Source organism: Helianthus annuus, chromosome 17 (assembly GCF_002127325.2).
Source record: "Helianthus annuus cultivar XRQ/B chromosome 17, HanXRQr2.0-SUNRISE, whole genome shotgun sequence".
Classification (NCBI taxonomy): Eukaryota; Viridiplantae; Streptophyta; class Magnoliopsida; order Asterales; family Asteraceae; genus Helianthus; species Helianthus annuus.
This window is the reverse complement of record NC_035449.2, coordinates 179,213,802-179,285,890: the sequence shown is the minus strand read 5'-3', so window position 1 is coordinate 179,285,890 and position 72,089 is coordinate 179,213,802. Positions and strand designations below refer to the sequence as shown.

The 72,089-nt window shown below is 38.4% G+C and overlaps 3 protein-coding genes across 3 annotated transcripts; 2 read left to right on the top strand and 1 right to left on the bottom strand.

Annotated features, from left to right (window-relative positions):
• The first annotated feature begins 29,800 nt into the window (after positions 1-29,800).
• On the top strand, positions 29,801-32,023 carry LOC110925562 (F-box protein SKIP28). Its single transcript, XM_022169490.2, has 2 exons — positions 29,801-30,182; positions 31,535-32,023. The coding sequence occupies exons 1-2, from the start codon at positions 29,865-29,867 to the stop codon at positions 31,979-31,981; spliced, it is 765 nt and encodes a 254-aa protein (XP_022025182.1). The 5' UTR covers positions 29,801-29,864; the 3' UTR covers positions 31,982-32,023.
• Positions 32,024-46,356: 14,333 nt separating this feature from the next.
• Positions 46,357-48,802, top strand: LOC118488950 (F-box protein SKIP28-like). Its single transcript, XM_035986401.1, has 2 exons — positions 46,357-46,802; positions 48,267-48,802. Exons 1-2 carry the CDS (start codon positions 46,440-46,442, stop codon positions 48,774-48,776), a joined length of 873 nt encoding a protein of 290 aa, XP_035842294.1. The 5' UTR covers positions 46,357-46,439; the 3' UTR covers positions 48,777-48,802.
• Positions 48,803-49,503: 701 nt separating this feature from the next.
• LOC118488949 (glucan endo-1,3-beta-glucosidase 3-like) lies at positions 49,504-54,420 on the bottom strand. The gene is made up of 4 exons (XM_035986400.1): positions 54,252-54,420; positions 50,597-51,850; positions 50,471-50,498; positions 49,504-49,837 (listed from the first exon to the last, which is right to left on the bottom strand). The coding sequence occupies exons 1-4, from the start codon at positions 54,319-54,321 to the stop codon at positions 49,684-49,686; spliced, it is 1,506 nt and encodes a 501-aa protein (XP_035842293.1). The 5' UTR covers positions 54,322-54,420; the 3' UTR covers positions 49,504-49,683.
• Positions 54,421-72,089: the final 17,669 nt, after the last annotated feature.

Here is a 72,089-nt window from a genome sequence, read left to right as displayed (position 1 = left end):
ACAAATATTATTAAACAAATAATAATAATTAAACAAATAATAATTAAACAAACAATAATTAAACAAATATTAATAAACTAATAATAATTAAACAAATAATAATTAAACAAATATTAATAAACTAATAATAATTAAACAAATAATAATAATTAAACAAATATTAATAAACAATTAATATTAAACAAATAATAATTATTAAACAAATTATTTAATAAACAATTAACAAAAAAAATAAACATGAACCAAAGCGCCCCGCTTTGGCCTCGGCGCGGCGCTTTGGTTCTTCGTTCTGAAGAACAGAACCCAAACAGCAGGTGATTCAGGCCAAGATCAACAACAATCAACATGAATCAAGCCACATTTGTGAAAGCAAAGATTAAGGGGTTTAAATCGAACCTGTTTGCGGTTGAAAGCTCGAAAAATCTTCGAAAATGGCTCGAGTGTGTGAGGATCGCACCTTAGTGTGTGTTTTTGTTGTTTGGGTGAAGTGGGGGGGATGATGCTCCGCTTCAGTGTATAACGAGGGTCCAAAGCGCCCCGCTATGGCCATAGCGCGGCGCTTTGGGTCCAAAACGCCGCGTTATGAGCATAGCGGGGCGTTTTGGGCTTTTTTTAAATTTTTTAAAATTGTATTTAATTCACAAACGCGTCGATAAATAGTCTAAATTTTCTGTTTTTTCCATTATACATCATTTTTTAATATATATGGACTATACGGCAAGTTCCGGATCAAATCGGTTACGTGTGATGTCTTATTCCGTTATCTCGTATCATTTAGGTTTGAAATCACAAGTACTCCTGTATATTTCCTCGGTCGTAGACTCGCACAATGTCCAAAATGTACGTACGAATTCTTTCCACTCCTTGTCAGAGAATTTCTTCTTGCTGTTCTTATTAATATTTTGTTGAATATGGAACCGACAAAGATACTTATGCGCTTTTGGAAAAACTTGTTCACACGCGTTCATTAGCGCAAAATCCCTGTCTGTTAAAATCACTCGCGGTTCCATACATCCTGCCAGCATAGACTTGATCCTCTGCAACACCCATATGTAGTTCTCTGACTTCTCAGCGGAAATTACCGCACAAGCAGTCGTAAACGATTTGTTTGTCGACGTCATGCCTACGACCTGAACAAATGGCAGGTTGTACATGTTCGTTTTGTATGTGGCGTCAATCAATAGCACATGCGGGAAGGCACACCACATAGTGAATGATTTTTCGTGAACAAAGAAGACGTCTTCAACTTCGTTCGATATCTCATTCGTGCGCATGTAATAAGTGTAATTTTTTTCGATAAGAATGTTTTCAAGTTTTTGCATCGGAGACTTACCGACATTTTTTTCGGCGTTGATCTTCTGAACAGCGTTGTGTATATCTTTCGGAATAAGCTTTCTAGCCGGATTGTTTTTTGTCAGCGTTCGCCAGATACTTTGGTTGCGAATATCTTGCTCTGCCAGCTCCTTAATCAGTTTTTTGTCCTCCGAAGAAAGCCTTCTCGCATACGCGTGACCCTCGAAGTTTTCAATAGGAGTGTGGTTATGCTTCGCCTTCGTCACCTCGATCCTCCAAACACTTCCGGATGATTCCGAAAACCCGATCATCTCGAACGGGCAGCCTATATTCTTGCTACCCGTTTTCCTCTGTGTAGCTACACTCTTATGCTCCCCACCAAAAGTACATTGAAACCAAATCTTGTAATTCTCTCCTCTTTTATTCGACCTCTTAGTCACAATGAGGTAACCATTGTCTTTTGCCGTGTCTTGTACCCAACGCACCAACTCTTTACGTGACGAAAAGGTCTGCGTTGTATCAAACGAAAATGTAACTGGGTAACAACCTTCCTCGTCAACAGACACATCCTCCGGCTCACCATCGTCACCGAGGTTCAAATAGACTTGATGTTCAAAGCTCTGTTCACAACCGTAACTCTGGTTTGGATAACACTCCTGCTGTACAAAGCTTTGCTCGCCACCGTAACTGAAATTCGAATAACCTTGTTGACACCCGTAACTGTCGTTTGGATAACACTCCTGCTGTACAAAGCTATAGTCGCCACCGTAACCGAAATTCGAATAACCTTGTTGTGCGTAAGGGTCCTCCACAGGGGTATTCAAATCCAGCTGCACCGTGTTATCACGATAACGAATGCCAGATACAACCTCTGTCTCCCTCAAGTTGGACGACACTGGTTTCTCAAACGAGTCAGAAATAGCGGTCCCCTCGTAAGAATCAGGAACAACTGACTCGTCAGAATATTGACCGAAAAGATAGTTACTGAACCACGACATCGTTTTTTCAAAAAATGTAACTAATAGAGCAAAGAAGATCGACAAAAAACAATCGGAGTTATGAATCTCGAGTCTGGCCAGTGATTTAAAGGCAGAATTTGGGGTCGAAGCGCCGCGCTATGGCCAAAGCGCGGCGCTTAGGGTTCACGGGGCGACTGAAACCTCGTATCACCTTTATGTCTGTCAGTCTGTCAGTCAGTCGAAACCTCGTATCAACTTTTGTCGCCCTAAGCGCCCCGCTTTGGCCATAGCGCGGCGCTTAGGGGTGTGAAAATTATTTTGGCCGTGTGTGATTAGCATGATCCTTTGAAAATGAGACAAACTCATGGGTAATTTCAAATTTATGTAATTAACTCTATAAAATGTGAAAAGAATTCATGAATCTACTTTAATTTCATGAATCATGGAAAAAAATTACAAAACATGACTGTTTTGGTCAAAAATTACCGAAGCAATTAAGTGATCAAATTAGTTAAGTGAGGTAGTGTGCTAAAAAGTGTGTTGAAAATATGCTGGTTATGTTCTTTGGAAAAACAGTGTTCAGGATACGGCTCAGGATATTGAGTTGTATCTACGATCAAACAATGAGCAAAAAGGTAAAGTAAATGACACGAGATGTACAAGGAAAGCCCTTGATCAATCTAGACCGCCGGCATAAAACCTCGGGAGCTGACAATCGCAGCTGCCTAGTTCTTCTTATTGCTTTAAACTTCAGGATACAGTGCAGGATATAGATCAGATCGCTAAGTGTTACAATGAATTTGTGAAAGTTGCGAGAGAGCAAGTGTTAGAGTGTAGAGAGTGTGATTGTTATGTCCTATTTGATCTGATATACCCACTATTTATAGTAACGAATGACAAACAATAATCCCTACAAATATGGGCTATTCCGAATATTCCATTATAGACGTTGTAAACCGAGTAATACGGCTCCAACGTCTTTCCTTGAACGACTTGGACCGAGTCCTCCGTGGAATAGGTCTTGTTAACGTTGCTAGCTTCTAACCCAAGTACCTGCATTTAATCCGTTAGTGATCCTGAGGATACCATTCAGGATGTTACCAATATCCTGAATCAGCATCCCGGATGTAAACAGATACAATATATACAGGATATATATCAAGATATTATCCAGGATATGGGCTCAGAATTTCACCCATAACAATTGTCCCCAAAAATGTTACCGTTTGATATCCTAACGGTTACATTTTTCACAATGGCCGAGGCAATTAAGAGATAAGACCATTGATGTGACAGCTTTCAACCACCCGGCCTATATTTACTCATCATACCCTATATCTTCTCATCCTGATCTTCATTTAACCTCTACCGGAGAAAAAAGGTAAAGATTTCTCTCTCAACTCCATTCTTCATTCTCCCCAATATTCCGGTGATAATATGGCAAGGCAGACAAGATCTAGTTCCGGCGACTCTGCTCCCACGTTCATCCATCAAAATATTCTCCAGGATCCGGAGAAAGAAATATGTACCTTCGACGGTGCACACTTTTCAGCCCTTAAAACCTCCGGCATCTTCCCAAAAGGGACGGTGTTCCGGCCGTTTGATCGGGAAATCCGATCAGACATGGTTTCTGACGAGTGGTTGTGTTTTAATGCCTTTCCTTTCACCTTAGGGTTGCAATTTCCTTTCTCGGATTTCATCACTGAGTTCTTTAATGTCACAAAGATCTGCTTCAGTCAGACAATGCCAATGCTTTGGCGAGTCTTGTCTGTTCTTGATCAAATCAAGAACAACCATATCCCCGATCTTTCTGTTAATGACCTCCCTCTAGCATACCGACTTAGGTGCCACGGCTCTTGTCGGTTCTTGTTTTATTCTACCTCCAGTGACCCATTGATCCTCCGAGCCACCAGGAATGAAGAGGAATGGAAATCCAAATTCTCTTTTGTAAAAAGAGATTCAATCCCTGGTGGAGCGGATTATCCGGTGAATTGGTTGAAGAAGGGTAGGATTTAGGGTTTAAAGATGATCCTGCTTGTTATCCTGCTTTATATCCTGAACTGACTTTGTCGTTTTCTTGTACAGCTGATTTTAGGAAGCTAGCACCTCCCCTTGCAGATTCTCAAAAAAGAATAGACGCCATCAGGCTCCTTACCGAAGCAGAGAGAAGTTTCAACCCATCTCCACCAACTCCAAGCCCTCTTTCAAGCGCAAACATGTCTAGTAAGGATCCTGCAAGATATCCTGTAGATACATGTTTTTATTTGATATCTTTAGGAAAGGTTTAGAATTTTACTCCCTGTGTGCAGATTCCAGCAAAGTTCCAGTCTATCTAGACCTTGACGAGCTTGACAGCTATCCAACTCCAACCATAGTCAAGAAGGAGGCTCCTGCTGCCACCAGCTCCAAGCCACTCCCAGCTCCCAAGGCCAACCCAAGGACTCGTGCTTCCACAGCGAAAAAGAGGAAGGGCCTTGAAGTCAGTGCTCCAAGCTCAGGAGGGTTCTCCTATGACGATCTCAGCTTTACTGATTCCTTAGAGCCAATGACATCCTTCCTTAACAAGGTAATATCCTGACGCATACCCTGCATATATATCCTGCACATATATCCTGCCTGGATATCCTAACAGGATATCCTGATAGGATATCTTGGTCATTATAGATACATATATTCTAATTCGTACCTGTTATTGATGCGCAGGGCCTCCAGCATTTGCTCCACTTGTACAATGATGCATGTGGTACTGTTGCACTCCATGAAGCCAGGATTAAGCAGCTTGAAACTACTGTTGCCGACCAAGGTGCCATTGCTGAAGCAAAGAGTCGGCACTATGAGGATAAGCTGAAAAAGGTCACCCAGGATGCCGAGCTCAAATTGGCCACCGTGCAAATGGATCATGATCAGGCCATGATCAATTTCCGGGAAGGAATCAAGACTTCTGCTATTGTCTCCCTGTTACAAGCACGCATCAAGATGGCCTATGAGGCCAAGGAGACAGGCCTCGCGTGCCCAGCTTGGCCGGTTGACTCTTGGGTGGCCAAGCTAAAGGAGCTTGGAGGAAAAGCTGTGCCACTTCCATCTGAAGCCGGTGAATCTTCCAAGTCAGCAGAGGTGGCGGATCAGGCTGGAGACAAGAAGGATGCCAGAGCGGATGCTGGTGAGGATGCTGGACAGGATGCTGGTGAGGATGCTGGTGCTGAGGAGCCGGGGAAAGCAGGAGAGGATGCCGCTGTGTGAGGGCAGTAGAGTGGGCGATGATGGATATTGATGCCTAGGCCGGAGCCCACTTTTTTAGGTTTAATGGTTGATGTCTTGAAAAATTTACTTTTCTTATTTGTTGAACAATTTCAATTTCCTGCACGTAGACAATATGATGGCCAAAGGTGGAGGGATCCTGAGTTTCAGGACGAAGCCCTTGGTCATCAGTTAGTATGGTTTGTTTTGAACGCTTTTAACAAGTGAAGGTGGAGGTATCTTGGGTTCCAAGACGAAGCCTTCATTTGTTAAGTAAATATGTTAGGAAACTAACTATGCTTTTGGTGGATGGGTCTCGGTTTGAGACGAAGCCAAGAGCATAATCTTTTGCTATGTTAATAATATAACCCTTTTTTGGTTTTACCATTGTTGTTGTTGATATATAAATTTCACTTGTGAAAATTGTTTTGTTTGAACATTTTTGATAACACGTTATAAATGTATCCCGGTGAATATCCTGAAAGATATTCTGATTAAAATACAACCTATTAGTTGTCTAAATAAAAAGGAAAGATCATACCAGAGATTCTCAGTGAATCGATTTCAATTCTTCATTATATGCTTGTCCCCAGTGCATACTTATAAACTCGAATCCATCCTCAGAATAGTATAACGTATGTCCCCTGTACTTAACATAGAAACACAAATGTATTCATATTTTTGACTCGAATGAATTCCAAATACCCCAGGGCAAAACCCTTGATATCTTGAAATGAACCCTTAGTATACTGGGGATAAACCCTGAGTTTCATGCGCTACAGGTGGGAGTGTATAAACTCCAAGACTTAGAAAGGTGAAAACCTTTAAACCTTAGAGAGTATGAAAATACCCTTTCGTGAGAGAGGGTGATCAATCCTCATATACCTTGAGGATCCAGGGTATAGCCAACAGTAACGAAATTGTCAGCCACTTTTACATGAACTGGTCCCGCCACCTTGAACTATCCCTGGATAACTTGCGCTCCAGGCGGGGTGTTTAAACCCAATTCGGGAGAAAGGTGAATACCTTTAAACCTGTGAAGGGATCAGTATCCCTTAAACGTGAGAGAGGGGGCCAATCCTCTAATCTTCCGAGTTATCCTGAGTATACATCCTGGAGCTATATCCTGGAGCATATGCTGCAAAACAATTGTGAACTAAGGTGGGTGTTAGCTTGGCTAACACCCCTCCGATGCCTAAGTCAGTATTGTGTTCAAGATAATAAACAAATATATTTAAAAGAGATAGAATACATACCGTTTTGGGATAGAAATTAAATTCTATTCTTACTTGAAATAGAGCTTTAAGTGTATAGCATTCCAAGACCTTGGTAGCATATCCCCTTCCATATTCTTGAGTCTGTATGCTCCTTTCCCTGCTTCTGATTCAACTTCGTATGGTCCGTCCCATTTCGGAGCTAACTTGCCATCGGCAGGATTAGTAGTATTCTGAAAAGCCTTTCTTAGCACCCAATCACCAACTTGAAATCTCCTAGTCCTTATGTTCTTGTTATATGCTCTGGATATTCTTTGTTGATATGCTGCCATCCTTAGCCTTGCTGCATCTCTTTTTTCATCTATGGTATCCAAATCTTGACATAAGGTTTCAGGATTCTGCTCAGGATTCTGTAGGATAGATCTTGCAGTAGGTATTGCCATTTCCGTTGGAATTACTGCTTCCGCTCCGAATACTAAGGAGAATGGGGTTTGGCCGGTTGCATTTTTTACCGTTGTCCTGTCAGCCCATAACACAAAGGGTAATTCCTCTGCCCATCTTCCTTTTTTGGCTCCAAGTCTCTTCTTTAAGTTATTCACTATTATCTTGTTTGAAGATTCAGCTTGTCCATTCGCTTGAGGATTCACCAGAGTAGACGTTATCATTTTGATTCCCCAATTCTTGCAAAAGTCAGTAGTCCTTTTGCTTATAAACTGTGACCCATTATCACAAATGATTTCAGCTGGTACTCCAAACCTGGTCAGGATATTCCTCTTTATGAAGGATACTACTTCTTGGTCTCTAACTTGCACAAATGCTTCCGCTTCAACCCACTTAGAGAAATAATCCGTCATTGCCAGCATAAAGACTTTTCCTCCCGGAGCTTTTGGTAACTTCCCTACTATATCCATCCCCCATTTCATGAACGGCCAAGGGGATGCTACAGGATATAGTGGTTCACCTGGTTGATGCAATATGTTACTATGCCTCTGACATGCATCACATCTTCGAGCATATTCTGCAGCATCTTTTCTCATTGTTGGCCAATAATAACCTGTCCTTAGCACTTTCGAAAATAATGACCTGCCCCCGGTATGGTTACCACAATCCCCTTCATGTTTATCCTGAAGTACTTCTTTGGCTTCAGGATCCTCCAAGCATCTCAAGTATGGCCCTTCAAGAGATTTTTTGTATAGAATATTATTTATGATAGTGAATCGTGATACCTTCATCCTAAATGCCTTAGGATTTTCGTCTTCGGGGATATGTCCTTCCTTGAGATATCTCACAATTGGAGTTGTCCAGGATTTAGGATCCTCTCCAGGATACATGTAACACCTCGAATTTTTGTGTCCAATAACGTGCTAACACGTGTCATTTGTTTACACGTGGAATTGATATTAAATAAAGGACTAATTTTGACAAACCTTGAAAGTATATAAATTCGAGGGTTATAAATGTCAACAAGGGTAAATATACTGTATAGTAACCCTAAATAAATGCTTGAACCTTCAAACGAATAAATCATAGATCGTACAGAAGCGAAACGCGGAAGAAAGTGAGAGATTACGAGCTACAGGGGTTAACTGTGTCAACATGTTTAATTATACCTCTGAGTGACCCTTTAACGTTCCCAAGACTTCGTAACAGTATCATACGCTCACTAGAATATACTGTACAAATTCCGCGAAGTTCCGTCTTAAAACGAGAGAGTTATACTCAAATTCGTATGAGAAGGGTTAAAAGCGTCAACAGTGAAAGTTAAGGCTTTCCAAATAATTAATAAACTAACCGGGGACTTTATAATGCGGGTAAATAACACGAGGTCCTTAGTTGTAATTAACCGAGGGCCAAACCGCAAAGTTACCCCTTCAGACCCGAAAGGTCAGGTAAATCATTACGAAAGATTTCGTTATTAATTACCAGGATTTCGTAATCATGACAAAAGATTTAAAATTTCTGAAATTATAACCTCTCGCGACCCGCGTAAACGTTAGGGATAAGTTGAGGCGGGTCGCGAGCCTCCTCTTTTACGCGTCTGATCCTTGAATCTTAGGCGACCCGCATTAAAATGGCATGGAACTCCCATGCGGGTCGCGTGGGACGCCCAGATGCAGAATACTTGTAACTACATGCCTTTTGGAGCTTTTGAACGACCAACACCCAATCAATGAAGCATGGGCGCCCCCTACTCGACCCATATCACTTAGGGGCACCTGCCCATCATCCACACTCAGTGTAGCATGTGTTGTAATGATCCTAGAGCCCAAATTTCACTATAAATAGTCACATTATGCTCATAACATTCACACAACACAAAACACACTCATCTGATCATTTCCAAGAGCTCTCAAACATTCCTCTGGGTTCTAAGTCTTCCCTCAAGCTTCTGTAAGTGATCTAACCCTTTGTGGTTTCACATTTCCTTAGTAAATAGCTAAAAACCAAACCGTCGTAACTACGGTTTGACTTTACAATAAATCAGTGATGGTTCAGTCTTACGACGAATCAAAAGTGGTTTTGAGTTGGTATTTATGTGGGTAATAAACCTCTAAAAGGGTTCCCCCTGATCACCACTCTAACTATGTCAAATATCGAGTCAAACGTGCGGTTAAAAAGTCAACAGAAAGCTATTTTAGCGATTTATGCATAATCCGTAATGTACATATTAAGAAATCTGTTTTGACACTCATAAAATATGATATTAAGTATATAAACTTGTTTGCGCTCGTTTGAATCGACCATTTGCTATATTGAACCGGTTCGGAGCCGAATGTCGCAAAAGTTTGACTTTTGCTTTGACTTCAGTTCTGACCCGTTTTAGTGAGGTATAGATATACCTTAGGACTCTCTTAGGACCAGATTACATGATGGTATAAACCTCTGTGATCGGTTCATGAGTTATCCGAGTCTTTTACGCATTTCCGTTAATCGCCTAAAAGTTGACCGTAACGCCATTTTGAAAATAAAACGAGTATTTCCGACACGTGAACGGACCAGAACCTTGCTTACTAAATTATAAGCATGTCCTTAAAGTTTCACGTCAATCCGAGGTCTAGAATGAGAGTTATGCTAAATGGCGCATTTAAAGTAAACTTTAGTAATTAACGGCGCAATTAGCATAACACCTATCTAAACCAAGATTTCGTCACCAAAACTTTTACCCACTGTATTAAAATAATATTTTGGGAATTTTAAAGATGTTAAATAATTTTTACCTCGCTCATAACCTGCGGTTATGGCTACGGTTCGGTAAATACCAAATATGCCCTTTTCGGCCAAAACATGAGTTCTACAAGGTCTTTTGACCCGATTCCAGTTGCTACTAATTTTAAATAATAAATAAAGTATTTTAAGCTTTATAAGCTGTTCGGGAAACTCAGATTTCCTGTAGAACTCGAAAAGCTCTTTAAAAGTCTTTAAAATGACCGAAAAGCCCCTACGGGGCGTAATATTAACTAAAACTCGTTACGGGCATCACGGAAGGTATCCTACTGATACCACAACCTCTTTAAGGCATATTGACTTAGGAAAATAAGCGTACGACTCTCATGGTTAACCGTTTCGCCTATTGCGCGCACGGTTCGGCTTATGAAACTAGTTTTCATAAATTAGCCGATACGGGTCAAATAATATTATTTGAACCCCAAATTCCAGAGTGTGAACCATAAACCTATTTAAAACAAGTTTCTGAACTTGTTGGGTCAGAATCACACTCCATTCTCGGTTTTCGCCTTTTCGCGCGATTAAACCGTATCTATATACATATATATATATATATATCGGAACCAACCGGTCTAGGCTACGGCCATTATAAAGACTCGATAGGATTCTAAGAGGTTAATTAAAACCTTCGTTCCAGATTAGGAGCCCCAGTAAAAGCTATCGGTGATTTAATCCAAATTAAGGAAATATACTTGCAAGGTAAATACTTTAACTTATTTCCCCTATATGGGCTTGGGTTACGGTATGTTAATACCGCTTGATTGAGCATTATATTTTTCCATCGCTTAGGTGGTTAATTAAATAATATGATCGGCTCATTTAAACAGTTTTGTTTCTTAAAAGCCTTTGGGGGGTTTAATGACCGTTGTCCCGGATATCCTTGGCATCATTTTACGAAATGGCCACGACCATCGACATCCCGGTGTAGGCGTACACCCGGTATATATTGTCGACATTAAATTAAAAGACGTAGCCGTTGGTTATTATACTACGGTTTTACGCAATGTGGTGTGACTATAAATCTTTAACCCGGCACGACCCGGGCTACTGAACGCATAAAAGAACATGTAAAACGTTCACAAGATTTTAATAATTTTCCCAAGTTATAAAAGAGTTTGTGCCTTGTGCATTCAAATCAATTTTAATAAACATTTTCAAATGTGTCAGTTGAATGTATTTACCAGTGTAAACTGACGTATTTTCCCCAAAAAGATTAAGTGCAGGTACTATACGAAATGGGCTGGTATAGGCGTCCTAAGCATCGTACATAGTCTCGCAAACTCGATGCTGCATCTGAATGAACAATATTTATTACTTTTTGATCCGCTGTGGATATATTCAACTTCTGTAATACATTTGATATTACAACCAGAGGTTGAAGTTTATATATTTATCTTAAGCTTCCGCTGTGCATTATATAATTGTGTGGTTTGACTATATTGTTGCCAACATCGTCACGGTAATCCCCCACCGGGCCCACCGGTGAGACACGTGGAAATCGGGGTGTGACAGGTTGGTATCAGAGCCAACATTGAGCGAGTTAAACACTATCCTAATGTGTTTAATCTCAATGACACAATTGCACATACTTGAGTCTAGACAAGAACTGAGGACAAATTCGGATTAATACTCCTTTTTGTCTTTATTTTCAATTCAATTTTTAATAAGTTTTGGAGCAGGAAAATGCCACCTGTTATATTCCGAGGAAGAGGAAGGGGAAGAAGAGGCAGAGGAGAAATCGTGACACATCACGATAACGAAGTTGGACCATCTGGTACAAGACATCCTTCGATGACACGGAGCGAAGAACCACAACGACGGAGAGATCTCTACGAACCCGCGAGGCATTCCACCTCACACAGCTCGACGCCATCTTATCGGCATTCCTTTGGACCAAACTCAGAGAATGATCCCAACAACCCACAACCTTCCTTCATACCTCTACAACGTTCGGTATCGACCCGGAATTATGACGACCCTACTCCATACTACATAGGCCAGTTTAATCCGGCTGACTACATACAGGAACCTTCAGGTTTTGTTCCACTAGGGCCACAAGACCACTTTTCTGAAGATCCCATGGAGGAAGATGAGGATCCTACTGAACCAGCTCGTGGTACGCCCACGCATCCGATAGAAGTCTCTGATGGGTCATCCTTCCATGGCACACCCTATCAGGGACCAGACAGTTTCCAAGCGTTGTTTGACCGACATGAGTGGTACTACACGCCACCTCAACAGACATCTCAACAACCGCGACATCCACAGGATCCCTCTGAGGATTCACGCTTTGAGGCAGTTACGCCACCACCTCCGCCACCAGCACAACCAGTAATACCTGATCCGCCAAGGCGTAGGAGGACAAATGCTCGTATGTCTACACGAGGAGGAGGGGGTATCCACTTCAGCACTCCTCGACATTCTAGTAGTAGCCACTATCCGCCACTACAAGAAGAAGGACCTTCAAGTCCTATACAGGAGGCGAACTCCGCACCAGCTGCACAAAATTCGCCACCATTTGGGTATGACCAACCCATACCTGCTTACACGGGTCCAACGGCTTACAACCCGTTCGAACCGTCACAAGCACAATACAACTACGGCTATGAGCGCGACCCATATGTGGTGTCGGCAAGATATAATGCGCGCTACCCTGACGGAGCACATGGAAACATGGGACCACCGGACTACTCAGCTCATGGGTATCCAATACCTCCCAGACCTCCAGTTCCGCAACAAGCACCACAGCCACGTTTCTCTCCTCCTGAACAGGAAGAAATACTCCATCGACTAGATCGTGTGGAGAGAGAGTTCGAGGAAGAGAAAAAGAGCCACCGAGGATTTCTCAAGGGCTTGGCGAATCTACTAAAGGGCAAAAAGAAGAAACGTGACCACTAGCCCTTAATAGTTGTACTAATGTAATTTCTACTTTGAAATAAAGTCCCTGCGTGGACATTTATCGTATTCCGTCTCTACAAAGACTTATCTTTTAGTCCTTACATGGACACCTATCTTGTATTAGTCCCTGCGTGGACTTGTCACTTATTTTTAAACCTCTATGGAGGTATGTACTATTTGAAAGACCCGTTTAGGGCAATATGTAATTGTATTTGAGATTTTGGAATGTACGTTATGAGTTTTGTTTAATATATATAAAATAAATCAAAACCATTCCTTTTATATTGATCTGCCTAGATAAAGAATCTTAAAAGGTGAAACCTAGCTTGGTGTCTTTTAAGATCCAGTCAAGATGGTACAACCTAATTGAAAAGATTCTGATTCCCTGTTAACCTCTGTACGCATGTTAACAATCATGGCAGATGTGATTCGTTAAAATCACGCACGTCATTCTTATACGTTAATCCTTTAAGGGTTTCAAAACCCAACTAAATGATTTATAAATCATGGGTTAAATCACCAATGAAGGTGATTAATCTTATTAAAACATCCATTAGTGATGTAGTGCCTACGGGCCAATATTATTAAAACATCCATTAGTGATGTAGTACCTACGGGCCAATATTATTAAAACATCCATTAGTGATGTAGTGCCTACGGGCCAACCTTATTAAAACATCCATTAGAGATGTAGTGCCTACGGGCCAACCATATTAAAAACACCCATTAGAGGTGTAGTGCCTATGGGCCGTAATAATTGTCTTATAACGACAAAAGACAGTGGTGGTCTATGACTCCCTGCCAGAAAGGGGTAAGAGAACTACGGTTCAAACCTCTATGCCTTTGATTCTCTGAAATCTCGGCTAATATTATGAAACATCATCATGATTAGGCTTTATGCCGCCAATACTATTTATATAGCTGAAATAGGATATATTCAAATCCTAATATGTAATGAAATAATAAGTTAACCAAATATGGTCTCTGTACCATGGTTGACAAATTGTCATAAAAGACGATTATATAATAATCTCCTGAATAAAAATTTGTTATCTTCTGTAACAGATTCAAGTTACAATGACGGATCCCAACGGAGAGAACAGCCATACTAATGATGATGAATACGACAATGTGCCAGTGCATCTGACAGGCGCACAACTGAAGGCTCTGATTGACAATGCTGTTCAAGCAGCTCTTGATCGTCAATATACTGAGTCCTAAGGCAGAACCCTGTCAAAACCACTCTCTAAACCAAAGACACACTCCAAACCACCCTCTCAACCCAAGAAAGATGACGACAAACACTCGTCCACTGAGAACAGCGTTCATCGCGATAGAGAATATACTGATGCATCAAATGCTAAGGGTTGCACCTACAAATACTTTGTATCTTGTAAGCCCCGGGAATTTACAGGGGAGAAAGGTGCTGTTGATTGTATCACCTGGCTAGATGAGATGGACACTATAGTGGACATCAGCGGGTGTGCAGCGAGGGATGTGGTGAAGTATGTGTCCCAATCATTCAAGGGCGAGGCCCTGGCATGGTGGAGGGCGTTGGTGCAGGCATCTGGTAAGTCTGCTTTGTACAAGATGACATGGGAGGAATTTATTGCTCTCATTAAGGAAAACTACTGCCCTCAGCATGAGGTTGAGAAGATCGAGGCTGACTTTGTGTCACTGGTGATGACGAACCTGGACTGCCAGGCGTATTTGACGAGTTTCAATACCATGTCTCGTCTGGTCCCATACCTTGTGACACCAGAACCCCGAAGAATCGCCCGTTTTATTGGGGGCTTGGAGCCCGCAATAAAGGCGAGTGTAAAAGCCTCCCGGCAGACGACCTTCAGGTCAGTTACTGACCTCTCCTTGTCTCTAACTTTAGATGCTGTCCGTCTGAGGACACTAAGGAGCAAGGAGGCTGAGAAAAGAAAACGTGAGGATGATACCTCACGAAGATCAGGGAAGAAGCACCGTGGAAACGGTGAAGGCAAAAGAGGGTCGGAGGCGAAGAAAGATGGGCAAGCTGGTGAAAGGCCCAACTGCAAAATCTGCAAGAAAACCCACGCTGGGAAATGCAGATTTGCATCGAACTGACAGTCGCAATCAAAGACTCCTTCCTGTGGACTATGCAAGTCCAAGGATCATAAGACTGTGGAGTGCAAAAAGATCAAGGATGCAACCTGCTATGGTTGTAATGAAAAGGGGCATATCAAGAGTAACTGCCCTAAGTATGCCAAGAAGGCGGAAGAGACAAAGAAGTCAAATGCGAGAGTTTTTCGCATGGATGCAAAGGAAGCGGTCCAGAACGACAACGTGCTTATAGGTACTTTTCTCGTAAATAATATATTTGCAAGAGTACTATTCGATTCTGGCGCCGATAAATCCTTTGTAGACCAGAAATTTTGCCAACTACTAAATATGCCTATCAAAACCCTTGATATGAAATACGAAGTAGAGTTAGCAGACGGCACGATAGAAACCGTCTCAACTGTTCTAGAAGGATGTGAAATGTCCATTAGGAACCATTCTTTTCCTTTATCTCTACTTCCCTTCAAATTAGCGGGTTTTGACATTGTGCTAGGCATGGACTGGTTATCCCATAACCAGGCCCAAATCATTTGCGGCAAGAGGCAGATAGTTTTAAAGACTCCGAGTGGTGAATCGCTTACCATTCGAGGAGATACGCAGTACGGGTTACCCGAGGACGTATCTATGCTCAAAGCTTCAAGGTGTTTGAACAGAGGCTGCGTAATTTACATGGCTCAGGTAATAATAGAAGAACCTAAGCCGAAGATCGAAGATCTTCCTGTCATTTCTGAATACCCCGAGGTTTTTCCTGAAGAACTACCTGGCTTGCCACCAGATAGACAAGTGGAGTTCAGAATAGACATCATTCCTGGAGCAGCTCCGATAGCAAGAGCACCTTACAGGCTAGCTCCAACGGAAATGAAAGAACTGAGGACCCAGTTGGATGAACTGCTGGCGAAAGGTTTTATCAGACCTAGTTCATCTCCCTGGGGAGCACCAGTCCTATTTGTAAAGAAGAAGGACGGATCGATGCGTTTGTGCATCGATTACCGTGAGCTGAACAAAGTTACCATAAAGAATAGATATCCTTTGCCAAGGATCGATGATCTGTTCGACCAACTGCAAGGAGCAAGCTATTTCTCGAAAATCGACTTAAGGTCGGGCTATCATCAGCTAAGGGTCAGAGATGAGGATGTACATAAGACAGCATTTAGGACTCGCTATGGTCATTACGAGTTCCTAGTGATGCCTTTTGGGCTCACAAATGCACCGGCTGCGTTCATGGATCTCATGAATCGCGTCTGCAAGCCGTATTTGGACAAATTTGTCATAGTCTTCATCGACGATATCCTTATATATTCCAAGAACCAAGCAGACCACGAGAAGCACCTCCGTTGCATTCTCGAATTACTACAGCGTGAGAAACTCAACGCCAAATTCTCGAAGTGTGAATTCTGGCTATGAGAGGTTCAGTTTTTAGGGCACGTTGTGAGTGAGCGTGGTATCCAAGTGGATCCCGCTAAGGTAGAGGCAGTCATGAACTGGCAAGAGCCAAAGACGCCTACCGAAATCCGTAGTTTCCTGGGGTTAGCAGGATACTACCGGAGGTTTATTGAAAATTTTTCGAGGATTGCTGCGCCCTTGACTTCCTTGACCAAGAAGAAAGAAAAGTACATTTGGGGCCCAAAGCAGCAAGAGTCCTTCGAAATACTGAAGCAAAAGCTAAGCAACGCACCTGTGTTGACACTACCTGAAGGTACAGATGAATTCGTAGTTTACTGCGATGCATCACACACAGGCATGGGGTGTGTGCTTATGCAGAAGGGCAAGGTGATTGCCTATGCTTCAAGGCAATTAAAGGTGCATGAAAAGAATTACACCACCCACGACTTGGAGTTGGGTGCCGTTGTATTTGCACTGAAATTATGGAGGCATTACCTTTATGGTATTAAATTTGTGATTTATTCTGATCACAAAAGCCTCCAGCACCTGTTCAACCAGAAGGAGTTGAACATGAGGCAGCGCCGTTGGATGGAAACCTTGAATGACTATGATTGCGAGATCAGGTACCATCCCGGCAAGGCGAATACAGTCGCCGATGCCTTGAGCAGAAAAGAAAGGGTAAAACCTATTCGAATCAATGCCAAGAGCATTGAGGTCAAGAACAATTTAATTGAAAGGATTTTGGCTGCACAGCGAGAGGCTGTGTTGGAAGCTAATTATCCTAATGAAAAGTTAGGAGTAACTGAGGAGCAGTTGACTCTTAGCAAGGATGGAATCCTTAGATTGAACGGACGTATATGGGTTCCGATTTATGGAGGACTACGAGATGTTGTTCTCCAGGAAGCCCATAGTTCCAAATACTCAGTCAATCCTGGTGCAGACAAAATGTACCAAGACTTAAAGGCAAATTATTGGTGGATAGGCTTGAAAAAGTTTGTAGCCGCCCATGTAGCAAAGTGCTTGACTTGTGCTCAAGTCAAAGCCGAGCACCAAAAGCCGTCTGGCTTGCTACAACAGCCTGAGCTTCCCGAGTGGAAGTGGGAATGCGTAACTATGGACTTCATAACCAAGTTACCCAAAACCAGGAAAGGAAACGATACAATATGGGTCATAGTTGATAGGCTGACGAAATCAGCTCATTTTCTACCCATCAAGGAGACGTATAGCTCCGATATGTTAGCCCAACTTTATGTTGATAAGATTGTAGCCTTACACGGCATACCTGTGACTATTATCTCGGACAGGGATACCAGGTACACGTCTCATTTCTGGAAGAGTTTCCAGCAATCTTTGGGCACGCGTTTAAACTTTAGTACGGCTTACCATCCACAGACGGACGGTCAAAGTGAGCGTACTATCCAAACGCTAGAAGACATGCTTCGTGCATGTGCAATCGATTTAGGCGGTAACTGGGATAAGAATCTACCCCTGATCGAATTCTCCTACAATAATAGCTACCACACCAGCATAAAGGCTGCGCCGTTCGAAGCATTATACGGTAGGAAATGTAGATCGCCTGTTTGTTGGGCGGAAGTAGGAGAGGTCCAATTATCAGGACCAGAGATTGTTTTCCAGACAACGGACAAGATTGTTCAGATCCGGGAACGTCTCAAGGCTGCCCGCGATAGGCAGAAGAGCTACGCTGATCCAAAACGTAAGGATCTTCACTTCGAAGTAGGTGAAAAAGTGTTGCTTAAGGTATCACCCTGGAAGGGGGTGATGCGTTTCGGCAAGAAAGGCAAACTGAGTCCGAGATACATAGGACCTTTTGAGGTCATTGAACGGGTCGGGTCAGTCGCCTATAAGTTGAACTTGCCTGAAGAGCTCAATGGAATTCACAATGTGTTCCACATCTGCAATCTCAAAAAGTGCTTCGCCGATGAATCGTTGGTGATTCCACATACAGATGTGCATATAGATGAGAGCTTAAAGTTTATAAAAAAACCCTTGTCGATTGAGGATCGACAGGTAAAGAAGCTTCGCAGAAAGCACGTACCAATTGTAAAGGTCAAATGGGATGCTCGTAGAGGTCCCGAATATACGTGGGAAGTCGAAGAAACAATGAAAGAAAAGTACCCCTATTTATTTGAGTAAATCTCGGGTCGAGATTTATTTTAAGGGGGTGAGGATGTAACACCTCGAATTTTTGTGTCCAATAACGTGCTAACACGTGTCATTTGTTTACACGTGGCATTGATATTAAATAAAGGACTAATTTTAACAAACCTTGAAAGTATATAAATTCGAGGGTTATAAATGTCAACAAGGGTAAATATACTGTATAGTAACCCTAAATAAATGCTTGAACCTTCAAACGAATAAATCATAGATCGTACGGAAGCGAAACGCGGAAGAAAGTGAGAGATTACGAGCTACAGGGGTTAACTGTGTCAACATGTTTAATTATACCTCTGAGTGACCCTTTAACGTTCCCAAGACTTCGTAACAGTATCATACGCTCACTAGAATATACTGTACAAATTCCGCGAAGTTCCGTCTTAAAACGAGAGAGTTATACTCAAATTCGTATGAGAAGGGTTAAAAGCGTCAACAGTGAAAGTTAAGGCTTTCCAAATAATTAATAAACTAACCGGGGACTTTATAATGCGGGTAAATAACACGAGGTCCTTAGTTGTAATTAACCGAGGGCCAAACCGCAAAGTTACCCCTTCAGACCCGAAAGGTCAGGTAAATCATTACGAAAGATTTCGTTATTAATTACCAGGATTTCGTAATCATGACAAAAGATTTAAAATTTCTGAAATTATAACCTCTCGCGACCCGCGTAAACGTTAGGGATAAGTTGAGGCGGGTCGCGAGCCTCCTCTTTTACGCGTCTGATCCTTGAATCTTAGGCGACCCGCATTAAAATGGCATGGAACTCCCATGCGGGTCGCGTGGGACGCCCAGATGCAGAATACTTGTAACTACATGCCTTTTGGAGCTTTTGAACGACCAACACCCAATCAATGAAGCATGGGCGCCCCCTACTCGACCCATATCACTTAGGGGCACCTGCCCATCATCCACACTCAGTGTAGCATGTGTTGTAATGATCCTAGAGCCCAAATTTCACTATAAATAGTCACATTATGCTCATAACATTCACACAACACAAAACACACTCATCTGATCATTTCCAAGAGCTCTCAAACATTCCTCTGGGTTCTAAGTCTTCCCTCAAGCTTCTGTAAGTGATCTAACCCTTTGTGGTTTCACATTTCCTTAGTAAATAGCTAAAAACCAAACCGTCGTAACTACGGTTTGACTTTACAATAAATCAGTGATGGTTCAGTCTTACGACGAATCAAAAGTGGTTTTGAGTTGGTATTTATGTGGGTAATAAACCTCTAAAAGGGTTCCCCCTGATCACCACTCTAACTATGTCAAATATCGAGTCAAACGTGCGGTTAAAAAGTCAACAGAAAGCTATTTTAGCGATTTATGCATAATCCGTAATGTACATATTAAGAAATCTGTTTTGACACTCATAAAATATGATATTAAGTATATAAACTTGTTTGCGCTCGTTTGAATCGACCATTTGCTATATTGAACCGGTTCGGAGCCGAATGTCGCAAAAGTTTGACTTTTGCTTTGACTTCAGTTCTGACCCGTTTTAGTGAGGTATAGATATACCTTAGGACTCTCTTAGGACCAGATTACATGATGGTATAAACCTCTGTGATCGGTTCATGAGTTATCCGAGTCTTTTACGCATTTCCGTTAATCGCCTAAAAGTTGACCGTAACGCCATTTTGAAAATAAAACGAGTATTTCCGACACGTGAACGGACCAGAACCTTGCTTACTAAATTATAAGCATGTCCTTAAAGTTTCACGTCAATCCGAGGTCTAGAATGAGAGTTATGCTAAATGGCGCATTTAAAGTAAACTTTAGTAATTAACGGCGCAATTAGCATAACACCTATCTAAACCAAGATTTCGTCACCAAAACTTTTACCCACTGTATTAAAATAATATTTTGGGAATTTTAAAGATTTTTAATAATTTTTACCTCGCTCATAACCTGCGGTTATGGCTACGGTTCGGTAAATACCAAATATGCCCTTTTCGGCCAAAACATGAGTTCTACAAGGTCTTTTGACCCGATTCCAGTTGCTACTAATTTTAAATAATAAATAAAGTATTTTAAGCTTTATAAGCTGTTCGGGAAACTCAGATTTCCTGTAGAACTCGAAAAGCTCTTTAAAAGTCTTTAAAATGACCGAAAAGCCCCTACGGGGCGTAATATTAACTAAAACTCGTTACGGGCATCACGGAAGGTATCCTACTGATACCACAACCTCTTTAAGGCATATTGACTTAGGAAATAAGCGTACGACTCTCATGGTTAACCGTTTCGCCTATTGCGCGCACGGTTCGGCTTATGAAACTAGTTTTCATAAATTAGCCGATACGGGTCAAATAATATTATTTGAACCCCAAATTCCAGAGTGTGAACCATAAACCTATTTAAAACAAGTCTCTGAACTTGTTGGGTCAGAATCACACTCCATTCTCGGTTTTCGCCTTTTCGCGCGATTAAACCGTATCTATATACATATATATATATATATATATATCGGAACCAACCGGTCTAGGCTACGGCCATTATAAAGACTCGTTAGGATTCTAAGAGGTTAATTAAAACCTTCGTTCCAGATTAGGAGCCCCAGTAAAAGCTATCGGTGATTTAATCCAAATTAAGGAAATATACTTGCAAGGTAAATACTTTAACTTATTTCCCCTATATGGGCTTGGGTTACGGTATGTTAATACCGCTTGATTGAGCATTATATTTTTCCATCGCTTAGGTGGTTAATTAAATAATATGATCGGCTCATTTAAACAGTTTTGTTTCTTAAAAGCCTTTAGGGGGTTTAATGACCGTTGTCCCGGATATCCTTGGCATCATTTTACGAAATGGCCACGACCATCGACATCCTGGTGTAGGCGTACACCCGGTATATATTGTCGACATTAAATTAAAAGACGTAGCCGTTGGTTATTATACTACGGTTTTACGCAATGTGGTGTGTCTATAAATCTTTAACCCGGCACGACCCGGGCTACTGAACGCATAAAAGAACATGTAAAACGTTCACAAGATTTTAATAATTTTCCCAAGTTATAAAAGAGTTTGTGCCTTGTGCATTCAAATCAATTTTAATAAACAGTTTCAAATGTGTCAGTTGAATGTATTTACCAGTGTAAACTGACGTATTTTCCCCAAAAAGATTAAGTGCAGGTACTATACGAAATGGGCTGGTATAGGCGTCCTAAGCATCGTACATAGTCTCGCAAACTCGATGCTGCATCTGAATGAACAATATTTATTACTTTTTGATCCGCTGTGGATATATTCAACTTCTGTAATACATTTGATATTACAACCAGAGGTTGAAGTTTATATATTTATCTTAAGCTTCCGCTGTGCATTATATAATTGTGTGGTTTGACTATATTGTTGCCAACATCGTCACGGTAATCCCCCACCGGGCCCACCGGTGAGACACGTGGAAATCGGGGTGTGACAATACACCACTTCAGGATCTTGAATACTTGCTACTTCCTTATGCTGAGGATCCGTTGCAGGATACAGGATATGTAATATCGGTATTGGGATTCCTTCCGGTATCCTGATTGATGATCCCAAGTTTGCCAATGCGTCTGCTTCGGCGTTATCCTCTCTTGGTACCTGTTCAAGTGTAAAAACATCGAAATATCCTGCTAATTTTTTTAAGAATACCGAGGTATTCCATTAGTTTCTCACCCTTGACTGCATAGGATCCATTAAAATGATTTGTAATTAACAAGGAATCAACATATACTTGCAAATTCTTAATATTCATATTCTTAGCCAATTCTAATCCTGCGATTAAGGCTTCGTATTCTGCCTCATTATTAGTAGCAGGGAATTCACATCTAACAGCCTGGGGTATTATGTCCCCCTGTGGCGATTTTAGTAGTATTCCTAATCCTACTCCTCTTACATTAGATGCACCATCAGTATATAATGTCCAGGATCCTGAGGATTCTCCTAACTGTTGAACTTCTAGGTCTACCTCGTCCTGAATGTCACTACTAAAATCAGCCACAAAGTCAGCTAAAGCCTGAGACTTTATGGCATTTCTAGGTTCATATACTAAATCATAGGCACTTAATTTTACTGACCACTTGGCCATTCTACCCAACATCTCCGGTTTTCTAAGCACATTCTTAACAGGATAATTAGTTTTAACATGAATCCTATGTGTTTCAAAATAATGTCTAAGCTTTGTTGATGCCATTACTAGAGCTGGTATAAGTTTTTCTAGGTGAGAATATCTAGTTTCAGCATTTAACAAACTTTTGATAACATAATAAACAGGATACTGCTGACCTTCGTGATCCTTTACGAGTACTGCACTTACTGCATTCCCTGATACTGCCAGATACAAGGATAATGGTTCACCATCCTCAGGCTTCATCAATAGAGGTGCGGTTGAGAAATACTGCTTCAAATCCTGCAGGGCTGCTTCATGCTTCTCACCCCACTCAAACTTTTTATTCTTCTTCAGGATATCATAGAATTCTTTACACTTTTCCGAGGATCTTGATATGAATCTATTTAAGGCTGCCACTCGTCCTGTTAGCCGTTGAACATCCTTCATATTCGAGGGAGACTTTATATTCAAGATAGCTTTGATCTGCTCCGGGCTTGCCTCTATCCCTCTTTTTGTCACCATGTATCCTAAAAACTTTCCTGCCCCCACTCCAAAATGACACTTTGCAGGATTAAGTTTCATATTATACTGGTCCAGGATATCGAATGCTCCTTTAATATCCTGAAGATGATCCTCAGCTTTCTTGGATTTGACCACCATATCATCAATGTACACTTCCATGGTGTCCCCCGGTTTGTCTTTGAACATCATATTCACCAATCTCTGGTACGTTGCACCTGCATTTTTTAAACCGAAAGGCATAGCAGTATAACAATAAATACCTGTTGGTGTCATGAAAGCAGTATCCTCCTGGTCCGAAGGTTCCATTTGAATCTGTTGGAATCCTGAGGATGCATCCATGAAGGTCAACATTTCATGACCGGCAGTGGCATCCACCATCGAGTCTATATGAGGCAGAGGGAATGGGTCTTTTGGACAAGCTTTGTTCAGGTCTGTGTAGTCTACACAGACTCTCCACTTCCCATTCTTCTTTCGAACCACCACCACATTTGCTAGCCATCTAGGGAATTTGACTTCTCTAATCATCCTGGACTTCAGTAATCTTTCAACTTCCTCTTGGACAATTGCATTCCGCTCAGGGGCGAATTTCCTTCTCTTTTGTTGTATAGGCTTGAACGACCTGTCAATTCCAAGCTTGTGAGTAATAATGTCTTTAGATATACCTGTCATATCCTCATGCTTCCACGCAAACGTTGACATCCTGCATTTCAAAAAGTTAATTAATTGTTCTTCAATATCCTGAGGGATATTGGTTCCCACGAGCACCGAAATATCGGGATTATCCTGGTCTAGGATAATTTTCTTCACATCCTGCTCCGGATCCTCCACGATATCCCGGGCCCGCGTCTTTAATTGCTATGCTGCACTAGGTTTGGTCGAGGATTTTATCGAGGATGAGTAGCATTCTTTCGCCTCCTGCTGATCATTGTCGATCTTGACAACCCCCCAAGTGGTAGGGATCTTGATGCATTGGTGATACGTTGATGGAACGGCCTTCATATCGTGGATCCATGGTCTTCCTAGGATGATGTTATAGCAGGATAGAGAATCCATCACACAGAAATGTTGCATCTTGTTGACTCCTTCAACATATACGGGTAGCCTTATCTCTCCCACTGTGTTCCTAGCTTCTCCACTGAAACCAACGAGCACAGTAGACTTCGAAGTGATATCCATCGGAGACACATTCATTCTCTTCAGAGTCTCCAGTTGTATTATGTTGACGGAGCTGCCATTATCAACCAATATCCTGCGTACAAAATGGTTAGCCACATATAATGTTATTACCAGAGCATCATGGTGAGGATCCTGGACAGTATCCCTATCATCTGCATCAAAAGTGATCACTTTGTCAGTTGTGAGCGTGGTCATCCTGATAGGTTTGTCTCACCTCTCGGCCTTAGCTTCCTTTGCATGTCTCTTGGCCGCCGAATACGAAGTTCCGCAAATGTCGGACCCTCCTGAAATGAAGTTGATTATCTTGGCATCGGCGGGAGGTGATGCCGCTCGCTCAGGATCCTTCTCAGTATCCTGACCCTTATTCTTCTTTCTACCTAAGAGATCTTTCAAATATCCCTTGCTTAGAAGGTAGCTGATTTCTTTCCTCAGAGCGATGCAATCCTTAGTCATATGTCCAAAATCTTCGTGGAAAGCACACCATTTCGACTTGTCTTTCAAATCTGCTTTTTGTTGATTCTTTCGAGGCCACCTGGCTTTATCTCCCAAACCCTGCATAGCATACATTAGTTCATGTATATTAACAGAAAAACAATATTCAGATAATTCAGGATATTCTTCAGGATCCTCGTCTTCAACAGCATTCACTCTCTTGTTATCATTTCTGCCATATGGCTTAGAGCGATATGGTCTATATGAGGATTCCGATTTCCTGTTAGTCGATTCATATGTTGAGGATGCATTCATCTTTTCTTGCATTTTTCTGTCATCCTCCAACCGAATATATCTTAGAGCCCTGTTCCGGGCTTCATCCAGGTTCCTGCATGGGTTCATTACAAGGTCTTGATAGAATTGAGAATCCTTTTGCAGCCCCATCTTGAAAGCTTGCACAGCTGTTGCAACATCAAGATGGGGAATGTCTAGTTATTCCCGGCTGAACTTGTTCACATAATCCCTAAGGGATTCCTGAGGCCCTTGTGTTATCCTGTAGAGATCACTTGTTAATTTTTCAAAGCTTCTACTACAAGAAAATTGACTATTAAATAAATTTACTAAGTGAGCAAAAGATGTAATCGAATGTGGAGGAACATTCAAGAGCCATTTCAAAGCCGATCCTGTCAAGGTTGAACCAAAACCCTTGCACAGGCACGCTTCCTTGAGCTCCGGAGGGATAGGGTTGATCTCCATCCTTTCCCTATACTGGGCAATATGCTCTTCAGGATCCGTGGTTCCGTCGTAAAGCTTCATGTTTGGAGTCTGGAATCTTTTTGGGATTTCAGCATCACATATGGGATGCACGAACCGAGATATCCTGTGGCTATCCTGGGATACTTCAGGAATTGGCTGCACCACCCCAGGTACACTGGATATCATATCCTTTAACTTCTGAAGCTCCCTGGATAATTCTGACGTTACAGTTGTATCCTGTAGAGATCCAACACTGTTAGTGGCAATAACATTATTATTATTTGATACGTTACCCGTTAGAGGATTTAGCCCATATCCTGAAGCATATCCTGAGTTCCTCATGGTTGATATCCTGACCGAGGAGGGTATTTCAGGAGTATGATTCTGAGGAAGGCTGGGTACAATATTCCCCCTGTTATCCTCAGTATACACAGCTGAACTAAAGTTCAACGCTCTGGGATGTAATGGAGTGACATTATCCTCAGCAGATCTGCTCGAGCCAGACTTCAGGAGTTGTATTTCTCTTAAAAGCATTTGGTTCGTTTCCTGTTGCTGCCTCATTTGTTCCTGCACACTTCCAAATAAGGTTAGAATTTCATCGTTAGAAGCTAAAACAGGAGCAGATCCCTGGACACTCCGAGTAGGGATAACATCTTGAGATTGTGTAGAGGCTGGCATCCTTGGAGGAGGTGGTGGAAGCACCGAACCAACTGTTGCAGAAGTTGTAGCAGACACAGTAGAAGAGCTCATGTTTGATCTTGAGGCCATTGTAAACAATGTGGCAAAAAGTTTTGAAAACAGAAAACCAATTAACGATTTCACCGAGATTTTTAGTAAAGAGAGCACCACTTGCCCCACGGTGGGCGCCAAATTGTTTTGGTCAAAAATTACCAAAGCAATTAAGTGATCAAATTAGTTAAGTGAGGTAGTGTGCTAAAAAGTGTGTTCAAAATATGCTGGTTATGTTCTTTGGAAAAACAGTGTTCAGGATACGGCTCAGGATATTGAGCTGTATCTATGATCAAACAATGAGCAAAAAGGTAAAGTAAATGACACGAGATGTACGAGGAAAGCCCTTGATCAATCTAGACTGCCGGCATAAAACCTCGGGAGCTGACAATCGCAGCTGCCTAGTTCTTCTTATTGCTTTAAACTTCAGGATACAGTGCAGGATATAGATCAGATCGCTAAGTGTTACAATGAATTTGTGAAAGTTGCGAGAGAGCAAGTGTTAGAGTGTAGAGAGTGTGATTGTGATGTCCTAGTTGATCTGATATACCCACTATTTATAGTAACGAATGACAAACAATAATCCCTACAAATATGGGCTACTCCGAATATTCCATTATAGACGTTGTAAACCGAGTAATACGGCTCCAACGTCTTTCCTTGAACGACTTGGACCGAGTCCTCCGTGGAATAGGTCTTGTTAACGTTGCTAGCTTCTAACCCACGTACCTGCATTTAATCCGTTAGTGATCCTGAGGATACCATTCAGGATGTTACCAATATCCTGAATCAGCATCCCGGATGTAAACAAATACAATATATACAGGATATATATCAAGATATTATCCAGGATATGGGCTCAGAATTTCACCCATAACAATGACCCATGTTTTATATATTTTTTAATGATTGAGAATTTTTTACTAATCTTTCAAATGGAAGATCTAATTTTTTAAAATAGATAATTAACAAACTATAAATTAGAAACATATCTGTGCATATAGGTATTCTACTTAAAACTTTGATAGTTTTTCAGAAAAAAGTTGATATTATACTTTTAACCTAAATCTATTTGAACTTTTATTTTTAACCCAAAAATTTTCATTAATTGCAATTTAACCTTGCCATTTTTTACTTTCAACTTTGGTCCCTCACACTTTTCATATTTCGTATATTTTTCGTTTTACGTTTCGTTTTAAATTTTGTGAGTTAACACGGCGTAACGTGTGAATGTGGTTCAACGTTTTAACGTTTCGTTTTATGCTTCGTACTAGATTTGCGTGTTAACACGGCTCAACGTGCGTGTGTGGTTCAACGTTTTTATCTCGTCTATTTTTTCCCGTTTGACAGGTTTGTTACAACGTGTGGGTTTCTAAATTGATTTAGTTATTATCTTGAGTAAATTACAAGTTTTGTCCTTTATGTATGTCCCAAATTGCAGGCGCTGTCCTTTGTCTTTAAAATTGATGAGTTTTGTCCTTAATGTTTGCAAATCTTGCACGTTATGTCCTTTAGACCAAACCAAGTTAGATTTTTTGGTTAAATAAAGGCATGTGCAAGGCACATGAGGGCATTTTTGACATTTTACCCTATTATGTAAAAAAATATCTTAAAAGAAAAAAAAATAATATATATTAACTCAACTCTCTCTAAACAAAACCTTCTCTCTCTACAACATCTAACTCTCTCTTCCTCTCTCTACCACTTCCACCACCTCCTTTCACAACCACCACCTTCTTCCACCGCCACCTCCAGGTCCTCCACCGCCACTCTACATCGCCCCCACAACCAGTCACTCTCCCTCACCTTTCTCTCTCTATATCATTCTCTCTCTAAAAACACCACCTGCCTTCTTACATCTGATGAGAAGTATAACATGATTCAACAAAAAACCCCAAATCTCTGAACAACCAAAAAAATCCCCAAATCATCTGAACAAACAAAAAATCCCCAAATTTTAAAATCATCAAATTTCTAATGCCCCATTTACGTACAAATTCCAAATTCCCAAATTTCTAATGCCCCATTTATCTGTTGCCCAGTGACTTTCTTGCACCACATGGGCATATATCAATTCATTATCCAAAAAACAGAGCAACATTACAAATCAACAATAAGAACCAATCATCAACAGCTAAAGTAATCCACTCCGTTGACTTTCTTGCACCACATGAATGTGGAAGCAAACCGGAATCGAGTCTCCGGCCGTTGCACTGTTCCAAACCGCCAGCATCACACGTCTTCTTCACCGCCGGATCTGCCACCATCCTGCATCAACCCCACCTGATCTCATCTCCTTCATCAACCTCCAACCCTCAATTTGACCTAACACATTTCGCACATGAAAACCCCATTTTTGATCTCCTTCATCAACTTCCAGTAGATCTGTAACCACCATCGCAGATCCGGTGCCTGGAGAGAGAAAGAGAGAGAGAGAGAGATGGTGGAAAGAGAGAGGTAGAGAGAGGAAGAGTGATTCCGATCCAGATTCGGATCTAGATCCGGTTGTGGGGCAAGCATACGTAGAGTGAGGTAGAGAGAGGAAGCATGGTGGTGGAGGTGGTGGCGGTGGAAGAAGGTGGTGGACCGGTGGTGATTGTTGAGAGAGATGGAGTAGAGAGGAAGAGTTTTTATTGTTTAGAGAGAGAGAGAGAAAGAGATGACTGATTGATTTATAATTTTTTTTTCTTTCTTTAAAATGGGTTTTTAAACAATATGGTAAAATGACATATTTACCCTCATGTGCCCTGCACATGCCTTTATTTAACCAAAAAATCTAACTTGGTTTGGTCTAAAGGACATAACGTGCAAGATTTGCAAACATTAAGGACAAAACTCATCAATTTTAAAGACAAAGGACAGCGCCTGCAATTTGGGACATACATAAAGGACAAAACTTGTAATTTACTCTATTATCTTCTATGTTTTACGTTACAGTCTAATTTCTTCGCATTAACACACCGTAACTTCAGTATTGGTTGTCGCTAACGGTGATGTGACACTGGTGCTATTTGATATGGTTTTACGCCCCCGCCGCGTTACGGTGAGTGGTAAATCTAGCTGTGTTAAATTAGCAACCTACTTACCAAGATGCTTTGTTTTAGGTCATCTTACTTGGTTTCCTTACTTTTTGTACTTTAAATCTATGTTTTATGTTTGATTATCATCACTAAAATTGCTAAACCAAGCACAACAAGAGGTTGTTTGGCAATTTCTGAATGGTTAAGTGCTGAACTAGGAAGATGTCTGAACTATTAAGTGTTGAACCAGCAAGAAGAGGTCTAATCCATTAAGAGCCAATATAATGCTTAATTGTTTAGAGGCAAATGTCTGACCGCTTCAGATAAAACGTCTTAACCATTTATACTTATTATAACGCTTAACCATTCAGAGGCGAATCATTCAGACATCTGCTCACGAAACAAACAGTCTAAACCATTAAGTGTTAAACCAGTAAAAAGTCTAAACTATTAAGAGCCTCATTAAGAACTAATAAACATCGGTAAGCTTGACAATATCATAAGCTTGAAGGTTTCAAGAATTAGATTCCCATATGTTACACTTTACTCTTTAACTTTAAAAACAATTTCTCTTATAATTTTAAACAACCAGCCAGCTTTATTTAAGCATCTTTCGACATGGAGAGTTCACACTTCACATGAAGCAACCCACAAACACCATCAAATGGATCAAGGTTCATCAAACAAAGGACTGCCTCATGAATCTTTGTACCTCGTATTACCTTATCTTCCACTTTTTGTGCTTCTTGCCATGGCTCAAACATGCAAATCCTTCAATGATGCTTTGAACAATGATATCTTGCCATGGTTGAACATAGTAGTGGATGATAAGCTTCGAGGATCGCGGGTTACCGACGAAATTTTGATGAAGATCACCTCCAAGGCAATGGGTAGGCTTAGAAGTTTGATTCTTGTTAACTGTAGCAAGATTACAGATGATGGCCTCCAAAATGTTGTTGTTAACAATCCTGGTATTAACAAGGTATGGTCTCTTCATCATCATGGTTTTTTATTAAAACTAAATTCTTTTATGAGTGTTTTGAACATATTGTTTCAAATTGATTGACAAGGTTGAAAAAGCAAAATAATGTATCAAGAATTTGCATTGATATAAGGGTCAAAAACCTTTTTTTAAAGAAATATCCACTGAAAAAATATAGTGAGAGAAGAGATTTATACATACATGTAAGAGTTTTTTCTAAAATAGTGTTGGTGGAAAAAAAATATTTATCAATATGATGTTCTTTGAAAATTATTTACCAAATTAATATTTTTTTATTTTGTATTTATCTTTTCATTTTAAACCAACATATTAAACTTTTTAAACATTTTATTAAATAAATCAAATACCTTTTTAAGAAACATCATTTTGGTAAAATATTTTTTCCACCAACACTAGTTTAGGAAAAAACTTAGATTGTACAAAGAAGTGATTATAAGAAAACTTAAAAGATTGTTAAAAACTTTGAAAACCCAATTTTAAAAAATATTTTTTTTCGAGTTAAATTTCATTTTAGTTCATGTGGTTTGGGTCATTTTGTCAGTTTAGTCCAAAGGTTTCATTTTTTGCCATATAAATTGACCGAATTGCCCCTCTCGTTAACAGAAAAAATGGATGAAGTTAACTCAGTGGACTAAAATGGCAACGGTGAAACCTTTTTGGATCTACAGGCGAAAAATGAAACATTTGGACTAAACTGACAAATTGGTCCAAACCACAGGGATTAAAATGACATTTAACTCTTTTTTTTCTATTCTTTTAATGTTACTAAATTTCACACAAATAAAAAAAGGTATATTTAGATCGACAAGCTAATATAAAAAAGGTATATCTAGATCGACGAGGTACAGAGCTACATATTTATAACTCGTCGATCTATATATACCTTCCTTTTTTTAACGGCAACTACATATGCCTTTCTAAGTTTTTGTTTTACAATACTAACCTTATAACTAAAAAATTAAAAAATTTAATTGGTTGGTAGTAATTTCTCGGTTTTCAGGGTTTTTTTCGGTTATAAGCATCTAATAATAGATACATATATTTCTTGTATGATTATAAAGGTGTCTTGTAACTTACAAAAACTTACACATAAAAGTTATTGTTAGATGTAATATATTTTCTTGAAAATGAGTTTAAGTATATATATGTCAAGATACTGTTATGGTATGCGAACATAAAGTAGGTTTCTAAAATATAGACCCAAGTTTCATCATATTCTCCAAAGTTGTCAACTCTAGTCATTTGAACTCATGTTTACAAGCTTTAGCTTTTACAGTTTTACATGGTTCTAGAATCTAATATATACTTTGAAAACCTCCAATTCTTGTCAGCTACATGTACCTCAATGCACGGGCTTAACCCCAGAAGGGATTATCAAAGCAGTGGCAACAGTAAATCAACACAACGTCACCTTAAAGACCCTAAAGATAAATGGTATCTCCAAAATCACAAAAGAACACCTTCAAACACTTCGTTCTTTGCTAAACGCAGACGATTGTTCTTCCATCGATGTGGGAAGAACTAGTGGTTGTCAAGGGTGTAAACATTGCGTTTCAAGGTGTGAAGAGTGTGGAAAATGTGTGGGACTTGATGAAGAAGACAATGAAGTAGCTTGTGAAGATATGTTATGTGAAGATTGTTGGATTAAGTTGCCAAAATGTGATTATTGTACCAAGCCTTATTGTAACAAGCATGCTTATAAGTATTGTGCTATACCAGGGTCCTCCAATTTTGTATGTGAGGCTTGTTATTATATCACTATGCTTTATATGTGCTAGCTATACATTTTATACATTAAAATATGTGAAATTAAAATCAAAGAGAAAAATGCCTGGATAGTGTCTATGCTTTGTTGAGATTTCACCTATAATCCCCATCTTTCTAAAATTACAACTATAGTTCCTAACTTTTGCGTATTCGTTTCTCGGATAGTCCCTAACGTAGATGGGGTTACTTTTCTCAATTAAGTGGACGTGAGATGACAAAAATGCCCTTACTATTAAAAAACAACCCCACCCCCACAATTCTCTCTATCTTTCTCTCTCTTCTCTTTCGTCTCTCTCTCTCTATCTCTCTCTTGTCGTCAAACAACCACCATCATCACCGTTCTTCCGACCATCACTACCATCATCACCACTACCAACAACCACCGTCTACAACTACCCACCATCACCTCTGTCTACCTCCACCTGCAACAACACACCCACCATCACCTCTTTTCATCTCTATCTACCAATGCCCACCACCGTCGACCAAAAACACTTACGCTCACCGATTACCACTATCCATCTAACCCTATTGCACCTCCTACAACCTATAACCAACCACCACACCCTCGCTTGCTACACAGACTGCCACGACTATTCACCATCATCACTGAGGGATCTCACATGGTCCTTGTTTGTTCTCCTCGGTTTCATTTCATCGCCATACATTATATCATTCATCCATTATTACACTGTTCGAATTATAAAAAGAATGCGTACATACACTTGACGAATTGAGAGGCATACATATGGAAAAAAGAATATTAAGAAGAGCAGGACGATTTTTGGAGAAAATCAGAGGAGGATAATTAAGTTGAAGACTTGGCTTAAAGTTTGTAGCTTTTAGGGTTAGACTTTGTTTATTTGTGTCACACCCCCAAAATCCACCTGCGGAGTATCATCCGCTTGAGGGCGTGACTGACCAGGATCCAGCCACCAATTATACTGAGCATTGATTAATGGCAAAATTATTCACCAACCAAAGTAGTTAGTAAACATCACAGTTTAAGTTCGATAATCAGTTTAGATAAACAGCGGAAGCATAATCCAAATAGTTTTAAAGACAGGTTCATAGTTCAAGATAATTAAAACCCAACACGCGGGTTTTAACGACCACTACACGTTCCCAAGCTGCGAGCTCCTGAGTCACTGGTTACCTACAAAGCATGCAGTAAGGTGTCAACAATAATGTTGAGCGAGTTCACTAGTTGTCCAGTCAAAAACTTGTTTTACCAGTTAATTAATCCGTTTATACATGCCATGGGGAGCTACCCCAAAAGTAAGCGACTAAACTGTTTTTCCAATACCGAATACTAGGTAACCGTACGTTTCCGCAGAATGCCCCGATGTCAATGTTCTATCATCATTGACGGATGCCTGAGTCCATTAGTTCACTCCCGATCCCATACACGGGCACGGTGTGAGGTTGGTAAGACCTAAATAGCGCTATCAACTAATAACCCGTTCGCCTGGTCCCGGCGACTAATCGGTATTAAATAGTAGGGACTTAAGTGATAGAGTTTCGTTTAGTGTTGTTTGTTGCATTCCATATAAACAGTAATTAACTTAAAGGTTCCCAATAACAAGGGAAGAAAAGTAAGTTGTATCCCCCCACAAGGGGATAGTGTTGTTTTTAGTTCCGTTTCCCAAACCACCGGGAACGCATGCTTTAAGTTGTGAACTCACCTTGGGTTGCTCGGTAGATTATTTACTCGGTCAATCACGTTGGTCACCACGTCCTAGCATGGTTACCAATATAGGTCAAGTTGGGGTACAAGTAATCATGTATATGATACACGTAATAAACACACAGAATACATACAGTTATCTGTTGGGTTATTGGGCCGGCCCTAATATTTGCACAGTCATACAGAATTCAGCAACACATAGTCCAGTCAAACAGGTAGCCCAAACAAAACATGTTGTGGCCCAATAACCATAGTAGGCAGCCCAGTCGAGACAAGGCGGTCTCGACTCGAGAACACGTGGTCTCGAGTCGCAACCAAGAGATCTCGAGTGATCACGTTTTGGTCTCGAGTGGTGCTGGTCGGGAGTCGCAACCTCAGAAGTCTCGAGTCCAGTCTCGAGTTGTCATGAGGTGATCTCGAGTCGCAACCGAGGGTTTCGACTCGCAACCCCGGATACGTGCACAAGAATCCTTCTAGAACCTGATCCAAATGTACTATCCAATAGAATTGCAGCTTCATGATATTGTGTACTATCCAACCACAATGCACAAACATGTTTTCTTGTCCAATTCTCATTTCAAACGGATCAAACACAGCACATTCAAACATTCAAGGCATATTCATGTCATATTCAAGTTGTTCATCATTTAGGGTTTTCAAACCTTTAACAAAACCTCCTATGTTGCATTGAATCATCAAAACAGTGATCACCAACCAGAAATGCATTCAAAATCACATATTTTGAATCACATATTCATTCAAAAAAATCACATATATTGTAAGGCATTTATTCATTTCTACATTTCACAAGTCAAGCTAGTATGATAACCATCAAAACCATATGCATCATTCATCACATAAGCATCATCTAATAAACAAATAACCATCTTTTATCAAACAATCACTTTCATTATAGATAAACAACAATTTCTCATGTTTTTGGCAATAAGCATCTAAAGAAGGCACTAACCGGCTAGAGGGTATGAATGGGTGATCCTCCGAATGATGGTTTTCCAAACTTGAACCGAGGATCCTAGGGTTGCCGGTTTGAATCCGAGAGATAATAGAAGAGGTGGTGCTTGGTTGTTAGGGTTTTAGTGAGGGAGAGAGTGTAAGAGTGTAAGAGAGAAGGTGGGTGAGGGGTTTTATATCCATACCATGGTAATGCACTCTAATGGGCTCTCAAGTGGACTCGCAAGGGTGCGGCCCAACTGATGTGGGTCACTCGAGACCGGGTGGTCTCGAGTCCGACCTTGCGGTCTCGGCTCACTAATATACAAAAATATATATCTATATACTCACATACTTAATACAAGCATCACATAACACGTCAAGGTAATTCATGAATTTCCAATTAATATTATACGTACATGCATAGTTAATATACATAGATTACTCGGGAAACCCCAAAGTGTCACAATTTGATTTTTGTTTGTTGAATTGAATTATTAGACAATGTTTTCTGAATTTACATACTTTGAATTTACTTTTGTTTCGTTTTTGAACATGAGTGGCTAAGATTTGCTTAGCTGCCTAGGTACGATGATTGTTAATGTTTAATACATACTTTTCGATTTTGTTTAATTGTGATCTAGCTTAATGTTTTGGTAAAATGTGATTCTAAAATCAAGTTTTAATGTGTTTGTATGCTTTGTACTAATTTATAATTAATTATTCATTCCATGTGTGCCTTATTTAATGTCTTTCAGTTATAGATACGTATTAGGTTGCCTGCTTTGTGTTCGTGACTAGTTTATGGTTTTCTAAGATCGAATCCCGTAGGAACTTTGATTGAGAGTTTAGATGTACTTAGTGTTTCACCAATCCTAGAGACCGAGAGGTAATTGATTGTTGGGTAGTCTTTGTCATTAGGTGGTTTGGGACTTAATTGCACGAGAGTGAGTTACCCTTTATTAGCCTTTGATTATTGTTATGTTAGAAACCTGTTAGATTTACTACCCCTTGCATCCTTTACACTTCCTGGATGTATTGTTTCAAGTGGAATCGAGAGGATATCCAGATTAGGGTACCATTGCATTTAGTTTAGAGGGAGTGAGAGGTGATCTGAATCCGAGATCGGTGAGTTCACACACTTCCCTAGATACTAGATTGCGTCTTGTTTGGAGAGTGATCCGCCAGCCAGTCTTATGTCAAGATTAGTGTATTTTAAGCTCCCGATAGCCAAATCCAATTATCCAAATGAGTTAACATAATTCTTGTCTAGGTAGCTTTTCTCATCATCTGAATTCACCTAAATTCATTATCTGTTTGCTTTGCTTTCATATTTGTAATCTTAGTTTTTTTTAGTAGTTAATAGAAATCTGAACACCCACTAAAAATTACCCTGGCTAGAACTCGATAGAGGTTTAGTATCGAGAGATGTGCCATTGTGTCCTTGAATTGATACTCGGTCTTACCGACTTTACTATATCATGACTGGTACACTTGTCGATTGTGCGCAATTAAGCTAGTTTGACGTTTTTAATTTGGTGTTTTAATTAATATATAAACATTTTACACATCACAAGATAACAATGAGTTGGTGATTTTACCTTCGTCATCGGTTAAGTAGTCCAAAACACTCGTATCCATCTACCATTGGCCGTCTCTTTAGTGTCAAAATATATAGCATGCAATGCCATTCCAAGTGGTGTTGGCTCTAGAGGGTCAACAATTGCAAAATGGGCTTGGTTTTCGGAAGGCCCAACATTGTTTGGTTTCGGTTACCTTTGGTTATGGTGGCCCTCTCCAAGAGATGCAGCAGCCCACAGGGAATTGAGCTGGACCAGGGCTAGGCTCAACTAGGTTGGGCCGGAAAGGGCAAGGTGATGGGGTCTACTAAGCCCAATAGGGGGCCTGATTGGTATTGTGGTGATGGTTTCGTTAGGCCTGTCTAAAAGGGTGTTGTGTTTGACCATGAACTCTTGGGACATTGTTGTTTTAGGGCCTGTTGTGATTATTGCTATTAGGCCTATGCCATCCCTTTTTTTCTCAGATCAGGGTTTGGTTCTATTAGGCCTTTCTAGAAGGGTGTTGGGCTTGACCACGGCCTCTTGGGCCATTGTTATTATTGTTGTTTTTAGGCCTATTGTAATTGTTGTTATTGGGCCTATGTTGTCCTCTTCTTCTCTAGCCAGAGTTTGGTTCATAAGCTAGCACATTTTAGACAACATTGAGGGCAGTCGGAGGTGACAAATGTTCATGAGTCGACTGCCTTTGGTGTTCAAGTTGGAGCATGGAACATGAAGTTTCCCAAGGTGGAAGACTTTGGTTGATGTACGCTCCAACCAAGTCATTTTCAATTGGCAACCCGCGAACGAGTTACAAGACCAGCCTCTGCTCGTTAACCGGACAATCCACATCATTTAACTGATCACCCAGATCTTTGAGTTTTCGACAATACGCCTCAAGAGATGGCATGACTTTAAACGTGAGATTGTTAAATTCATGCTCAAGTGTCGCCACTCTTGAGCCTTTATTGTTAAGAAAAATGGTTTTGATGTGTGTCCAGGCAACAAAGTAGGTCGATTTAGTTTGTAAAACACGTACCAGTAGGTCGTCAGACAATGTTCCGTAGATCCATTGTAGAACGATTGCGTCGATTTCTGATCATGTCTCGTAAGCAGAGTCAGTTTCTTAGCCGATATATTTAGAGGATATTTATTATTTGTATAGATAGTCATTATCTTATGTAATTGTATGGTGATTGTGTTTCCTAATTAGAGGTAGGTTATGATTGTATTCTCTCCCTATATAAAGGGATTGTTATTATCAATAATAGACACAGAAAATCATTCACCATAAACACTTTTATGGTATCAGAGCCTCGGTTTGAATACCTATTACTTTCTTCCGTTCAATTCTTATTCCTTTTTCTTCTCCCCTGCCGTCCACTAATCCTTCACCAATAATATCTTTTCTTTTGCAGTCCACTTATTATTCCCTCAGCCAATAACCCTTCAATAGTGAAATCATATTTTCCACTTATAAGTTGAACGAGAGGCTAAAATTTTTCTCACTTACCTCTTTTCCTTTTTTTCCGATCCAGCAAAGCAAAGCAAATAATAATCAGAAGCCATGACAAAAACTGATGTGCTGACCTCATCCAATTCAAACCCAAACCCGTCTTTACACTCGGCATATTCAGTAAACAATATTCAATCAAAAGTCTGAACCCTTGATGGCACTACGATGACCTACTCGGCCTGGATAAAATTATTTAAGATTCATGCGACCGCTTACCGGGTGCTCAATCATCTCGATGATACCCCTCCTCCGGCTGATACCGATTCTACATACCCAACCTGGAAAGAATTGGACGCGCTGGTCTCACAATGGATTTACAGCTGCGAATCGGACGATTATTTACAGCAAATTCTGGACACCAAGGCTTCGGCTCGATAAACTTGGCTGAAACTAGAAAAGATTTTCCTTAGTAACAAGCACGCAAAGGCTGCAGCGCTACCATCGATGTGAACCATCACTTTATAGCCCCTAACATAAAGCTGAAACAATTTCACCCATGAAGAATAGTTGGCCTTCGTTCCGTCAAGAACACGGACCTTTGGTTAGATGCCGGTGACCATCATAATGTAGTCTAGATGAAGAGGCTTGATTGTGTTAGTGCACTACGTCTATTGACTTCGTCTTGTATCATGTATTAGAATAGGATAGGTTAGAATAACCAGTGCACGAGGTTCGAGAGGCGAAAGTTCATGAAGTAGCAAGTAGGTCCGCTTATATGGACATTGTCCATAAAAGCGAACCATCTAGCAACTAGGTTCGCTCATATGAACGTTCACATAAGCGAACCTACTACACCTATATATAGTGCACAGTTTGATTCATTTGGTACGGTTCTGAAAATTGTAACGAAGTGCTGCCAATTTGCTTTCAGGTTGTAAACGTTGTTAGATCAATAAAAGAAAGCATTATATTTAGTTTGAGCGTCTGATTCATTGATTCCGCCTTTGAATTAGATAATCAACTCTTCTGATCGACACATTCAGGGTCAACAACGATCCTACAAGTGGTATCAGAGCTCAGGAGAAAGAGTTTAGCTCAAATTGGATCCGTTTTCTGTCTTCTACACCTTCTTTTTCGATTTGGACAAGTTTCCACGGTTAAAATTGGACAAATTTTTCACAGAATGTGTATTAGTGGATAATAACAAATCCTTGAAAGTTTCAGGATAAAATTCGGACTAAAACATGGTGAAAACTAGTTAAAACATAGATCCGCTTTTTCGGACAGTAGATAGGTTCGCTCGAAAGATTCGCTTTTGTGACACTAGTTTCGCTCCAAATTACATAGATCCGCTTCAGAGGTTTGCTTATTGTGTCACAGTTTGAGTAGATCCGCTCGAACAAGCTAGATCCGCTCCAAATTACTTTGATAGGTTCGCTTGTGTGTGATCATTTGTCAAGGGTTCGCTTCAAAGACACATAGATTCGCTCGAACAAACTTTTAGGTCCGCTTATTTGAACGTGTAGATCCGCTCGAACAGAAACTTACCAGGTTCGCTCATCCAGACATAACCTGGTCCGTTTATTTGTCATCAAGGATCCGCTTATTTGGTCCAATAAGAGGTCCGCTTATTCAGTTCAAATAGGGTTCGCTTATCTGTCCAACAGTTTCGCTCATTTAGTCAAAGTTGTTGGTTCGCTCATTCGGTCAACTTGAGTTTCGCTCATTAGTGCAATCTAATTTCGCCCAAGTATTTCCAGAATTTCAAGACATGGCTAATGTTGATCATGATGCCTGGTGGCGAAGAGACAGTGCAAGATGGGAAATTAGAAAGTTGAATGAACCATTTCAAGAAGCACAAAGAGCCAAGAGTTGGAGTGTTACATGGATCCACAGGGTAATCCAGTAGTAGATCTGTCAAAAGTGGATTTTGATGCTGTAACCAATTTGTTTCCTAGTGAGCGTACTTTCAACACACGAAGGTTATCTGATAAAGAGTATTTACCGGATTTGGAGAAAAAGATAAGAGAAGTTTGTTTAGCAAGTCTACCGAAGGTGGTAGAATTGAAAAAGAGAACAGAAGAAAAGGTGAAAAAGATGGTTGAAGATTTGAAAAAGAAAGCTTTAGAGGAAGTCAAAGCTGATGCAGATAAAACTGAAAAGAGTTTGGAAGTTAAATCTGAAAAAGATGAAGAAGTTTCAGAAGATATTTCAGAAAGAGCTCCAGTTTTTTATCATTCATGCTCATCTGATGAAGAGTATGATGATGATAGCAAAAAGGCCGATAATAAACAGATTCTGGAGTTACGCTTGAGTTGTGAAAAGCTAAAATCTGAGAATGATAAACTGTTAAATGATTTGAACAGTTTATCATCAGAAAACAAAATTTTGAAAGAAAAAGAAAAAGACTTTGAAAGCAAAAGAAAATCTTCAGAAAGTGAAGATTTCTGGATAAAACTCGAGAACAAGAATTTGAAAGAAAATGAAACAAGACTTCAAGAACAATTAAAAGTTTTGGAAAATGAAAAATTTGTGCTTGAAAATGTTAAAATTGAAAATGAAAAATTAATCAAGTTACATCTTGAAAGAATATCTCGGCTTGAAAACGAAGCTGAATATTCAAGAAACAAGATTGGTGAACTTGAAAAGAAGTTGAAAGGTTTTGTGACTTCATCAGATAGGTTGAATTTTCCCTGTCCAAAACCAATCAACTCTGTTCCAGTAAGTGACAATGTCACAAATTTTGACAAAGTCAAAATTGAAGATTGTGATGAAATATCTGATGATGAAAAAGAAAAGAAAAGAAAAATATTTTTAGATTTACAAGAAAAATTTCAAAATACTGTTTTGCAATCTACTGAAATAGGTGAATGCTCAAAGTAAAAACCTGTTAAGAAGAATGCAGAACAGAAACAAAAAGATAAAAATTTGAAAAATTCTAAAAAGGAAAATAAAAGCTCATCAGATAAGTCATCCAATCATTTTCAAAAATCACAAAAATTTAAAAATGAAAACTCACAAAGTGTTGGTAATAAGTGGTGCAGGTTTGACCACGGTGCTCAAAAGACAAATCCAGCATTGAAGAGGAGAAATGAGTATAACCAAGCCAAACAATGTTATGATTTGAAGGTTTGGACTGAAAGAAGTGAATGGTATGATAACAGAGTGTGCTACACCTGTGGTGTTAGAGGACACATTGCTGTTAATTGTCAAAATTGGAATTATGAAACAAGACGGTGCTATGAATGTCATATCAGAGGACATATTGCCAGAGATTGCCCAAGGAGTTCGATGAGAAGATCGAGGGTTGAATCTCAGAAAATGGTGAAGAAACCAGTCAATGTCAAGCCCAAAGAACAGAAGGTTCAAAAACCTAAAGTTCAGGAAACTAAAGTAAAACTTTCGCAGGGGCAAAAAGACAGACTGAGGAAAAAGAGGAAGAAAGCACGAGAGTATTTGGAAAGAATCTTGTCCTCGGGTTCACCAGTTGGTTCAAATAAAAGTTCTGATGAAACGATTCACTCGATTGCAAAGTCAAGCAAGACGGTTTCATCAGATACAAATTTGAGGAGAAAAGAGAAAAAGGAGAAAAAGAAAAGTGTCGGCGATGAATCTGACAGATCAAAGTCAGACAAGCCACACTTGGGCAATGAATCTGATTCCACAAAATCAGAAGAGCCACAACTTGAGGTAAAAAAGGAAGAAACAATTCCTTTAATGAATGATAAGGATTTCCACCATTACAAGCCGCGAACCGAAAATCAAAAGGTATTGATACTGGAAAAATGTTTAATAGCAATGTTAAACATATTTTTAGTAAGATGGCTGATGGTAAGGAAAAAGGAGTAAAAGAATTTTATGAAGAAAAGAGAAAAGCTCAAAATACGCCTAAGACTGGTCAGGCTTGGGTGTCAAAATTGGTTGGTTGAATTTCTGACTTGCCGGAGCTTCCCGGTTGGTAAGTGTGAAGCAGGTATCGGCATTTTTCTTGAGAAATTCACAGGATGGTAACTGTGATATTTCGATCTACTAGTGGGTAATCAAGGACATTAATTTGTACTTGATTTTCTACAAGTGTTTGTGAAAATTGATCTTATATTGTTAAAATTACAAGATGATGATGTAAACCCCTAACCTTCAAATGGTTGGAAAGCAAACTACTTTTCCGGAAAAACCATTTTGATTAAAACAAACTTAAGTGTTTTGAAATCATAATGGGGAAATAGTTTGTTGTAAGGGGGAGTGTTGATTGAATACGCCGAAATCCTCACGGCTGAACAAACATGATTACATTCATCAGATTGAAAAACGGTTTTCAAACTGTAAAAATCAATGTATTGTAAATCATGGGGGTAATTACTGCTTTTAGTATGATTCAGTGCATGATTAGCAGAACATGGATGGCGAGACAAAGCTATCAGTATCGGGTTGTCAAATTTTTAATGATTTTGCATTTTAGGGGGAGAAAAATTGTTAGAAAATACAAAAACATTAGAAAATTTGAAAAATACGAAAACATGATAAAATTCAAAAAATTTTGAGTTGTGTGTAAAAAGAGGAAATGATAGTACATCAGTAGACAGTTACAGTATGCTAAAGAATTGTAAAGAATTAATAAGCATTAAACAGTCTCACTGATGATATGTCGATAGGTTTTTATACTCTTAGTAAACTTTTTCGGGATATAAACCTAAATTCAAACTTGCTTATTTCGTGGGGAACACTACTTGGATATATAGGTAACCCCTGAAATCTCGTTTGAAAGGTCTCGTATTCTGATATACTAGGTTTTTATACTCAATGATGTCTGGGGTATTATTCCGGGACTTCTGCTGTATGGAAGTACTGACCTAGTCCCCGGATAATGCTTTCCGCAAATGCTTGAAACATAGCATAAGCCCTCAGCTGATTAGACAATAAAATTGATAATCATTGCTATTGTAGCTAAAAGATCCTCTAAAGGGGACATACCGAAAAGTCGAAACTGATATCTCTCTGCGCATACGGAAGTATCGACCTGAGATCCCTCAGTCCTCGCATACCTAATTTATGTACAGATATCATTGTAATATTCTCACCTGTAAGACTGAATATTGAGATTCTGGATACGGGAGTATATTCAAGAGGTGGGACACATGAATGAGTTTAAGTTCTTAAAACATCTAATTCGTATCCTGAATCAGTTTGAAATTTGTATGAAAATTTAAGTGGATCAGTATATCGACAATCTAAGTGAATTGTTTAATTCTTAATGTGTAACTAAGCTCAACGGTACTTGTGACTTGTCAAAAACTGATATGATCCTCTGACGCATACTCAAACAAAAATATTGTTTGTAAATATGTTTGTACATATTTCTTTACTGCTTTATATTTTCAGAAAATACAAAAAGATTTTAATTTCTGTTTTATTTTCGGCAACCGATGTCTGAGTTGCTGAGTTTCAAAATCTAAGTAAGTTGATTGTGTTTCTGAAAATAAAACAAGTTCATTAATTTGAAACTTGAAATTTCTAGAAAAGTTCAAAAACAGTTTGTGATATCTCCAAGGTCATTAATTTGGACTTGGATGATAAACTGTGAGGGAGTTGGATTCTTTAATGTTGCCATATCTGTTGAGTTGGTTGATAGGGGAAGTAGATTAGAGGATTTGATTGATGATTTTAAAATGTTGTTACTTATTAAGTGTATGAGTGATTGCAGGAAAAGTCCAGGCTTCGATCCCAAAAGCAAAGACTGAGGGGGAGTCTGAAGACAAGCTGAAAGAAAGGATGAGCTTGTAGCTGGAAAGCTAGGTGTCGATCCCTAAAAGCCCGGAAGCTTGACGAGAGGGGGAGCCTACTGACGATGAAGCTGTTGATTGATAGAGCCAGTGATGAGATTTTTGATGAGTTAAAGAGAGAAGCTGATTAAAGAGAAAGATTGAAGGATACTTACATTGTTACAATCTGATTGAGATGGCAAGACGATCAAGACTGAAGAGGTGTCATAACAGAGAATGGTCACTGAAGACTTCGTCAATATCCGAGGGGGAGTCTGTTAGTGCACTACGTCTATTGACTCCATCTTGTATCATGTATTAGAATAGGATAGGTTAGAATAACCAGTGCATGAGGTTCGAGAGGCGAAAGTTCATGAAGTAGCAAGTAGGTCCGCTTATATGGACATTGTCCATAAAAGCGAACCATCTAGCAACTAGGTTCGCTCATATGAACGTTCACATAAGCGAACCTACTACACCTATATATAGTGCACAGTTTGATTCATTTGGTACGGTTCTGAAAATTGTAACGAAGTGCTGCCAATTTGCTTTCAGGTTGTAAACGTTGTTAGATCAATAAGAGAAAGCATTATATTTAGTTTGAGCGTCTGATTCATTGATTCCGCCTTTGAATTAGATAATCAACTCTTCTGATCGACTCATTCAGGGTCAACAACGATCCTACAGATTGCAAGTGGGTTAAGTGGTTCGGTTCTGCCTCCCATCATAATAGTGAGACTGAATAACTAGGTTTAAGGAGAAAAAGAGGTTGTGATCGATGGGGAAGGGCATTTTGGCGGCTAGGTTATGGCTCAGAGACTTTGCTCTAATACCATGTTAACTATGGTATGATTCAACGATGATTTTCAGTAACAATACAATGGGTTAAATACAATGAATGGTACAAGAAAATAGGAAATGGATTCCTTGATCTAGGTTAACCCAAACAAGAGAATTCAAAATACATTGACTAAAATATCTTCTAGAATACTTAGATAATACTTAGAACTAACATGACTATCTGTAAACTCGAAGTTTAAGCTTATATGGAGCTCATTTATTAAAAGAGCTCGAACTCATTTTTACTGGGTCTACGAGCCTAACTAGGTCTATTATTATTTATATTATTTTATTTAATATATTTAATACACATTTATATAGCAATTATTATTGTTATTGTTAAATAAAATTATGAAAACAAACTATTATATTATATTATATATATAGTTTTCGAAGGATGATGAATAGTAATTTCAATTTTAAAATAATATATAGCTTTTTAATATTTTATTATATTAATATTTTTTAACATTTATTTTTAACTTTTAATATAATATTTGTTCTTTATCATTTATTTTGTTTTTCATAATATTTTCATCTTTTTTTTTTAATTTACCTTTACTTTATCAATTAATTTGATATTTCTTTAATAAATTATGTTCGTTAATTTATTTCTAAAAACTTAAGTACGTAGTTGAGCTTACACTTTACCCTCGATTAGTATAAATTTTATTAAAAACGAATTTATATTCAAAAATAAAGTATTTATTTGCTATCGTAAAATGATACGATGTTAAACTGAACCGATTATAACGTTTTGGCTTTCTAAACAGCATTCTAATTTTTCAAATAACGTTTGTTTTACATTATCATTTGCTCAGTTTCGCCGCAACACGCGACTGAAAAAAACCTAGTATAATATAAGATTTAATAATCTAATACTAATAAAAGAATACTTCTAATGCCACATGGTATTTTCTCCTCTAACATCCTTCAAATTAATGCCACATGACATTTTCATCTTTAATTCATTTATAATATATAATAATTAATATCTAATTCTAATTTATGATAATTCATTAATAATATATAATAAATAATATTTATTTCTAATTTATGATTAAAAAATATACATAAATGATCTATAATATTTAAAACTATGATTTTAGTACTTCTTAAAATAAAATAGTTTAAATTACAAAAGAAAAAAAAAACAAAAACTGTTATCCACATCTGAGATTATCTATAAAACCAATATATGAGTTTTTCTAACATATAAATAAAAGCAAAAAAAGAGTGACTAACCAAAGGACTATCTCGCAACAAGACTAAAATTTTATTGAACTCGCTTTTAAAATGATAGACGGAGAGAACTTAACCTTTTGAAGATGAGATAATATTAAGATTTGTAGCTACATTGATTTATCATGTGTTTTCAATTTAATAGAGCTAAGAAATATATTTTAATTTCATTTTATACTCATTTGTTACATAGTCAATAACCTTTAATAATGAAAAGATTCATTCATCATATATAAATCTTTAACTTATAGCATCACTTTACAAATACAATTTATTAATTAATTTCGCATAACAATTATTAGTAAGAATAACAATCTAATATATGTCAAACCAATAAGATTGGCTTTTTACTAATAAAGAGAAAAAGAACAACTTAAATAATGAATTTTGTAAACATAATTGAGGTCTTAAAGATTTATTTTAAATAAATGTTATATTTAAAAGATACACAATGATAAAAATTATTATTATTTATACATTGTTATATGTAACGCAATACACAATTTCATTCATATTAATAATATATAAATTTGTTTATTACATGTTTTTCAGTATTCAACTTTTATAATACACGACTATTATGGTATTTTCAGTATTACTAATTAAGATGGGTCAGTTTTTGTGATAAATTCAAGTTAGTTGTGTGAACCTTTATATGGTAATAATGGAAATTCGTATATAAAAAGTTTCGTTACTAAATAACATAGACCGTTAATAATATAAAGTTTTTAAGGATTATATAACTATATCATTTATATTGTACAAACTCGTGTAATACGCGGTCTATAAACTAGTTAATTAATTAAATACTCTCTACAGTTTTGGAAAAAGAAATATTAAAGTATAGATTTCACATTATCGAAAACTTGAAGGCCTCAAAACCAACCTCTTGAACTTATATCAAACCTTGGCCACAACCTACTCCTATCTTGGACAACAAACAACCATTCAACTTTGTTAAACCATTTTGCAGCCATGAACACGGAGATTTCACATGAAACAACCCACAAACAACATCAAATGAATCAAGATTCATCAAACATAGGACAACCTCATGAATCTTTGTACCTCGTATTACCTTATCTTCCACTTTTTGAGCTTCTTGCCATGGCTCAAACATGCAAATCCTTCAATGATGCTTTGAACAATGATATCTTGCCATGGTTGAACATAGTAGTAGATGATAAGGTTCGACGATCACGGGTTTCCAATGAAGTTTTGACGAAGATTACTTTGAAGGCGATGGGTAGGCTTAGAAGTTTGGTTCTTGTTAACTGTGGCATGATTACAGATGATGGTCTCCTAAATGTTGTAGCTAATAATCCTGGTATTAACAAGGTATGGCAATTAACTTCATCATCATGAATTTTGATTTAAATTACCATTTTTTGTGTGTGTTTTGAGTATGTTGTTTCAAATTGATTGATGTGGTTGAAAAAGGTAAACGAGAATTATGTCAATGTTCATTCCTGATAAGTTTTAACAATTGTAGCTAGAGGTGTACAAAAAAACTGGTTTTAGAACCTAAACCGGAAAAAAAAAACCGAAACCGGTTTTTTTTTAACCGGTTTTTTCATAACCGGTTTTTTTTAACCGCCGGTTTTTATACCGGTTACTATTCTTGACTTCAAAAACCGGTTATTAACCGAACCGGTTATTAAAAAACCGGTTAAAACCGGTAAAAAAACCGGTTTTTTTTTGGGAAAACCGGTTAAAAACCGGTCTCAACCGGTTATATCGGTTATTGTTTTGGACCTCAAAAACTGGTTAGTAACCGGAACCGATTATAAAAAAAAACCGGTTTTTATTTTGAGTGAAAAAACCGAAACCGGTTAATAACCGAAACCGGTTTTTGAAAAAAACTGATTTGTACACCTCTAATTGTAGCCATAAAATATATAGTTATTTTGTATATGGATTCGGATAAAGGGAAAACTCCTACGAGTTGTGATAACTTAGAGAACTGGCTTCCGTGAGAGTTTTGCCTCCATTTTTTCACACTCCTAGATTAAAATGTTACAAAGACGGCCGTAAAAAATCGAAGTGGTGTTTTCGGCCCCTTACCGCTGCTGTAAAAAGCTGATGTCGGACATCAATTTTTACAGCATTTACGGCTGATGTAAATGAAAAAAAAAAGTTTTTTTTTTTGGAAAAGTTGAGTTTTTTTAGGATTTTTGGTAAAAAAATAAAAAAAAAACACATTTTGTAAGACCGGGTTCTTTAAGTTCTCACAACTCACATGAGTTTTCATTTTACCTTAATCCTATATAATAAAAAATGTCTTGAAATGTACAAAAGTAAAGTACTTTTACCTGTTTTACTTACAAAATTTTTGTCATGTGTAATGTATTTTCTTGAAAGATATGCCATGTTTGTACATTTCAAAATAATTGTGATGATATACGAACATGAAATAGAGTAATTCACAAGATTAGCTTGTATCTCGTTACTAAAGTATATAACTATCATGGAAAATGGTACTTTTCATGATTTTCTCTTCTTATTTTTATTTAAAAGTAGTCATTAACTCATTATTTAAAAGGTGCAACTTTGAATTAACTATATTTCTAACGATATTACCTCAAGTTTCATTTAGCTTTTACTCAGGGGCGGATCTAGGGGGTTTTGGGGGTTCTCGGAAACCCCCTTGGTTTGGAAAAAGATAGTGGAAACCGTGTATGATTTAAAAAAAAAGTAGTAAAAAACTACCACAAGGAACCCTTGGAAAAAAATTCCTGAATCCGTCACTGCTATATGTTCTAAACCTTGAAAATATCACTTAAAAACTCAAATACTTTTCAGTTGCATCTGCCTCAATGCACGGGCATAACCGCGGAAGGGATTATTAGAGCAGTGACAACATTAAATCAACACAACACCACTGTAAAGACGCTAAAGATAAACGGCATCTCCAATGTCACCAAAGAACACCTTCAAACACTCCATTTCTTGCTAAAATCGGACGACTCTTCTTCCATTGATGTTGAAATTTGCCCAAAATGTGATGAACCGAGAATGGTGTATGATTGTCCTTCGGAAACATGTGATAGAAAACGGACAACGGGTAGTTGTCGAGGGTGTAAGTTTTGCGTTTTAAGGTGTGAAGAGTGCCGAATATGCATCGGGTTTGATGATGAAGAAATTGAAGTAGCTTGTGAAGATATGTTATGTGAAGGTTGTTGGATTAGTTTACCAAAATGTAATTTTTGTAACAAGCCTTATTGTAATAAGCATGCTTATAAGCAACGTGCTGTCCCAGGGTCCTCTGGTTTTGTATGTGAGGCTTGTTACATGAAGATTATTGAAAATTGAATGAAAAATAGGTAAATATTGTTGTATTTTCCCTTTTTTAGCAGGTGCGTAAACTAACCATATCATTTGTTATCATCTCTAAGCTACTTGAGATTGGTTGTTTATTTAAAGTTGTGAAATGACCCGGCATAAACAAGCCCAAGAACGAACTCAAGCCCAAATTAAAGCTCATTTAATAAATGGGCACAAGTACAGGCTTCACATGTCGAGCCCGACTAAGCTCACAAGCCTAAGCGAAATAATTTTTATTTTATACAGACTTGGACTAAGCTCACAGGCTTCACATATCGAGCCGAAGAATCAGAGCTTTGTTTTAAGTAGGATTGGTTTTCCAATTCAAAAGGGGGTTGCGGCGCAACTTGTTGCCCGTTTACCTACTGCTATTCTGCAATTTCCTACTTATTAAAAAACAACTAAAACAAATTATCGAGATTATAAACGGATTAATCAAGAACTTGAATGTTTTATACAATAAATATATATTTACATAGTGTATATTATTATATACAAAATTATGACATAATTACTTTAATTTTGTTTTAATATATAAAAAACTAGAATTAAAAATATATGCATAAAAGTAACCATATGTAATGAATAAAATAGATCATTACTTGGTAAATACGAAACGGACCGGCCTTAGAGATATAGAGCTCGAAACAAGTAAGCTTGAGCTTTAACGAGCTCAGGTTCACCTAGTATGTATCGAAATAAAAAAGGCGTAACCATAAAACTATGAACACTCCATTTAAAGAATGATGGATTACGAAGAACAAATTTTCGATCCGCTTGTTTCTACGGATAAAATTTTACAAACGAATCCACCTCGACCACAAACCTAAATTCCACCCCACTTCTTGAGGTGGATCAAAATCGAGTAATCAAGAACCGAGCGTTTAGTGACAATTTACAATAATACCACACTTGAGAGTAACACCATGAAAATTCTCATAATAGAAACTGAATCGTGGGTGATAAAAGGTAACGAGCTACTTGATGAAGTTGAATTCGAAGATGGGTCCAGAAATGTACCATTTATGAAAGTTCCATTACTCCCCTTACTGCATACACACACAAAAAAAAAGATTAATTGAAATGCTTGATGTAAATTTTGACTTTTGATGTTAGGACTTAGAAGTCAAAAGTTTGACTCTTTGTCAGAAGAAGGTAAAATCATCTTGACAGTTGACACAAAACAACTTGTTTTTTTAATGATAAAATAAATATTAGCGTTAACTGTTAGTTTCGTCCCTGTGGTTTGTTCATATATGCCAGTTCAGGCCAGATTTCAAATCTATATCAGTTTCGTCCCTGGCATTCTTAAAACATGTCAGTTTAATCCAAAAAGTTAACGGCCGTTAACTTTGACTGTTAAATGAGGGGTAAAAAGGTAATTTCAAAATTTTCTACTTTGAAAATAAAAGTGGAAAATTACCTTTTTACCCCTCATTAACATTCAAAGTTAACGACCGTTAACTTTTTGGATTAAATTAGCATGTTTCAAGAATGTTAGGGACAGAAATGAAACCAATTTGGAATTTGGCATGAATTGATATAATTGGACAAACCACAGGCACGAAAATGGCAGTCAACTGAAAATTTTCGTCAAAACCAGCTGAACCGCACCATAAACGCCACAAACCAAACAATCATGAAACAAAAGTGCATCATGTTAGATTATTTCAGATTTTTACCTTCCTGGAAAGATACACCTACCATGACCTGCAAACAGAAAAAATAAACCAACCAACACGTTAAACCGAAATGTACAACATTACAAGCACAAAGTACAACCCTTAATGCACGTAAACCGAACTTACTCGGATCAGTAGTAGTAACAGTAGCCACCCCATTAAAATCACAAGTCCCCTCAGCCATAGCCATTCTATGATAATAAGCATCAAAAGCGTAAGTCGCGTGTGCAGCAACCGTATCCGGTTCATAACAAGCCGCACCCTGAACCATAGCCGAACAGTCAACCTTCCCCGGTCCACAAGCCCAATCCAAAGCCGCTTGCAACATCTTCCGGTCCACACCTTCCCGAGCCACGCAATAAGTCTGGTTCGTCGTGTCATTAGCCAACATGCTCCCCGAGCCCGTTAAATGCAACACGTAAATAGGCATCCCGTTCGCATCAAAAAGCCCCCAGTTCTTCTCGGACACCGCACCCGACCTCGAATCTTCGTTATAAAGCTCGTAAATAAACGTACTCACCGCCACCCCAGGGTGTTTCGGGGTCCCGGTGTTGTTTAAAACATGCTTGATCAAGTTGCTATTATAAGTATTCGCGTTATCGAGTGTCGCATCGGGTTCGTCCGAATCGCCTTTCGAAGGCCACCCAGATTCGGTCACCACCACGGGGATGTTCGTGAAGTTCAAATACGACATTGCGAAATACGCAGCGTCGACTACCGCATCGAAAACGTTCGTGTAATGTAGCAGCGTGTTGGAGTCGATCGCCTCTTTATTTGGAGGAAGAGGGCGAAACAACGCATAATCTAACGGGATCGCGCCTTGCGATTGAACGTAATCGTAATACGGGTAGACGTTAAGCATGAGGTATGATCCGGTGGACTGGAGGAACTCAAGTAACGGGACCATGACCGGTTCCCATGTACGGTTAAAGAACGCTTGTGACGGCGGAAACGAGTCGAGGATGATCGATGACGAGTGTGCAGTCGAGACTTTGATATGGGAGTCGAGGCGGGCGGCGATGAGGGCGGCGTGGATGTACTTCATGGCGGAGACTAAAACCGGGGCAGCGTTGGGGATGGTGGTGAGGACTTGGGACCCGACCAATATGGCGGTGATGTTGGTGGCGGGGACGTGGTTGAGGATGTTACGCGTCACCCAGTTGGCGGCAGTGGCGTTGGACTGGCCGATGGCGAGGAGCTGGTTGTTTGGGACGGAGACGGTGACACGGATTCCGGTGCCGCTGAGTGCGGTCAGCATTGCTGAGTCAGCATCGTAGAGTCTGACGTGGCGTATTTGCTGGGCTTTGAGAAGTGCCACCACTTGGGTCGGGTTTGGCATGTCGGATAGGGCGGTGCCTATGTTCACACCTACAAAAGCATCTGAAACAGAAAGCGATTTTAGTTTAAAGGTATTTTAGTCATTTTACGATACATATTTTACTAAACTGATAAAACTTGTAAAGTAAAATGTCATTTTCGTCTCTGAGATTTGTCCAATTTTGCGACTTTCGTCCAAAGGTTTGTTTTTCAGCATCTAGACCCAAAAGGTTTGAAATTTTGTCATTTTCATCCGGCTCATTAACTCCATCCATTTTCTCCGTTAAGTCAGAGGTATTTTCGTCTTGCGTGCCAACTTAAAGGGCAATTTGGTCTTTTTCACCGTATGTAAAAAGACCGACTACCCTTGAAAAGACCGAATCGCCCTTTAACTTAACAAAAAAAACAGAAATACCCCAGACTTAACGAAGAAAAATGGATGGAGTTAACAAGCCAGATGAAAATGGCAAGATTTCAAACCTTTTAGATCCAAATGCGAAAAAACAAACGTATAGACGAATGTCGCAAAAACTGGCTAAACCTCATGGACGAAAATGACATTTTACTCTAAATATTTTATTCTATAGTTTAAAATAATGAAGTGATGTTGTCAAGTATTTAAAAATGTTGTTGATAATAATTTAGGAAAGTTTGTTGTTGTTTTTTTTTTTATACTTAAAAACAGTTTTATAATGAATGGAAGATTTTAAAGGACAGATATGAATTTTATATGAAAAAACATGCACTGAGATAGTGAGATCTTATGTCTGTACAAGCAAAGAAAATGACAATAATGCCCTTGAAAGTTGACCTGGATGGACCCAAATGGAATCTTAACTAGGCCTCTTATTCCTACTTTTATATTCAAAAATCAAATTGATATGATTTATGGAAAAGGGAAAGAAAACAACAGAAATATAAAGCATGTATGAGTTGTATTTCCATTGTTGTATTCTAGAAAGTTATAAAAAGAATCAACAAAAAGAATATAAAATCAAGAACTTTCTTTTTTAGAAGAGTAAAAATCAAAACTTAACTAATTTGCATTAAAGAAAAGTATATGAAAAATCAGGATCCATAAATAGAGTTTGATGCAAACCAATTTTAAGTTCAGCACTGTGAGATCACATAATATACTTATACAAAGCGTTTGTTAGATATTTTTTTTTTTTTTGAACGGCAAATTTGGATCACTGACGGACCACTGGAGTATCATCGTGCCACCAGCAGAACCACCCGATCATATCCATCTCCACTAGGCAATAATGCCTATACACCAATTCAGGAGGAAACCCAATAAATCTGGGAAAAACCCCCTTTGTGGGAATCGAACCCATGACCTAATGGTCATAAGCCTTATCCCACCACCAAGATACCACTAGGCTATAATGCCATGTAAGCGTTTGTTAGATATAATAAGAATTAAAAAGAGTCAAAGATTAAATATGTAAAAAAAATTCAAAAAAATATATATATATATAATCTTTGACTCTATAAACTCCAGTTACAACCAAACTTAATATAATAAGATTAATTATTGTGAAAAAAAAAATTACATAATATCCAAAGGGTATCTAAAAAAACTGTTATTTTAGTCTAAAACTACTAAAAAGATGCAAAAGTATATTATATGTAACACAAAATCACAAAAACAACACATTTAATAGATTTTCAACATTATAATCATAAAGTAGATTATTTATTTATTTAACTCTAAAATGTTTTAAAATTAAGTAGTAATATAACCAACTTTCTCCACTTTAAAGTGAAAAATGTTGATTTAAAAGGTGTCTTTTAAGGTGTAAAATACAAAATTCAAATATGTGTGCATCCATACATGTGAAACCCATATATTTCTTTTTTCTAAAAAAAAACATAGTTAAATCTCATTTTAGTCTATTTGGTTTGAGCCATTTCACTAGTTTAGTTCAAATGTTTAATTTTTGTTTGTGGGTTTAAAAAGGTTTCACCGTTGCCATTTTATTTTAGTATATTGAGTTAACTTTATCCATTTTTTCTGTTAACGAGAAGCGCAATTCGGTCCTTTTATATGGACGAATTGTCCTTCTAGTTAACAGAATTACATATAAAATGACCAAATTATTCTTCTCCTTAACAGAATAAATTGATAAAGTTAACCGGTGGACTAAAATGGCAACGATGAAACATTTTTGTACCCACAGAAAATGAAACATTTGGCCCAAACTGACAAAATGATGTGCCAAACCAGAGACTAAAATGGCATTTAACTCAAAAAAAAATTAAAAAAAAAAAAAAGAAAAGAAAAAGCCTACTAATTTGAAAAGAAAAGAACAAGAACAATGCGTTTACTGGGTTCATAATTTCTACCCCAATCTTCAACCCCAAAAACCATATAATATACATATAATAAATATTTTAGTTCGGAGTAAAGATTTGCAGAAATAAATGAAAGATTAAAGAGAGAAAGAAATGGGTCGTTGACCTTGGTCAGCCATGGCAGCTAGAGGTAGAAGGTGGATGAAGACAGCCGCCATTAGTCTCCAATACGCCATTGAAGTGTGCTTGAAGACAGACACTCTGCTCTCACGATTGTAGAGAGAGAAAGTGAGGGTGGAAGAAGGACCTAGAGAGAGAGTATGGGACTTTTTTTTTTTTTTTTTGAGGATGTATATTTAATTCAGATTTTTGGATCTTACTCAATTGCTCCCACCGTCCTAATTTTATTTCGGCTATTGGATTACTAAATAAATGTCACTAATTAATTTTCTTATTATCTATAATCTATAATCTATAATACTATATAATACATCTCCCATGTACAAAAAAGTAATTTCCTTAAAAATTTTAAGATGTCAGCCGAAAAGTCAAGTTTAAATACCTAATTTTTTACCATTTTCTTCCAACTCTACCCCTACTCTCTTCATATACAAGATATAACAAGCCATTTAGAGGGGCTAAACTTGAACATGGTCCAAAAATTAAAGACGCTTGGAGAATTTTGGTACATAACTCCTCCCTAGCAATCAATCGTGTGAATCTCAATCGTCTCTGCCTTTCCTTGTTCCAGGTTACGGTTTCTTTATATACCAATTTCATGATCAGTTGAACCTCTGTGATGTTAAGGATCGTCAACATCGTAATGGTATATATTAAACTAGGGTTCCATTAGCACAGAAACATCGCAGAGTAGAAGAGATCAATTAAGTAACAGCCGTAACGACGTCGGATGACAATGGTTCACGTCACGTCTACGGTGGAGCTCCACCCTAAGGGCTTTCCAATCGACCATAATGGAGTCGGAAAACATATGCCGCCGGCGAGTGTGATGACCCATTTAGGTTTCTTGATCGAACTTGCAATTGGGAAAAAGGAATGGTACCAAAATCTGTGTTCAATTTTATACTTATATTGCTACGTAAAGTAGATAAAGAATCATATTATCGATCTATTAGGATCTTTCCTTATACCCAACCAGAGAGTTTGATATATTTCAAGAATTTGTTGAATAGGATGTTTTTTTTTCTGTGGATTGTCATTACAGCTGTAGCGCGGGTTTTCTTCTTAGGTAGATTGTTTTTGGGTTTCAGTTTATCTTCAACCTAAAATAGTTACCGTAAATTTTCATATGGAACTTTCATGGCGTCAAAGTTTTAGATTTTTTTGTTGTCGCCTTCATCATCAAATGTACCGGTAATGGCTGGTGATGTAATTGCTTCTGTAGATGGCGACAAAATTAGTTTACTTTCAGTCATATTATGATATAGTTCTAGGTTTCTTTTTATATAATTTCAGTCATATCAGTTCGACTTGATCATAGATTCAAGAGTGTTACTTATTAATTTATATAACTGCGTATTGGTGTTTTTTTCTAATGTTTGAAAATTCGATTTAACGTATCATCTCTGTTTAATATTTAGTCTCTTGCTATAAAATTGTGCTACCGGGGGCAATTGGCAGCCTCTTCTTTAAATTGGTATGTATTTTTTTCTTAATCTTTTGTGATTTAACTCGGTCTTATTGTTTTTTAGTTCTTAGTTGGTAAACTTTTCTTTTCAGTTTACCCACACTAAATAAGAACTCTTATAATAGCATAAACGGAATCACTTAAAGACAATGGCTAAAGGAAGATTCGATATATCTGCAGGAGAAAAGGTAATGTTTTGTTAAGGACGTTTTTATGGGAATTGCCGTAACAAAGCATTCATGTGTTTCTTGATGTATTGTTCCCTGCAGGATGTGGAACCGTCACAAGGGTTCACTTGGGTCCATGACTCCACGAGCACCAGATGTGGATGGATGGATCGACGAGCGATGATCAAAGTTGGTTTGAGGTTGTATGGCTTGCCCGCCTTTGAGGTATCTCGATTTCATATTGAAAACTAATGTAGCAAGTTGAACGTTTATAGCTGGAACTTATTTAATATCATATTTGTAATACATGCAATGGCATTTTCTGTTTTTCAGATTATTTTTGGTCAAAAATCGGTTCTAATCCTTCTTAAAGTACCTGAACCGGTTAAAGAAAAAAAATGTCAACTTATCTCTAGGCCCAGTTAATGTAATGGACACTTTTTGCGCTATTTTTTCCCCAATTGTGTCGTCAAAGAAGTTAAAATATAAGTTTCTTAACGCATGAGTTCAACATCCGTTTAGTCTCAAATTATTGGACGGGTCAAATGGGTTACAAGTGATAGTAAAAAAATTGGTACTATTCATTGAACGGGTCAAATGAGTAGATTCTATTGAACGGCTTAAACGGGCCAAGTGACACTATTATAATTGTCATTTTTTATGATATGTGTAGTACCAAAATTTGATCTAGAAACAGATACTAAAAAAATGTTAAAAGTCACTTTGGATAATTCTTGCTTCTTGAAATGCACTGGTGATCGTGAACAAGCTGATATGCAATTTTTGTTGTTGTATTCTTGTTTGATAAATAATTTTCATTTTGGTTTTAATAAAACTAGAATATACTAATATCAAGTCTTAAATAGATTAAGCTTGACATATTAATTGTTGACATCTGGTTTATAAAATATGCTTATATAATGATGCCAATCCTTGTAGGTTCGTGATCCTACAGGTATGCTTATAAAGTATGCTTATAAACTCTAATCGAAGGGCCAACAGGCAATCAGCAAACGGCAACCACACTCGAATGCATGCAAAATCTATCTCGTGTGCAGTGTCAGATCAATTCTTGGAAGATTCGAATGTCCGAGGAGAATCAGGCTCTTCAGAGACAACTTCTACAGAAACAAGCGAAAGAACTCAAAATTTCGCAGGTTAGTTTTACGCGATTTTGAGTATTAGATCTAATAAACCGTCTTAATGAATATGCACAATTGTTATAATAGATGGGAGAAGAATGGAACGATAGTTTGCAGTCCAAGGAACAAATTGAAGCAAAACTACTTAGCAAATACGAAGCACTGGCTTGGTAGGTGTATCTTCGACAGTGAAGTTACCATGCCTTTTAATACAACTGGTATGTTCAGAGCTTGTGCTACTGAAGATGGGTTCAGTGAGGTTGCAATTTGGAAATCTGGATGATCGTGGTCGCTTAAGCGTTAAGATGCATAAAACGCCAATAAAAGCTCCTTATGTTATGGTCACATTTGTTTCATTCATGGATTTGGAATCAACCATAGTATGATTAAAGAATTAAACTGTTGGGAATATCCTTGAAATGACAAAAACAAATGTGTATATTTTGGGTCGCGTCATATGAAAAATAGAATAAAAAGAAGAAAAAAACAGAATTGGCTTTGCAACAGTTTGGTAGGTTCAAAGGTACGCAACTGCCTTTGTGGGCTTGATTCAAGGGCCGTGACTGTTCATGTGGTTCACGTTCGTTGGTTCCATTAAATGCACCGGTTTGATTAGTCACATCTATTGGGGGGTTGTGGTTGTCACAAGGTAATGGTTTAAAGGGTCGAGACCTTTCGGTTGACAGTTTACCAACAAACCATTTTGACCCTTCTGAAAGGTGTCTATTTGAAGGGGTTTCGTTACCTTTTGAATGGCGCCAAAGGAGGTTGGTGACCAAAACTTTGTTTATGTGGTAAACAGACTACTAGATAATTATGTCGGCATATTACAAGATTTCTGGTTACTTGAAAACACGGTGGGTTCGATCTGCTTATTACCACTCATGATTTTGTACTTGTTGCTTCTCGGATCTTGGGAAGCGATTAAGCACAAACTTAAATCACATTGTTTTCTTAAGTGGTGGTGGTGAAATTGATGTACAACTTGAAAAGGATCTAACTAGAGGGTCACCAAAGGTTATAGTGGATAACATGCAAGTTATAGTCCTTCGAGTTAAAGATGGAGAAATAGGTAATCGAGTTTATTTGGAAATCCTATATGCATTTTTGCGTTTTGTACACATTAGATCCCGCGGCAACGCGCAGGTAAACCCACTAGTATTGTTCTTAATTACTTTAATGAGATGAGATGTCGTTCGAAAATAAGAGAGTGTCTACTTATATAATGGGAGGAATTAAATCGGGAAGTTATGTTTGGTTGAAGAATGAGTATTCCTTTAAATCCATCCGGTGGGTAGATTATATTTATTATACATGTAATTTTTGGGCATTCGCCTGTTTGGGTTGAGGCGTATTTTGTATTGGTCTTCTGCCATTTTTGGTCAGAGGCGTTTGTTTATTGGTTAATTTTCAAAAAAAAATGTAAATATGTAATGTTTACTTTCTGTAACACCTCGAAAACAGGTAATTAAACCCTGTTAATACCAAAGAGCGGGTAAAATACCGTTAGTGGTAAAAATTAACCCGGTAAATATTAGGATTTAAATAAATAAACCTAATATTAATTGGAAAGAGGGTAAATACTTTGAGAAAACAAAGTACATAAAAATGCCTGAGTTAACGGGACTTAAAATATAACGGGTTATAGCTTCCCGAACCTATTAAGTTAACTAGGAGTAATTAACCTAGTTAATGAGGTGTAAATAAGTAAATAAAATATGGAGTTCTAGTCCCTAATAATTAAAATTAAACTTGAGGGACCAAAACCGTTAAAGAGGAAACAAGCTCTATTTAATTAAAAAAAAACACCACACACACAAGGTGTGTGTGTGGATCGATCATCAGGGGCGACCAAAAACCCTAAACTCTCACAAATCTTCCAAATTGAAGGTCCAAATCAAGTCCAAAACAAAATCTAAGCATAGACTAGTGATCCCCATTGCAAGGAGATCATAAGGTATGTGAAATTTGATAAAAAAAACTCTCTACTTGAAATTCTCATGAATTTAGGGAATTCAAAATCTGTGGATGCATGAATGATATGTAGATGAAATAGTAACATTGTAGTGTTTAGGAGTAAGCTCTAGACAAGTATATATTGAAATCATGCTTAGCTCAAGTAAATTCAGATTTTTGTTGATGCTAAATTCATGTATGAGATGTTTTTAGGGTTTTGATTGCTAAAAATAGTGTTATGATGTCAAGAACATGCTTAAATTGAAAGCTGAATTCAAACAGCTCCTGATCAGAATTTACAGCCGACTTGTATTGGCTGTAACCTGAACAAAACATGACAAAAACATGTGTTTCTTGAGTCTAAAATGTAATTCCAAGAAATATCTTTAAAACCCCACTGGAATCGCATTTTTTCGACGAAAATTGAGCGTTTTATGAATTTTTCCGTATCGAAGGTTCAAGCTGCGTTTTCTGGCATAATTTGCAACCCATTACGAATGTCATAACTCAATTTAGGAATTGAGTTATGATCTCAAATTCTTACTGTAGAAAGTTTTAAGTGATTACAAAAATTGCCAGTTGGAATTTCGTCAATCGGATAAACGAGGAATTTTAAATGAATTTTTCCGTAAGCTGCAGTCAGAAGTGATGAATCTGATTGCAGCTTAGTAAATGAATTTTTACGAATTTTTGGTAAAGAGTTAGATCTTGAAATTTTAACACAAGGTCTAACCCTCCGAGAGGTACGCCACATAAAAAAATCATAATTTTTGAAGACTTGTAAACAGGTTAAACAAGTCACAAAAAACAGCTCATTTTCAGTGATATGAAATGCCTAAATGAAATCGCGGCCTACTAGTTAGTATGTAAAATTTGATTTCGTTGAGAGTTCGGATGAAATATTCTTAAGCGAGTTCATTGAACCAAATGTGCATTTGAATATGTTGATAAGTCAATTGACTTTTAAAAAGTCAAACCGACCAATGATTAGATCGAATGATAATTTTGATATGGTCGAATGATAAATTCGACATAAAACCCGTAGGATGGAATAGTCGTAAATGATTATGACTAATCTAACCGTCTTACGAATTATGAATTTGACTCTAGACAAGCTAGATGAAGACTTGGGAAAGAAGCGGGTCAAACGGATCGAGTACACGGAAAAAGAGCATAACCGGATACAAGGTAAGTGAAACTTACACTTTTTGTAGAATATGTGTTTGTTCTAAAAGTTTCTTATAAGATTAAGATGATATTCATGATATGGCTCCGACACAAAACGATACGGGTCGGAGCATATCTAATGATGAAAAACCATGTTTTACGATAAAGAGGCAAAATAGTCATGAAGTGACATCAATAAAAATGGGTTTTCGAACGGCTACTTTATAAGTAAGCCTAAACGAGTAAAAAGGGGAAACGGTGATTTAGTCACGAACAAATAAGTAAAAGTTGAAATATAAAACAACACTAAGCGACATAAGTCATGTCGGGCTAAATGCGTAAGAAAAAGGGTTTAAGAGACATACCTAAAGAGGTGAGAAATCTGAATTTAGTTATCTAATGAAATGGTAAATAGATACCATTCCAATATAAGCACAAAAGTGTTTAAATCATTTAAACCAAACGGGTCAAATGGTAATGTAGATACCATTTGACAAATAATGACTAATAAGTGCTTGTCGAGTCTTATGCGCATAGGATGAAATGGTTATGATTTAGCGGTGCTATGAATTAGCATATTATGGACGCAAGGTATTAAACGGGTCAATATGTTGATCCGAGCCAGGTACGCATATTTTGTAATTGTAGTTAGAAACGATATCGTGGTCAATTATTGGCGAAAGCCCTTCGTCACAAAATGAAGGATTTAAAATTGACCAAAAAGTCATTGAGATGTAAATGGGGAAAAACAACCTTTAAGAGTTGTTTAGAAATAAGCGTTTTGTTTAATTGAGTCCTTGGGATATGTATAAAATGGAGATAGGGTATAAGCTAAAAGAAGCGTGATTTAAGCTTAAAAGTGTTAAATACCCCGTAACGGGTCAAAATGAGTAGATATGCAAAACGGGTTAAGATTTGCATAAGAACCCGTAATTTGAACCTTGAATATTAGTAAACTGATATAATGTGATTTGCATGACATTTTGAAGGTAATTAACAAGTTTGTTTGATTAAATCGTAAACGGGTCAAAAGTGTTAAAAAGGGATTTCAAGCTGAGAGCTTGAAATCTGAATCTTTGAAGCAGTTTAATATCAGGTTTGACTCCATGAGATGGAGAATTAAATTACGAACGCGTAGGAAAAAGAATCGTGCAAAAAGGATTAGTAAAATGAAAGTTATGGCATTTTGAAGTTTTGAGTTGATCAAAACTAGAGCTGGGCAGGAAATGCAGGTCCAGATACTGTCACACCCCGATTTCCACATGTCTCACCGGTGGGCCCGGTGGGGGATTACCGTGACGTAGTTGGCAACAATATAGTCAAACCACACAATATATGAATGCACAGCGGAAGCATAAAGATAAATATATTTCAACCATCGTTTGTAATATCAATGTATTACGAATAGTCGAAAAGTATCCACAGGGGATCAAATAAAATATAAGTATTGTTCAACAGACGTAGGCATCTTAAGCTTGCGAGACTCTTTATTGATGCTAAGGAGAAATATCCAGCCAATTACGCTTAGTACCTGCATTTAATCTTTTTGGAAAAATACGTCAGTTTACACTGGTAAATACATTCAACTGACACTTTTTGTAAAAGGTTTAATAAAAATTGATTTGAATGCACAAGGCACAGACTCTTTATAACTTGGGAGAATTATTTAAATTTATAATCTCGTGAACGAATCACATGTTCCTTATGCGTTCAGTAGCCCGGACGTACCGGGTTAAAGATCAATAGACACACCACATCAACTATTTATGCACTGACGAGTGTACGCCTACACTCCGCGCTTAGGTCGTGGCCATTTCGTAAAATGCTGCCAAGGATATCCGGGACATGGTCATTAACCCCCCAAAGGCGTTTAAGTAAACAAGACTGTTTAAACGAGCCGAACAAATTATTCAATTAACCACCAAACGATGGAAGATTTAATGCCCGACCAAGCGGTATTTTATATACCGTAACCCAAGCCCGTATAACGGAAAATAAGTTAAAAGTATTTACCTAAGCAAGTATTAATCCTTAATCGAATAAATTGCAAATATCTTTTACTGGTCTCCTATTCTGGAACGAAGGTTTAGAATAACCTATTAGAATCCTAACGGGTCTTTTAATTTAGCTGTAGCTTAGACCGGTCAGTTTCGAAGGATAATTACGGTTTAATCGCGTGAAAGGCGAAAACCGGGAATGGAATGTGATTTGGACCCAACAAGTTTGAAGACTTGTTTTATATGGGTATAATAACCACATTCTCGATTTTGAGGTCAAAACAATAAGGTTTGACTCGTTTCGGCTAGTTTATGTAAACTAGTTACATAAGCCGAACCGTGCGCGCAAAAAGGCGTAACGGTTAACCGTAAGAGTCCTACACAGGTTTCCTAAGTCAATATGCTTTAAAGAGGTTGTGGTATCAGTAGAATACCTTCCATAATGCCCGTAACGAGTTTAAGTTCATATTATGCCCCGTAGGGGTATTTCGGTCTTTTTAAAGATTATAAAAGAGGTTTCTGAGTTCTACAGGAAATCTGAGTTTCCCAAACAGTTTATAAAGTCCAAAATACTCTATTTATTATTTAAAATCAGTAGCAACTTGAATCGGGTCAAAAGACCTTGTAGAACTCAAGTTATGTCCTAAAAGGGTATATTCGGTAACTACCGAACCGATGCCATAACCGCAGGTTATGAGCAGGTTAAAAATAATTAAAAACCTTTAAAATCCCAAAATATTATTTTACATCAGTGTGTAAAAGGTTTGGTGTCGAAATCTGGGTTTAGATAGGCGTTAAAGGAAAAGTGTAAAAGACTCGGACAAACAACGAACCGGTCACAGAGGGTTATACCATCATGTAACCTGGTCCTAAGAGAGTCCTAAGGCATATCTAAATCATACCATAACGGGTCAGAACTGAAGTCAAAGCAAAAGTCAAAGGTTTGCGACTTTCGGTTCCGAACCGGGTCAAAACAGTAAATGGTCGGATCAAACAAGCTTAGATTAGTTAATATACTTATTATCATGTTATGTGAGCGTTAAAACAGGTTACACGCCATCTACATTACCGATTATGCATAAATTCGCAAAATATCATTCTGTTGACTTTTGCTAAGCACGTTTGACTCGACATTCGGACTAGTTAGAGTGGGAATCAGAGGGTGCCCTTTTTGTGGTTTAAAGCCCACATGATTACCAACATATAACTACCTTTGATTCGACAAACCACTGGACCATTTGTGATTTATCGTAGAGTCAATCGTTAATTACGACGGATTGACTTTTAAGCTAAAACTATGGAAAACTAAGCCACAAAGGGTTAGGCATAGTTACAGAAGCTTGGTGCACGACCAGAGATGTTAGTAGAATGCTTTTGAGCTCCAGGAATGATCAAGAAAGCAGGTTTGAGGTGTGATGAACAATGGTGCACTACATTGCCTTTTATAGTGAAAATTTGAGCTTAAGATCATTACAACTCAACCTATAATTGCTTATGGATGATCAGCAGCTGTCCCTGGGTGTTAGGGGACATGTAGAGGGCGCCCATGCTTCAATTAATGCATCTAAGTCGGTTAAAAATGGCAAACAGTGAATCTGTCCCGTAATTCTGCATCTGGCACCTTGACGCGGCCCGCATTAAGGATCAGGCTAGGCTCACGCGGGCCGCCTGAATCCTTATGTTAGAAAACGAATCTGCAGATGGCTCGCGGCCCGCATTAGCTTCATGCTTTCTTTAACGCGGCCCGCCTGAGGCCTGCAAATCAAGATTTTCAAATCTTTTGCCATGATTAGCCTGACCTTTCGGTTTCGAAGGGGTAACTTTGCGATTTGGGCCTCGATTATTTACGAATAAGGGCCTCGTGACATTTACCCACGCCGTTAAGTCCCCGGTTAGTTTAATTATTATCCGAGAAGCCTTAACCTTTATTGTTGACGCTTTTAACCCCTCGCCTACGAAATTGATCATAACTTTCTCGTTTTAAAACGGAACTTCGCGAAATTTATATCGTATATTCTAGTGAGCGTAATTTACTGTTACAAAGTCTCGGGTTCGTCAAAGGGTCACTCAGAGGTATAAATTAAACATGTTGACACATTTGACCCCCTATAGTTTGTAATCTCTCACTTTCTTCCGCATTTCGCTCCGTACGATCCATGATTCACTCGTTTGAAGGTACGAGCATCATTTAGGGTTACTATACAGTATATTTACCCCTCGTTGATATTTTTAACCCTTGAATTTACATACTTTCAAGGTTTGTCAACTTTAGTCCTTTATTTAGTATTTGATACCACGTGTAAACTCATGACACGTGTCAACACATTATTGGACATAAAATTTCGAGGTGTTACATCCTCACCCCCTTAAAATAAATCTCAACCTGAGATTTACTGAAACAAATAAGGGTATTTTTCTTTCATCGTGGATTCAACCTCCCACATGAATTCGGGACCTCTACGGGCATCCCATTTGACCTTCACAATAGGTACATGCTTCCTTCGAAGCTTCTTTACCTGTCGATCTTCAATCGACACAGGTTTTTCCACAAATTTTAAGCTCTCATCTATGTGCACATTTGTATGTGGTATTACCAGTGATTCATCAGCGAAGCACTTCTTTAGATTGCAGATGTGGAACACATTGTGAATTCTACTGAGCTCCTCCGGTAAGTTTAACTTGTAGGTGTAACACCTCGGAAATTTACGTCCAATAATGCATTGACACGTGGCATAGGCTTTGGATATGTGAAAACATACTTTAGAGGGACTAAAATTGACAAACAGTGAAACTATGGGAATATAAGGGTCCAAAGTGTCAACAATGGAAAAATAGGCTCTACAATAACCCTACATGGTGTTTATAATCTAAATGGATATATCATGGATCATACAAAGCGGAAAATGAAAGAAAGTGAGGAATTGCAAACTACAAGGGCTAGTTGTGTCAACATGTTGAATGTATACCTCTGAGTGATCTTTTGGCAAACCCGAAGCTTTGTAATGATAAAATATACTCACTAGAATATGTGGTAAAAATTCCATGAAGTTTCGTTATCGTATGAGAAAGTTATGATCAAAACCGTGCACGAAGGGTTAGATGCGTCAACGTTGAAATTCGTGACTTTTCGGGTAAAAACGAAGTTACCCAAGGACTTTACCATGTTTGTAAATGTCCCAAGGTCCTTAAAAATCATATTTGAGGGTCTAATGTGCAAGACAAATAGCAAAAACCACGTAACAAAGGACCAAGGACCAAAACATCAACATTTAAGAGGTTTTTGTGGATCAGAAGAAGCCAGGCGGCCCGCCTGGGGTCCTTAAGCGGGCCACGTGACCTGCCCAGCGACAGAAAACGGGCAGATGCCAGTTTTCAGGTCTGTTCCGGTGCTTAACAGCTGTGCATCGATTCTAGGGGCTCTCCAATGGGATTACATGCAGCTAGGGGCACTTGGACACTTCTCATATCATCCCTAGACCTTTGTGGCAACCTCTCATGAGATTAAACTTGTTATAAAGATCATTGAAGATGTAAACTTTCATCACTTACATTCTCATAATTCACAAGAACCACTTCTGGAGCTTCTCTGATCAACCTCAGGCATTCTAGTGCTCTCTAAGCTTTATTAGGACTCTTGTAAGTGTTCATACCTTTCTCTAATTTGTTCTAGCTTAGTTTATTAACCGAAAGTCAATCCGTCGTAAATTTAGTTTGACTTCATGATTAATCGAAAATGGCTCAGTCATTTCTCGAATTGAAAGTACCTACAAGTTGGTATTTATGTGGGAAACAAACCCTCAAAAGGGTATTTTCAGATTCCCACTCTAAATATGATAATTGTCGAGTCAAAGCTTGTTTCAAAAAGTCAACAGAATGTGTATTTGCAAATTTAAGCATGATTAGCAATGTAGGGTACATGCAACCTATTTGATCATTAAAATAACTTGGTAATCAATGTAAGAACGTGTCTCAACAAGTTCATCTCGACAATTTTCAGTTTAAACCCGGATCGGAACCGAAAGTCTCATAAATTGACTTTTTCTTTGACTCTCAATTCTGATCCGTGCATGCATGTTTGAGATCTGCCTTAGAGCTTATTTTGAACCAATTTCATATATGTACAACTCTCTGAGATTTTACAACTTGGTTCAATACTCATCCGATGCATATGCATGTTTCCGATTTATGTTTAAAAGTTGACTATTATGCCTTTTTGCTATAAAACGCAATTTTTGAAAAAAATGAAAGAGTAGAAACGTTTGTTACTGATTTATAAGCTTGCACTTAAAATTTGATATCAGTTTGAGGTCTAGATTAAGAGTTATGCTCAATATCGTAATTTGAAAGCTTTATGTTAAGTAAACGGCGTAATTAGCGTATAGCCTATTTAAGCCCACTTTTTAATATCAAACTTTTACCCACTGATGTTATATAATATTTTGGGATTTTTGAAGATTTTTATTTAATTTTTGGCTGAGCATAGCATAGGTCTCTAAGTTTAATTCGGTTAATACCGATTTTGCCCTTTTTTGGCCATAAAATAAGTTCTACAAATCCTTTTGACCCCAAACCTTTTTCTACTGATTTCATTTGTTAAATAAAATATTTTGAGCCTTCTGGAATTATAAAAATCTCAGCTTTCTTTTAAAAACTCGGAAATGGCTCCAAATCGGCTTTTTAAGCGTTTTTAACGCATAGTATGCACTATAATCACATTAGACACATAAGGTTAATACCTACTGATGTTTTTAGTATATTTTTATATAATAACAGTAAGCACAAGTTTTTGAACTCAGGTTTCCAGTTTTGACCGTTTGAGCCCTTGTGAAATTACCAAAATACCCCTAAGGGGCATAGTTTGGTTTTAAATGATAAGTTTCACATACGGGTCATAACCTACTGTTATAACATATTAAATTAAGTGTATTTGCTGTATAAATCAGACCTGTTACTCAGATTACAAATTTAAATCTTTATAATCTTTTAAATGACCAAAATGCCCTTATGAGGCGTAAATTGAGTTAAATTTCGTATGGGGCATAATAGAAGGTATTTTACTGATAATATAATATATCTAAGGCATATTATCTCAGGAAACTTGCATATGACTCTTATGGTTACCCGTAACGCTCTTTTAGCGTTCGGTTCGGTTTATGTAACTAGTTTGCATAAATTGACCGAAATGGGTCAAACATTATCATTTTTGTCTCAAAATCCAGAATGTATTTAGCATACCCGTATTATACAAGTATTCAAACTTGTCGGGTCTAAATCACGTTCTATCCGGTCTTCGCTTAATCGTGCGTTTGAACCGTATCGTCCTTAAAAACTAACCGGTCTAAGCTTAGGCTTAAATAAAGATCCGGTAGGAATCTAATAGGTTATTATAAACCTTTGTTCCAGAATAGAAGAACCAGTAAAAGCTACCTTCACTTGCTAGTTGTGATTTATACTTACCAAGGTAAATACTTTTAACTTATTTTCCCTATACGGGCTTGGGTTACGGTATATAGAATACCGCTTGATCGAGCATCAAATCTTACATCCTTGGGTGGTTAATTGAATAATTTGATCGGCTTGTTTAAACAGTCTTGTTTACTTTAAGCCTTTGGGGGATTAATGACCATGTCCCAGATATCCTTGGCATCATCTTACGAGATGGCCACGACCAGAGCACGAGGTGTAGGCGTACACCTGTCAGTGTATAACTCATTATTGTGGTGTGTCTATTGATCTTTAACCCGGACAAGATCCGGGCTACTGAACGCACAAGTAACATGTAATTCGTTCACAAGATTATAATAAATAATTATCCCAAGTTATAAAAATGTTTTGTGCCTTGAGCATTCAAACCAATTTTCAACCTTTTCAAAATGAGTCAGTTAAATTGTATTTACCAGTGTAAACTGACGTATTTTCCCAAAAGGTTAAGTGCAGGTACTACACGTAATAGGCTGGCTGTCTTCTAGAGCGTCCACAATAAGTCTCGCAAGCTTGGATGACAATAAATCTGTTGAACAATATCTTATTTTATTTTGATCCGCCTGTGGATCCGTTTCAACTATTAGTGATATTTGATATTACACTCTATTAAAGTTGAAATGAATCTATCTTTGCTTCCGCTGTGCATTTATATATTGTGTTGTTTGTCTATGATGATGCCAACTACGTCACTATACTCCCCACCGGGTCCACCGGTGACACGTGGAAATTAAGGGTGTGACAGGTTGGTATCAGAGCCAACGCTGAGTGAATTAAACACTAGCCTTTTGTGTTTAATCTCAGTTACACAATTGCACATTCCTCGATTCTCGAGTCTAGACAAAGAATTTAGGAAATATCCAAGATTTATTTTATTTTCTAACTTTGTCTTATATATATTTTGTTGTGTCACTTGTTTGATTTTTGACAGGTTCACAAAATGCCGCCACGTATGAGAGGAAGAGGAAGGGGACAAGGAGCATATGCAGCCCCAAACGACCATGAAGCCGGACCTTCGCACAGGCGAACACCTTCAGGCTCCCATAACTCAGATGCTCAAAATCTATGGAGGACTTTTACTGAACCCGCAAGGCACTCGGTTTCACTGAGTACCTCACCTTCTATCCCACACTCCTTTGGGCCTCAATCAGAAAATGAGCCCCACAACTCTCACCAGTCCTATATTCCTCTCCAAGGACACCAATCACCCTTTGACCACCCATCACCTGTTTTCCAAGGCCTGTACAACCCTGCTGACTACCTTGATGTGCCTATGGGTTTTAACCCACTTGGACCAGAAGACCATTTTCCTGGTGGCAATGCGATGGATGTCGATGAAGATACCGATCCCTCAATGCCACCATCTGGAACTCCGAACCACCTTATCGATATTTCTGATGGGTCACCTTTTGTGGGATCACCATACAATGGTCCCGACAGCTTTGAGGAGAGATTCAGGCAGTATGACTGGGTATTTACCCCTAGTTACCATAACTCTCCCCTGCACCAGCCGCAACACAGCTCTCCCTTGCACCCCCAGCAACAGCCTCAACAGCAGCCACAGCAGCAGAATCCTTCTGAGGATTCCCGACTTGTCGCGGTCACTCCACCGCTGCCACCACCTCCGGTTTTGCCTCCCCCGCCTCCTAGGCGAAGACGAACGAACGCACGGATTTCCCCACGAGGGGGAGTGCGCATCGGCACCCCTCCACATTCAGGTGGCAGCCGGTACTCGCCACTTCACGAAGAACCAGAGATGGGAGAAACTTCACATCCCGTCTCAGAAGTAACTTCTGCACCAATCGCGCCACCACCACCACAGGATTTCGGAGACCCAATCCCTGCTTATACTAGCGCGGCAGCATACAATCCCTTCGAGCAGACGATCCACACAGGTTATAACTTTACAGAGGATCCCTACTGGGTAGCTGCGAACTACAACTCTCTCAATCCGGAAGGTACTTTTGGAGGTCCCTGGGCTACGGGACAATCGACCTATGGATACCCATCATATGGATATCAGCAGCTGCAGCCTCCTCAACCACCGCATTATCCGCTACCACCACAGGCACCGATGATGTCGCCGCCACAAGTTCAAGAAATCCTTCAAGGGATAAATGAAGTGCGACGAGAGATGCGACATGAATTACGGGAAGATCGTCGGCATAATCGTGGGATGTTTAAGAAAATGGTGGATTTAATCAAGGGAAAAAGCAAGAAGGACTACTAAATCCTTTGTTTGCTAGTTTATTTAATCATGTCCCTGCGAGGACATTTATTTCTGTACTCTGCCCCTGCGTGGGCATACATTTTTTTTCCTTTCTGTTCTACCCCTGCGTGGGTTTGTTTGTTTCTGTTTGACCCCTGCGTGGGTTTGTTTGTTAGTTTGACCCCTGCGTGGGCATGTTATTTGCGTAAAAGTCCCGTTTAGGGCAAACTCGTGTTAGTTAATTTTATTTGAAATGGTTAATTTAAGTTTTTCATTTTTAAATTATATGCATGAATATAATATACGAATAAATGAAAGATAGCAATTATTATTTTAATTTACCATTTTAATAATAAGAATCTTAAAAAGGTAAAACCTAGCTTGAATGTCATATTAAAGACCTGGCCAATATGGTAGAACCTGTTTAAAAAGATTCAAATCTCTGTTAACATCTGTAAACATCTTAATATTCTTGGCTAGTGTGATCCGCAAAATCACACATGTCACCCTTTTAATAAATTATCCAAATTTATATTCTATATATATCTGATTGTGACATAATGCCTACGGATTATAACTAATGTCATATAAAACAAAAAGGCAGCCGTGGTTTATAGACCCCCTGCCAAGAAAAGGATTGATTTGTTTTAATTATTCAAATTTTAATCCTATAGAATCTAAATTCAAAATTTAGAAATTTGTCCAAGTGACTAGGCCTATCGTGCCAATATATATTTCATTCTAGGGTAAAGTTGCTAATAAAAAGTCCTGAATGAAATTAATTAACAAATTAACTAATATGGCTCTTATTTACCATGGTTAATAAATCGTCAAGAACGATAATACTGTTAGGCTTCTAAATAGACCTTGTCCTTACTTTTATGTAGCACCTAAAGCTACATGGCTAAGTCTGAAGAAATAAACAGTCATCCAGAGGAGGGCCCAGATAACACTAAAATACATATAACTGGTGCGGAGCTGCAAGCATTAGTGGAGAATGTTGTTACCAAAGCCATTGAAAGGCAATATAGTGAATCAAATAGGACCCGAAGTAGGACCCGATCCGCGCCACATTCCAAGACCAAGGTTCATTCGGAGGCTCATAGCAAACCGCCCTCTAAGAAAGATGTATCTAAGAAAGATGAGCTCAAGAAGGATGATGAGCGACATTCATCCAACCAAAACAGTGTCCCGTCAAGGAAGGTCGAGCATAAGCCAGAACCGCGTGGTAAGTCATGTACATACAAATACTTCATCTCATGTAAACCCCGGGACTTTACTGGGGAGAAGGGAGCAGTAGACTGCATGACCTGGTTGGACGAAATGGATACGGTAGTAGACATCAGCGGATGTGCTGAAAGGGATGTAGTAAAATATGTATCCCAATCGTTCAAAGGAGAAGCATTGGCATGGTGGAAGTCTCTCATACAAGCTACTGGGAAAACCCCACTCTACAACTTATCATGGGATCAGTTTGTTGCTCTTATCAAAGATAATTATTGCCCGCAGCATGAAGTAGAAAGAATCGAGTCAGATTTCGTATCATTGGTGATGAAGAATTTAGACTGTCAGGCTTACCTCACCACTTTCAATACCCTATCTAGGTTGGTTCCATACTTGGTAACCCCAGAACCTAGGAGAATTGCTCGCTTCATCGGGGGTTTAGCCCCAGAGATTAAAGCAAGTGTTAAGGCATCAAGGCCTGCAACCTTCAGATCAGCAGCTGATCTGTCTCTATCTCTTACCATGGACGTAGTCAGGTTGAGAGCTCTTAGGAACTCAGAAGAAAGTAAGAGAAAGCGTGAGGACGATACCTCACGAAGATCAGATAAGAGACACCGAGGAAATGACGACCACAAGAAAGGGTCGGTGTAACGCCCTGCGTTTTCATACTCTCTATATTTGGAAACCCTTGCTTATAATGCTATTTTGGAAACTTTGTATTCTTGTAATCGTTCCTTCCTTTGTAATCATTATCAAATCAAGACTTGGATCATTAATGAAACTTGTATTTTGTTACAATTATGTTACACGCACTCTAATTATACTCATACGTTCAATTGGCGAATCAAATTGGTGCTTGAACGTTATTCTTGGAAAACTATGTGCTAAACTTGTGATTAAACTAAACTTATGCTTTGAATGTGTTTTGAACGAGAACGATACTTAGTCACGACATTTATACGCTTAAATATACTTTGATTATGATCGCCATACTTGATTACACCTTATACTAT

Coding starts and splice junctions, on each gene's coding strand:
- LOC110925562 (XM_022169490.2), top strand. CDS start 29,865: ATGGATCAAGGTTCATCAAACAAAGGACTGCCTCATGAATCTTTGTAC. Junction 30,183..31,534: donor ACAATCCTGGTATTAACAAG/GTATGGTCTCTT, acceptor AATTCTTGTCAG/CTACATGTACCTCAATGCAC.
- LOC118488950 (XM_035986401.1), top strand. CDS start 46,440: ATGAACACGGAGATTTCACATGAAACAACCCACAAACAACATCAAATG. Junction 46,803..48,266: donor ATAATCCTGGTATTAACAAG/GTATGGCAATTA, acceptor AATACTTTTCAG/TTGCATCTGCCTCAATGCAC.
- LOC118488949 (XM_035986400.1), bottom strand. CDS start 54,321: ATGGCGTATTGGAGACTAATGGCGGCTGTCTTCATCCACCTTCTACCT. Junction 51,851..54,251: donor AGCTGCCATGGCTGACCAAG/GTCAACGACCCA, acceptor TTTCTGTTTCAG/ATGCTTTTGTAGGTGTGAAC. Junction 49,838..50,470: donor AGGTGTATCTTTCCAGGAAG/GTAAAAATCTGA, acceptor GTGTGTATGCAG/TAAGGGGAGTAATGGAACTT.